The sequence below is a fragment of the Lithobates pipiens genome, unplaced genomic scaffold (genome assembly GCF_037356315.1).
Source record: "Lithobates pipiens isolate NorthernLeopardFrog02 unplaced genomic scaffold, aLitPip1_a1.2 Scaffold_128, whole genome shotgun sequence".
Lineage (NCBI taxonomy): Eukaryota > Metazoa > Chordata > Amphibia > Anura > Ranidae > Lithobates > Lithobates pipiens.
The window spans coordinates 41,205-113,293 of record NW_027507716.1 but is presented as its reverse complement, the minus strand read 5'-3'; the positions used below and the strand labels follow the sequence as shown (position 1 = coordinate 113,293).

General features: G+C 44.3%; 1 protein-coding gene across 1 annotated transcript; it reads left to right on the top strand.

Moving 5' to 3' along the window:
- Positions 1 to 13,659: 13,659 nt before the first annotated feature.
- On the top strand, positions 13,660 to 43,709 carry LOC143973887 (dickkopf-related protein 3-like). The gene is made up of 4 exons (XM_077474768.1): positions 13,660 to 13,918; positions 35,693 to 35,821; positions 37,480 to 37,560; positions 43,518 to 43,709. Exons 1-4 carry the CDS (start codon positions 13,721 to 13,723, stop codon positions 43,566 to 43,568), a joined length of 459 nt encoding a protein of 152 aa, XP_077330894.1. The 5' UTR covers positions 13,660 to 13,720; the 3' UTR covers positions 43,569 to 43,709.
- Positions 43,710 to 72,089: the final 28,380 nt, after the last annotated feature.

The following is a 72,089-nucleotide window of genomic DNA, read 5'->3' as shown; positions in this document are numbered from 1 at the left end:
TGTATTTATATATTTTTATTTAAATCAACAAACAAATAGAGGAGTAGTAGTAGTAGTAGTAGTAGTAATACAATTTAAATAAACATATATAAATATAATTATAAATCAATAAACAAACAGATCAGTATTGCTACTACTAAGTATTATTATTATTAATATTTATAAATCAATAAACAAATAGATCAGTATTAATACTAAGTATTATTATTATTATTATTATTATTATTATTAATAATACAATTGCAATAAACATATATAAATATAAATCAATAAAAAATAGATCAGTATTACTACTACTAAGTTTTATTATTATTACTAATAATAATAATAATATTAAACATATATAAATACAATTATAAATCAATAAACAAATAGATCAGTATTACTACTACCAAGTTTTATTATTATTATTATTACTACTACTAATAATAATAATAATATTAAACATATATAAATACAATTATAAATCAATAAACAAATAGATCAGTATTACTACTACTAAGTATTATTATTATTATTATTATTATTAATAATAAAACAATTTAATATATATATAATTATAAATCAATAAACAATCAGATCAGTATTACTACTAAGTATTATTATTATTATTAATAATAATAATAATACAATTTAAATAAACATATATAAATACAATTATAAATCAATAAACAAATAGATCAGTATTACTACTACTACTAAGCATTATTATTATTATTATTAATAATATTAATAATAATATTTAAATAAACATATATATATATATATATATATATATATATATATATATATATATATATATATACACAATTATACATATAAATACAATTAGAAATCAACAAAAAATAGATCAGTACTACTACTAAGTAATAATAATAATTTATTATTTTATATTTATATTATAAATCTATAAATGGATTATTTTATATATATATATATTAAATTTTTTTGTTATATATCTATTTATTTGTGTCTGTAATTATATGTTTACATAAGTATTATTATTATTATGATTATTGTTGCTATTATTATTATTTAGTATTTTTATTGTATTTGATCTATCTTTTTTATTTAAGGACTTACCTATATTTTGTCTAGGATGTCTGGGTTTTGCATCTTAATGGGTTCTTTGCAGTTGTAAAATTGTTGCCCAGAGTGACCAATCAGAACTCATGTAGTTCTGCTCATTCTCTCATTTGAATAAATCCTTCCAGTGTGTGGAGCCAGCTGACATTCAGACAAGAACACTTACCTACCGGTAGAACGCTCTTTGCATATATCGATTGGTATCCTGCCTCTTGTTATTGGTGCTCGCAGATATTGATCGCAGATATTGATTACTTTGTGCAGCCTTGTACTCTCTCCAGGTGATAATCAATACTGTGATTTTTTTCCTCCCCTTCAATTTCCACCTCCTCCCTTGAAATGATTCAATAATAATTTGAGCGGAGCCGCTTTCCCTAAAACAGAAGAAGGAAAAACAGAGGACATAATACATAACTGTAGCGGTACCCATGTGGGGGCTGCTGACAGGGGCGGATCCGGAGTCCAGTCTCGGGAGGGGCACTGCTATAAAATATGTTTTTTTTGGGGGCAATTTATATGGGAAATGGCTGGTATTGGCGCTTCAATCATTACGGCACCATGGTTGTTATGGTGTCAGGATGAAGCGCATTATTTCTATTATTACATTGTAATATAAAATTAAATGGTTCAACTCACCATAATGCAAAATCAGTGGGAGCCCTGAGGGTGTCATTTGCCATGTCGCCTGCCACCAAACGCGGATTGTCACTTGCCACGTCACTTGTCACCAAATGCGGATTGTTACTTGCCACGTCACCTGCCACACATTGCGGATTGCCACTTCACCTGCCACACATTGCGGATTGTCACTTGCCATGTTGCCTGCCACACATTGCGGATTGCCACGTCACCTGCCACACATTGCGGATTGTCACTTGCCACGTCACCTGCCACACATTGCGGATTGTCACTTGCCACGTCGCCTGCCACACATTGCGGACTGTCACTTGCCACGTCGCCTGCCACACATTGCGGGTTGTCACTTGCCACGTCACCTGCCACCAGATGCGGATTGCCACGTAGCCTGCCACACATTGCGGATTGTCACTTGCCACGTCACCTGCCACACATTGCTGATTGTCACTTGCCACGTAGTCTGCCACACATTGCGGATTGCCACTTGCCACGTCACCTGCCACACATTGCTGATTGTCACTTGCCACGTAGTCTGCCACACATTGCGGATTGCCACTTGCCACGTAGTCTGCCACACATTGCGGATTGCCACTTGCCATGTAGTCTGCCACACATTGCGGATTGCCACGTAGCCTGCCACACATTGCGGATTGTCACCTACTGTGTCACTTTTCTGCTAAGGTGTTCTTTTGTTGAGTCCAGAGTGAAGATAGGCAGCAGAGAGATGATGTAATCTCTCTGCTGCACACAGCCTCCTGCACAGTGAGGGCGGAACTGGAGGGATGCAGGGCAGTGAGAGATGATGTCATCTCCCTGCTCCCCTGCCCGCTGGCTTCCTGATTGGCCAGCAGCCCTCTTAAGCCGCCCAGCTGCCCCCTCCCCTCACCCGTCCACTCACCGGAACCGGCCGCGCTGGCACCCGCGGAACCGGCCGCGCTGGCACCCGCGGAACCGGCCGCGCTGGTACCCGCGGAACCGGCCGCGGGTGTCATCAGCTGGCGGTATTCTCGGAGGGGGCAATTGACCCGTTGCCCCCCCTGGATCCGCCCCTGGCTGCTGATTGGCTCTATACCCCGCCGGCCACCCCGAATCTGCAGATCCTCCATTCTGCAATGTGGCGTTAGCAATAAGAAACTCACACAATATCACTGAACCACTCAGAAGGGTTTACTGAGATAAGTAATGGAGCACAATGAAAAGCATGAATGAACACAAGTTATGATTGACAACAGATATCACTTAATACACATATACAGAACATATAACCTTAGAATCACCTTATATATGTGAACAGCTGCACAGAAGGATAGGTACTCAATATCTTCAAGACATATTAAATACCTTCCCACTGAGGCCTCAACACAAAGACCAAAATGCAGTATATAATCTTTACATTCTTTATAGTAAACATATACACAAATGGCTCCCCCTAGGCTATAACTCAGAGATCGACTTGTGAGTAGGGTGGCAGTGCTTAGTAATAGAAGAAGAATCATCATTTTTTTGCTAGAAAATTACATAGAACCCCCAAACATTATATATATGGGTTTTTTCTTTTTTGTTTTTTTTCTTAACAAAGACCCTAGAGAATACAATGGTGGTCGTTGCAACTTTTAATCTCGCACGGTATTTGCGCAGCGTTTTTTTGGGGGGGAGAAAAAAAACAGTTTTTCATGCTTTAAAAAACAAAACAAAAAAACACTAAAGTTAGCCCAATTTTTATGCATAATGTAAAAGATTAAGTTACGCCGAGTAAATAGATACCTAACATGTCACGCTTCAAAATTGCACACGCTCATGGAATGGCGTTAAACTTCGGTACTTGAAAATCCCCATAGGTGAGGCTTTAAATTTTTTTTTTTTTTTTTTACTGGTTACATGGTTTTGAGTGACAGAGGAGGTCTAGGGCTGGAATTATTTCTCTCGCTCTAACATGTGCAGCCATACCTCACACGTGTGGCTTTTAATACTGTTTTTATATGTGGGTGGGGCTTACGGATGTGTTCGCTTCTGCGTGTGAGCACATGGGGACAGGGGCGCTTTACTTTTTTTCTTTTTTTTTTTTCTTTATTGTTAATTTTACTTTTCTTTTTTTAGTTTGAGACAAAAAAATAAAAGTTTTGATCACTTTTATTCCTATTACAAGGGAATGTAAACATCCCTTGTAATAGGAATAGGGCATGACAGGTCCTCTTTACAGTGAGATCCGGGGTCAATAAGACCCCACACCTCACCTCTAGGCTGGGAAGCCTGAAATCAAATAAAAAAAAAAAACAATCTAGGCTTCCCAGCCGAGGCGACGCCATTCGTTTGAATGCAGAGGCCGGGGGTGACGTCATAACACCGGGCCTCCGACCGATCATAGAGACTCCCGCAACCATTGGAGATGTGCGATCCATTTCGTATGAATCGAAAATTCGTACGAATTTCCCTAAATTCGTACATTCGGGAGGATCCGAAATACGAATTGCTATGCTTCCGAAATTTCATTACAATGGAAAACATGACTGGTGTTTTGTTGACCAATCAGAGGTTTTCTTCTGCTGCTGAGTGAGTGTTGGGAAAATTACCTTTTTTAACCCCTTCCCGCCGAGCGTACGCAGATGTGCGTACTCGGCTTCCGGGGGTTATACCGGGATGATGCCCGCACCTGCAGGCATCATCCCAGTACCGTTTTTTTCAGCAGGCGATTGGCTATCCAGGCATAACAACCGATGCGGCTAAAAGCCGCTCGGCTGTTATGCCGGAGGAGCGGGAGGGGACGTCCCCCCCCTCCCGCCGCCTCCCGCCGCTGTTACCAGTGCTCCCGCTCAATCAGGAGCACCGATTCAAATTCCGCTGCCTCCGGCTGCTGGGGAGGAACTGGAACAAAGCTGTAATCGGCTTCGTTCCAGTCTCCTCATCGTAAACACAGAAACGACGTCATGACGTCACTTCCCGTTTACTCGGCTGCCAATGGCGCCGGTTTTAAAAAAATATCCCGTATTCAGAATCGCCATTTTCAGCGATCTGAATACATTGAAGTGTAAAGGAGGGGTGGGGGGTCTTTTAGACCCCCGATCCCTCCATAAAGAGTACCTGTCACCACCTATTACTGTCACAAGGGATGTTTACATTCCTTGTGACAGCAATAAAAGTGATCAATTTTTTTTTTTTTAAACAATTTAGTCATTTTAAAATAAATAAAAAAATTAAAAAAATTTTTTTACAGCGCCCGCCGTCCCCGCGAGCTCGCGAAGCAAAGAAAACGCATACGGAAGTCGCGCCCGCGTATGTAAACGGTGTTCAAATCACACATGTGAGGTATCGCCGCGATCGTCAGAGCGAGAGCAATAATTCTAGCAGTAGACCTCCTCCGTAACGCTAACCTGGTAACCGTAAAAAAAATTTAAAGCGTCACCTATTGAGATTTTTAGGTACCGTACTTTGTCGTCAATCCACAAGTGCGCGCAATTATAAAGTGTGACATGTTTGGTATCTATTTACTCGGCGTAACATCATCTTTCACATTATGCAAAAAAATTGGGCTAATTTTACTGTTTATTTTTATTTTTTTATTCATGAATGTGTCCCTTTTCCCAAAAGTTGCGTTTAAAACACCGCTGTGCAAATACCGTGTGACATAAAATATTGCAACAATCGCCGTTTTATTCTCTAGAGTCTCTGCTAAAAATATATATATATATATATATATATATATATATATATATATATATATATATATATAATGTTGGGGGTTACAAGTAATTTTCTAGCAAAAAATATGGATTTTAACTTGTAAACACCAAATTCCAAAAATAGGCTTAGCCATGAAAGGGTTAATATGGGAGTGGGGGACTGGTACTGGTAGTCGATGGGAGATTCAGAATCGGACAAAATAAGAATGTTCATTAATTACAATTATTCCTTATGATGAAGTTAAAAACCCAGCAAGTCAGCACAGCACGAACATTCGTAATTGTTACGAAAAGTTAACGAACCTAACGAAAAATCGTATTTCATACAAATCCAAATTGAATTTCGGACACGAATTACGAAATACGAATGAATGGCTAATGTGAACGGAACGAATTTATTGATGGTGCACATGTCTAGCAACCATCTGGTTGGCCGGAAATCTCTATGGTCACCATCCGGGGCCGGCGGATCCTGTCTCCGACTCAACGATGGAAGCGGTGAGTCGGTAGAAGCACATGCCCTCTCGCCGCCCGAAAGAACGAGCAAGCGGCAGAACAGTCGTTATGATCATTCTTATGGTGTAGGGAATCACCGGTTGAAAAAGCCGATATCTGAATGATGCCTGTAGCTGCACCCATCATTCAGATATAACCCCGGAAAAAAGTCAAGGATGTCCCTGGACGTACCTTGGGAGGGAAGTGGTTAAACTCCAGATGTCTTCAGCTAGCCTGATGGTTAAACTGCAGTATATTGTTGTAATTTGTAATCCACAAAGACAAAAGGAAAGAAATGACTGCAGAACAAAAGATATTGTCAGGTCACCTTGAGGCGAGGTGACAGATGCACACCGTAGGGATCAGGAGTGCACCGCAAAGGTTGTGGACCCTACGGCTGACTGCTGCAGATGGGAGACAGGTCCCACCGGGGTTAGAGCGTAAGATTCCCTGGGGTGCAGAGTCTAAGAGCCAGCAGGTATTCACCAGAGCCTCGAGTGGTGAGGATGGACTTGGCTGCAACTGGCTCCAGGTCACGACCCCCAGGGTCCCCCAGCTCACACCCACAGTAGGCAACAGGAGGATAGGGATGGTGAGGGACAAAGCCAAGGTCGGGCCACAAGCAGACAGGAATAGTCAGGGACACGCCAAAAGGTCAGGTTCACAGGCAAACAGGGATAGTCAAAGACACGCCAAAGTCGGTAACGAAACAACAGAAGAGCACACGGCAGGTAACAGGAAGCTAACACACAATGATTGATCAGCACTGTTGGCTTGCAGTGCACAGGTTAATATAAGGTTCCCTGATAGGGCCTGGGGCAGAGCCATGCTTAGAGGAGAGGTTATAAAAACCACCAGGTGAAAGTGGCTGGCCTCTTAGTCTGAACACATAAGGGGAGGTAAGCAAACAGGAAGATCACTGCATAACCATGACAGATATGCTGATGACGGCTTAACTGAAGGAACATCACCACTTGTAGATTCCTCCTTCAATACAGTACTGACTTTACAGCGCAGGGGAGAAAGACAATACCCCAAAGTCCAGCTGTAAGATGCCTGTGGAGAAGTAGATTCACCTCCGTGGAACTACAAGTCTCACCAGCATTCTGTAGAAAGAACTCACTCAACAATACTGTAATCTCTACTGGAATGGGCAGGTGCCCTCTCACCACAATAGACCTCAATGGCTGTGAGGCTCCATCCGGAATCCCCTCCTGGTGTCTCCATCTGGTGAAGATGGCACCGCCGCACCATGCTGCATCTCCCGATGGACTGAAGTGCAGGTGGCTTCCAGTTGCTCTGAAGTGCGGGCTGGTCTGCTTGATAGAATAGCAGGACTGTCCTCCAAGATCCCTCAGAGGCAGGCGAGCCGGCTCTCCGCTGTATAGGCCGCAGTCTCTCACTCCTGGTCACACACGGACCTCCTGCTGGCAGGTGTTGAATGGCATCCAGAGAGATTGAAAAACAGGCCGCACCTCTCCTTTTATCACTCCTCCCAGCAGGCAGTTCTGTGCGCTTTGCATTGTCTGTCCTGTAGTCCAGGGCTGATCCAGCTAACAGAGTCACTTCCTCCTCCAGACTACATCTCCCACAATGCTTTGCTCCATTATTCTCAGAGTAAAGAAAAAAACAGAGTCCAGCAGACACTAGGGGGAGCCAAACTCATTTGCAAACAACAACAAACCGTTCAACTATGACTATAGTAGCAAACCCCTGGCTACATGACAGCAGTGTATTATCTTCAATGGCGGCTAGGAATTCCCATCGTCTTGTAAGGAGATGGTGAAGGGAGGGTGACAACACTTTCTGCAGAAAGGCAAAAAAGTTGTCCACTGAATCCAGTCTCTGTGAGCTGATCACCTCTTGGCTGAAACTCGACATCCCTGGAGGTGATCAGGAACAGTGCTGGCTGCACTGGTCTGATCCCGAACTTTCTATAGATCCAAGAGACAGGAACTCCGGCCTGGGACCTCCTCTGCTGATGAATTTTACCAAAGCTTGAGCATTCTTCTCACTGACCACCAATGTAAGGAACATTCTTCCCATAGACCACCAATGTAAGGAACATTCTTCTCACTGATCCCCAATGTAAGGAACATTCTTCTCACTGATCACCAATGTAAGGAACATTCTTCTCACTGATCACCAATGTAAGGAACCTTCTTCTCACTGATCACCAATGTAAGGAACATTCTTCCCACTGATCACCAATGTAAAGAACATTCTTCCCACTGATCACCAATGTAAGGAACATTCTTCTCACTGATCACCAATGTAAGGGACATTCTTCTCACTGATCACCAATGTAAGGAGCATTCTTCTCACTGATCACCAATGTAAGGAACATTCTTCTCACTGATCACCAATGTAAGGAACATTCTTCTCACTGATCACCAATGTAAGGAACATTCTTCTCACTGATCACCAATGTAAGGAACATTCTTCTCACTGATCACCAATGTAAGGAACATTCTTCTCACTGATCACCAATGTAAGGAACATTCTTCTCACTGATCACCAATGTAAGGAACATTCTTCCCACTGATCACCAATGTAAGGAACATTCTTCCCACTGATCACCAATGTAAAGAACATTCTTCCCACTGATCACCAATGTAAGGAACATTCTTCTCACTGATCACCAATGTAAGGGACATTCTTCTCACTGATCACCAATGTAAGGAGCATTCTTCTCACTGATCACCAATGTAAGGAACATTCTTCTCACTGATCACCAATGTAAGGAACATTCTTCCCACTGATCACCAATGTAAGGAACATTCTTCTCACTGATCACCAATGTAAGGAACATTCTTCTCACTGATCACCAATGTAAGGAGCATTCTTCTCACTGATCACCAATGTAAGGAACATTCTTCCCACTGATCACCAATGTAAGGAACATTCTTCTCACTGATCACCAATGTAAGGAACATTCTTCTCACTGATCACCAATGTAAGGGACATTCTTCTCACTGATCACCAATGTAAGGGACATTCTTCTCACTGATCACCAATGTAAGGGACATTCTTCTCACTGATCACCAATGTAAGGAACATTCTTCCCACTGATCACCAATGTAAGGAGCATTCTTCCCACTGATCACCAATGTAAGGGACATTCTTCTCACTGATCACCAATGTAAGGAACATTCTTCTCACTGATCACCAATGTAAGGAACATTCTTCCCACTGATCACCAATGTAAGGAACATTCTTCCCACTGATCACCAATGTAAGGAACATTCTTCCCACTGATCACCAATGTAAGGAACATTCTTCCCACTGATCACCAATGTAAGGAACATTCTTCTCACTGATCACCAATGTAAGGGACATTCTTCTCACTGATCACCAATGTAAGGAGCATTCTTCTCACTGATCACCAATGTAAGGAACATTCTTCTCACTGATCACCAATGTAAGGAACATTCTTCCCACTGATCACCAATGTAAGGAACATTCTTCTCACTGATCACCAATGTAAGGAACATTCTTCTCACTGATCACCAATGTAAGGAGCATTCTTCTCACTGATCACCAATGTAAGGAACATTCTTCCCACTGATCACCAATGTAAGGAACATTCTTCTCACTGATCACCAATGTAAGGAACATTCTTCTCACTGATCACCAATGTAAGGGACATTCTTCTCACTGATCACCAATGTAAGGGACATTCTTCTCACTGATCACCAATGTAAGGGACATTCTTCTCACTGATCACCAATGTAAGGAACATTCTTCCCACTGATCACCAATGTAAGGAGCATTCTTCCCACTGATCACCAATGTAAGGGACATTCTTCTCACTGATCACCAATGTAAGGAACATTCTTCTCACTGATCACCAATGTAAGGAACATTCTTCCCACTGATCACCAATGTAAGGAACATTCTTCCCACTGATCACCAATGTAAGGAACATTCTTCCCACTGATCACCAATGTAAGGAACATTCTTCCCACCGATCACCAATGTAAGGAACATTCTTCCCACCGATCACCAATGTAAGGAACATTCTTCCCACTGATCACCAATGTAAGGGACTTTCTTTTGCCCCACAGTGTACAGAAGCTGTCAGCTCAGAATTCGGATTCCTTACATTTACACTATTACTGTACTATTGAATGACAAAAAGACTAAAAATATATAAAAATTATTCAGCGTTCCAATGCCTCCTACTCAAGTTTGCGAGTAATAAAAACCTGACAGAGGACGTAACCTTTTCCCACTCCATCCAAAGCTAAAAAAAAAACACAAAAAAAAGTTTGGCTTTAGAAACACTTTTTATAACCTATAAAATAATACAAACAGCACTGTATATTTTGGGCCCATAAACCCACAACAGTCCATCATTCCATGCCGATGGCTTCAAAATAATCCGGGGGGGAGGGGGGATGGGGGTGTAAAGACATCTGAAGCTGAGCGCCTCCAGGTTCAGCTAAAAATGTACATTTGATGTCTAAAAATAAAATACCCATTTTTCAGTCTGACAGATCGCAGCTGTGCGGAACGTACAGAATTTTATGGTGATTTGTATCCAACCGTCGGCAGAGAGTAATGTCCGGACTCCTGGGAAGATCTTCCATGGCCTCCGGTCTGAAACCAAATTTTACAACCACGCGGGTTCTGTGCATTAGTGCATCGCGACGCCATTCGTTTCTAAGGACAACGCAATAAAGCAAATCGGTTCCAAAGAGCACCACAACGCACAGTAATGCACCGCCATGTGTTGTGATGCCCTGCCAGAAATGGCGCATGACCATTTTATTTTGGTATATTGCATTTATTTTAAATATTGCATTTCTGCGACTAACATACTTTCGTCGACTATATTAACCACTTCAGCCCATAATAATATTATTATTATTATTATTATTTATTTATTTTATTTTTATTTATTTTTATGTTAAATTGTATTATTATTATTATTATTATTATATTTTTTATTTATTAATTTATTATTATTATCATTATTATATTATTTATGTAGAAACACTGGCTAGGCATACAGTTAACCCTTTGATCACCCCTGATGTTAACCCCTTCCCAGCCAGTGTCATTAGTACAGTGGCAGTGCATATTATTAGTATTAGTGTCATTGGTTCCCACAAAGTGTCAGTTAGGTGTCCGATTGTCTGCCACAATACCACAGTCCCACTGTAAGTTGGGAAACATCTCCATTACTAGTATAAAAAATAAATAAATAAAAATTCCAGTATGTATGTATGTATATGTATGTATATATATATATATATATATATATATATATATATATATATATATATACTGTAGTTTGTAGACACTATAACTTTTTGCGTTAACCAATCATATGCCAAATATACCAAAAATATGTAGGCAGAATATATATTGACCTAAATGTATGAAAAATTATTTTGTTTTTTTACATTTTTTGTTTTTAGTGGATATATTTTATAGCAGACATTAAAAAATATTGTTTTGTATTTTTTGTTTTTTTTGTTTGCTTTTTTTTTCAAAATTGTCAGTATTTTTGTGCTTATAGTGCAACAATTAAAAACCCCAGTGGTGACCAAATACCACCAAAAGAAAGCTCTATTTGTGGGGGGAAAACTACATGCATTTTATTTGGTTACAGCGTTTCATGACAGTGCCGTTATTACCGTTATTATTAGCCTATAACACGCACATTCATTTTAAGAGGGAAGTTTCAGGGGAAAAAAACTAAAATTTTAAATAAGGAACTTTGAAGCAAAATAAGGGTCAGTGCCAATCTGCAGCCTCACCATTGCCATCAATGCAGCCTCACCATTGCCATCAATGCAGCAGCCTCACCATTGCCATCAATGCAGCGGCCTCACCATTGCCATTAATGCAGCAGCCTCACCATTGCCATTAATGCAGCCTCACCATTGCCATCAATGCAGCAGCCTCACCATTGCCATCAATGCAGCAGCCTCACCATTGCCATCAATGCAGCAGCCTCACCATTGCCTTGAATGCAGCAGCCTTACCATTGCCATCAATGCAGCAGCCTCACCTTTTTCATCAATGCAGCAGCCTCACCATTGCCATCAATGCAGCAGCCTCACCATTGCCATCAATGCAGCAGCCTCACCATTGCCATCAATGCAGCAGCCTCACCATTGCCTTCAATGCAGCAGCCTCACCATTGCCATCAGTACAGGCAGCCTCACCATTGCCTTCAATGCAGCAGCCTCACCATTGCCATCAATGCAGCAGCCTCACCATTGCCATCAATGCAGCAGCCTCACCATTGCCATCAATGCAGCAGCCTCACCATTGTCATCAATGCAGCAGCCTCACCATTGTCATCAATGCAGCAGCCTCACCATTGTCATCAATGCAGCAGCCTCACCATTGCCTTCAATGCAGCAGCCTCACCATTGCCTTCAATGCAGCAGCCTCACCATTGCCATCAATGCAGCAGCCTTGCCTTTTTCATCAATGCAGCAGCCTCACCGTTGCCATCAATGCAGCAGCCTCACCATTGCCATCAATGCAGCAGCCTCACCATTGCCTTCAATGCAGCAGCCTCACCATTGCCTTCAATGCAGCAGCCTCACCATTGGCATCAGTACAGGCAGCCTCATCATTGCCATCAATGCAGCAGCCTCACCATTGCCATCAATGCAGCAGCCTCACCATTGCCATCAATGCAGCAGCCTCACCATTGCCTTCAATGCAGCAGCCTCACCATTGCCATCGGTACAGGCAGCCTCACCATTGCCATCGGTACAGGCAGCCTCACCATTGCCATTGGTACAGGCAGCCTCACCATTGCCATCAATGCAGCAGCCTCACCATTGCCTTCAATGCAGCAGCCTCACCATTGCCATCAGTACAGGCAGCCTCACCATTGCCATCAGTACAGGCAGCCTCACCATTGCCATCAATGCAGCAGCCTCGCCATTGCCTCAATGCAGCAGCCTCGCCATTGCCTCAATGCAGCAGCCTCACCATTGCCTTAAATGCAGCAGCCTCACCATTGCCTTAAATGCAGCAGGCTCACCATTGCCATCAATGCAGCAGCCACACCATTGCCATCAGTATAGGCAGCCTCATCATTGCCATCAATGCAGCAGCCTCACCATTGCCATCAATGCAGCAGCCTCACCATTGCCATCAATGCAGCAGCCTCACCATTGCCTTCAATGCAGCAGCCTCACCATTGCCTTCAATGCAGCAGCCTCACCATTGCCATCACTACAGGCAGCCTCACCATTGCCAATCATTACAGGCAGCCTCACCATTGCCATCAGTACAGGCAGCCTCACCATTGCCATCAATGCAGCAGCCTCGCCATTGCCATCAGTACAGGCAGCCTCACCATTGCCATCAATTTCATGGTGAAAAAGTGAGTGTTATACGCCAATAAATACAGCAGTTAAAGTAACGCAGTACCGTATCCAAAAATATATATAATTTTTTAAATGGCCTGGTCATGAAGGGGGGGGGGGGGGGGGAGGGGGTAAACCTTCCAGAGGTCAAGTGTAAAAATGAGAGGAAAGTTTGCTCCATCGATAAGAAAAAAAAATGATAAGGGATAACAGGTTGAAAAACATTTACGTTTTTTTGATTCATTTGCTACATTTGTTACATGTTTGTTATGCACAGTATACAGTGTTGCTTTAGGCCCTATACCCGCAGTGCCGGGTTCACACCACAACACAGTGTGGATAAAGTGAGGGGGTCATTGGGGGCATCAGGTAAAAACAACCAGGAGGGTCCCTGACTACTTTTTCTCTTTCTCCTGCAGGTCTAAAAAACTCATTTCTTCCCCCTCTGAAGGTGCAGTGACGAGTTCCACGCTTGTTTCCAAGATGTTTCTCATCTTCTTGGCGGTGACCCTGAGCTTCGTGTCCACCTCTCCGACCAGAAGATCTGAGATCTCCGATGAAGTCACCCCGGATTCCCTCTTGGACCTCCCTGGGGAGACGGACAGTCTGAACGACATCTTCAGGGAAGTGGGAGATCTGATTCGGGATTCCAACTCTAAGCTGGAGAATGCTGTGAAAGAGGTAAGGCGCACCGAGCTGCATCTTAGAATGGCGCTGCGAACCGCTTGTTCGTAGAAAGGCCGTGAAGCGCATCTCCATTTAGTGCAGTGTGAAGTCTCACCAAGATAAGTACCACATTTTACGAGATAACTTACCGTAAGAGTATAGCTATAATAATAATAATAATAATAATTATAATAAAAAAAACTATGTAAATTAATTCTGTTTGGATGAGCCAAAATCAAACATTCTCAGGCTGGTTAAATGTTATTCATTGAAAAAAAAAAAGTGTAGAAGGGTAAAATACCACATTATGGCCACTGGATGGAGCTGAAGGGGACACTTTTTTCCCATAATACACAGCACCATCTAGTGGCCATAATGCTTATAAATAATGGATGAACACCTATGTACATTTTTCTATAAATGGTCCCCTTAGTATTAGTCTAATGGTTAAAGTGTATTTAAAGCCTAACAATTCATTTCTATTATTTCCTCACAATATATAGCCCTGAAAATATTTTGTTACATCTATTTGATACCTGCAGAAAATACCCATTGATTCTGCCAGAAATCTTGTAAGCTGATAGCTTCCTGCGCCGCATTCTTATTAGTTACATTATTCCTAGTTCTCTCCGAGGACTAGAGAATCACACTCCCATGCTATAAAAAATAGGAAGAGGGGGGTGTTCTGTAGTCCAAAGGTACTTCCTCTCCTAGGGTGACAACATTGCTTCTGAATACAGTGCTATAAGTGAGGGTCGTCATCCTAGGAGAGAAAAAAAGGCTTTAGAATTCAGTGCAGTATAAGGAAGAAAAGGCTCTGGGACTCAAGTAAGGTACAGGGAATAAAAGGCTCTAGGACTTAAGTGAGTTATAGGGAAGAAAAGGCTCTGCGCCACAAGTGAGATATTGGGAAGAAAAGGCTCTGGGACTCAAGCTAGGGTATTAGGAAGCAAGGGCTCTGGGACTCAAGCAAGGTGTAGGGAAGAAAAGGCTCTGGGACTTAATTGAGGTATAGGGAAGAAAAGGCTATGGAACTCAAGCAAGGTGAAGGGAATAAAAGACTCTAGGTAGAACTTAAGTGAGGTATGGGGAAGAAAAGGCTCTGAGCCACAAATGAGGTATAGGAAGAAAAGGCTCTGGGAATTAAGCAAGGTACAAGGAAGAAAGGGCTCTGGGACTCAACCAAGGTATAAGAAAGAAAAGGCTCTGAGCCACAAGTGAGGTATTAGGAAGAATAGGCTCTGGGAATTAAATAAGGTATAGGGGAGAAAAGGCTCTGGGACTCAAGCTAGGGTATTAGGAAGCAAGGGCTCTGGGACTTAAGCAAGGTATAGGAAAGAAAAGGCTCTGGAACTCAAGCAAGGTATTTAGAAGCAAGGGTTCTGGGACTCAACCAAGTTATAGAAAAGAAAAGGTTTTGGGACTCAAGTAAGGTATAGGGAAGAAAGTTCTCTGGGACTCAAGCAATGTATAGGGAAGAAAAAGGCTCTGGGACTTAAGGGAGGTATAGGGAAGAAAAGGCTCTGGGGCTCAAGCAAGGTATTAAGAAGCAAGGGCTCTAGGACTCAAACAAGGTATAAGAAAGAAAAGGCTCTGAGCTACAAGTGAGGTATTGTGAAGAATAGGCTCTGGGAATTAAACAAGGTGTAGGGGAGAAAGGTTCTGGGACTCAAGCTAGGGTATTAGGAAGCAAGGGCTCTGGGACTTAAGCAAGGTATAGGGACGAAAAGGCTCTGGGACTCAAGCAAGGTATTTAGAAGCAAGGGCTCTGGGACTCAACCAAGGTATAGGAAAGAAAAGGTTCTGGGATTCAATCAAGGTATAGGAAAGAAAAGGTTCTGGGACTCAAGCAAGGTATAGGGAAGAAAAAGCTCTGGGACTCAAGCAAGGTATAGGGAAGAAAAGGCTCTGGGACTTAAGTGAGGTATAGGGAAGAAACAGCTCTGGGAATTAAGTGAGGTATAGGGAAGTAAGGGCTCTAGTGCTCAAACAAGGTATAGGGAAGAAAATACTCTGGGACTCAAGCAAGGTATAGGGAAGAAAAGGCTCTAGCACTCCATCAAAACTTAGGGAAGAAAAGGCTCTTGGATTAAAGCGATGTGTAATAAAGAAAAGGCTCTTGGATTAAAGTGATGTGTAATGAAGAAAAGGCTCTAGAACTCAAGCGAGGTATAGGGAAGAAAAGGCTCTGGGATTCAAGGTAGGCATAGGAAGGAAAAGGTTCAGGGACTCAAATGGAATATAGCCAGGAAAAGGCACAGCGACTTAAAGTAGGCAAAACTTATTTTTTTACATTTTGGATAGAGTAAGGGATGCATATAACCCCCATCTGTTTTATTTTTGCCATTTGTGTCTCATTGGGGAGATCTTCCTTTCCCATAGCCGCAACAGGAAATAAGAGGAAATCCCTCCTGGGTGACAATCATCAGAACTAATGTCCCCATTGGAAGATTTCCCATCTATTCCTGTTTTGGTGACTGACAACCCAAAAGTTGGGGATTTTCTTTCACTTTCACTTTTGGTGATAATGGTAAGCAGGACAAATAAAGAGGGTGAATCTCCCTAATGGGGGGCACAGACTGCAGAAAAAACTGACAGGGGTTCTAATCCCTCTCCACTCTATCCAAAGTTATACTTTTAAGGGGGTAAAGGGAAAAAAGGCTATCAGACTTAGACAGGGTATAAGGAGGAAAAGGCTGTAGGTCTCATTGGAGGGTATAGGGAGAAAAAGACTCTGGGACTCATTGGGGGTTTTGGTAAGAAAAGACTAAGGGACTCAGTGGGGGTTTTGGGAGATAAAGGCTCTTGTACTCATTGGTGGTAAAGTAATTAAAGGCTCTCTGACTTAAGTGGGTTATAAGGCGGAAAAGGCTCTGGGACTCATTAGGGGTATAGGAGGAATAACGCTCTGGGACTCATTGGGGGTATAGGGAGGAAAAGGCTCTTGGACTCATAAGGGAAAAAAGGAGGAAAAGACTCTATGACTCATTGGGGGCATAGGGAAGAAAAGCTCTGGGACTCATTGGGGGTATAGAGAAGAAAATGCTCTTGGACTCGTTGGGGGGGAAAAGGGAGAAGAAGTCTCTGGGACTCATTGGGAATATAGAAAAGAAAATGCTCTTGGACTCATTGCGGGTATAGGGAGGAAAACGCTCTGGGACTCAGTGGGGGTACAGGGAGAAAAAGGCTCTGGGACTCATTGGGGGTTTTGGTAAGAAAACACTAAGGGACACAGTGGGGGTTTTGGGAAGTAAAGGATCTTGTACTCATTGGTGGTTAAGAAAATAAAAGGCTTTCTGACTTAAGCAGGTTATAAGGTGGCAAAGGCTCTGGGACTCATTGGGGGTATAGGAGGGAAAACGCTCTGGGACTCATTGGGGGTATAGGGAGGAAAAGCCTCTTGGACTCAGAGAAAAAAGGAGGAAAAGACTCTATGACTCATTGGGGGCACAGGGAAGAGAAGGCTCTTGGACTCATTGGGGGTAAAGGGAGGAAAACACTCTGGGACTCGTTGGGGGTAAAGGGAGGAGAAGGCTCTGGGGCTTATTGGGGTAAAGGGAGGAGAAGGCTCTGGGACTCATTGGGGATTTGGGAATATAGAAAAGAAAATGCTCTTCGACTCATTGGGGGTATAGGGTGGAAAACGCTCTTGGACTCATTGGGGGTAAAGGGAGGAGAAGGCTCTTGGATTCATTGGGGGTATAGGGAGGAAAATGCTCTTGGACTCAATGGGGGTAAAGGGAGGAGAAGGCTTTGGGACTCATTGGGAATATAGAAAAGAAAATGCTCTTGGACTCATTGGGGGTATAGGGAGAAAAAGGCTCTGGGACTCATTGGGGGTTTTGGTAAGAAAACACTAAGGGACTCAGTGGGGGTTTTGGGAGGTAAAGGCTCTTGTACTCATTGGTGGTAGAGAAAATAAAAGGCTTTCTGACTTAAGCGGGTTATAAGGTGGCAAAGGCTCTGGGACTCATTGGGGGTATAGGAGGGAAAACGCTCTGGGACTCATTGGGCGTATAGGGAGGAAAAGGCTCTTGGACTCATTAGGGAAAAAAGGAGGAAAAGACTCTGACTCATTGGGGGCATAGGGAAGAGAAGGCTCTGGGACTCATTGGGGGTATAGAGAAGAAAATGCTCTTGGACTCATTGGGGGTAAAGGGAGGAAAACGCTCTGGGACTCGTTGGGGGTAAAGGGAGGAGAAGGCTCTGGGACTCGTTGGAGCTAAAGGGAAGAGAAGGTTCTGGGACTCATTGGGGGTGGGGGTAAAGGGAGGAAAATGCTCTGGGACTCATTGGGGGTATAGAGAAGAAAATGCTCTTGGACTCGTTGGGGGTAAAGCGAGGAGAAGGCTCTGGGACTGAAGAAGTTAAGGTTCGGGATAGGTTACAACTCGGGAATTTGGCTAGGCACATTATAATTTAGATTTGTTTTTGGCAAGGAAAGCCGGTCTTCAAGAATAACTGCACTGTTTTTATAAGATTTCTGTGTAACCGCCAAGTCCCTCTGCAGAAGCTTCCATTTCTATGCTTCCATGTGACCATTCCTCCTCTAAAGCATCTCACAGCTTAACGAGTCTGGACCAGGAGAAAACCTCTGCTCCCATGAGGCAATGGGGGATCTCCTGTGTACATCAGTCTGAGCAGTGCTCTGATTATGGCGTAGTGGAGGGTCAGCAGAGACTGTTGTTGGGGTGTCTGGAACAGCTATGTCCTATGAGTACAGCTATTATAGTGTTAATTAACGTGTATCTAAAGCCAAACCCCTGATATCTGGGGGCCCCCTTTTACTTTTACAGGGGCTTCCAGATTTCAATAAACCCTCTGCCTGTGGACCCCCCAACAACCACCAGGCTAGGTTGTGGGGAAGATGCCTTTGTCCTTATCAAAAAAGGACTCCCCAGGAAGGACACCCCTCAAGTTGAGGGCATGGTATGGTTCAGGAGGGGGGAGCACACACTCATTACCCCCCCTTTCCTGGCCAGCCAGTCAGGCTGCATGCTCAGAGTAAGGGTCTGGTATGGATTTCCTGGGGGACCTCACACATATTTTTATTTTTGCATGAGGTCCCCCTTAAAATCCATACCAAACTCAAAGGGTCTTGTTATTTTTTGCTGCGGGATGTGCTCAAGCAGCCTTTCTTAACCTTGTAACGCTGGAGGAACCCCAAAAATGATTTTCAGGTCTTGAGGAACCATTACTAAAACCAATTTATCAGGGGTCAATAGGAACAATGCCCCCTTATACTGGTGGTCAATGGGAAGAATGTCCCGTTAACCACTTCAGCCCCGGACCATTTTGCTGGTCAAAGACCAGACCACTTTTTGCGATTCGGCACTGCACGCTTTAACCGACAATTACGCGGCCGTGTGACGTGGCTCCCAAACAAAATTGGCGTCCTTTTTTTCCCACAAATAGAGCTTTCTTTTGGTGGTATTTGATCACCCCTGCGTTTTTTATTTTTTGCGCTATAAACAAAAATAGAGTGACAATTTTGAAAAAAAAAAAACGCATTATTTTTTTACTTTTTGTTATAATAAATATCCCCAAAAAATATATAAAAAAAAAATGTTTTTCCCTCAGTTTAGGCCGATACGTATTCTTCTACATATTTTTGGCAAAAAAAAATCGCAATAAGCGATTATTGATTGGTTTGCGCAAAAGTTATAGCGTTTACAAAATAGGGGATAGTTTTATGGCATTTTTATTAAAAAATTTTTTTTTACTAGTAATGGCGGCGATCATTGCGACATTATGGCGGACACATCGGACATTTTTGACACATTTTTGGGACCATTGTCATTTATACAGCAATCACTGCTATATAAATGCACTGATTCCTGTGTAAATGACACTGGCAGTGAAAGGGTTAACCAGTGGGTGGCAGTGTAGGGGTTAAGTGTTCCTAGGGGTGTGTTACTAACTGTGGGGGGCTGGGGTTTCATTTAGTGAACACTAATCTCTGCTCCAATCACATGGAGCAGAGATCAGCATCACTAGTTGCTAGGCAGAACGGGGAAATGCTGTTTACAACGGCATTTCTCCGTTCAGCTGCCCTGTGAGACGATGGCGGGTATGCCCGGGGCGATCGAGTCCGCGGGACCCGCGACCAGACTCACGGGGGTCCCGCAGTGCGCGCTCGAGATGGCAGGGCGGCATTAAAGATTGGACGTACCTGTACGCCAATACGCCTGCCCGTGCCATTCTGCCGATGTACATCGGCATGCGCTGGTCGGGAACCGGTTAAAGTGACGCTCAGAATGCCACCCTTAAAGAGGAAGTAAACCCTGATGAGTTTACTTCCTCTTTCATTCCCTGCAAAGGCAAAGCATAATGGACTACTATGCATCGCATCGCATAGTAGTCCATTATGTGTCACTTACCTGACACAGGAGCCAGCGAAGTCACTGCTGTCCCCTGTAGTCCGCCGCATCCATCTTGTTGGTGGGGTCTCGCAGCTCCGCTGCTGTCATTTGGCGAAGCCGCGATGCCGTCACTCCCGCGCATGCGCACAGGAGCCGACACGCGCGGCAGCTCCGTCGCTGAGAATGCCGCGCTCAGTGCGCCTGCGCGCCGTTGTCTACGGCGCATACCATATAGGTTTAGGAGATATTGCTTGGACCCTACAGGTAAGCCTTAATCTAGGCTTAACTGTAGGTCAAAGTGGTTTGTAAGGGTTTACAACCACTTTAAAGGCAGCTAAAAAGATATTTGGTGCCATACTGCTGGCTATGTTAAGTGATGCTGAACCTCGAACTCTATAGGCACCATCATAAAGGTGGTTCATCAGCCACAGCTCAGGGAACCCCTAGCAACCTCTGGAGGAACCCCGGTTGAGAATGGCTGCGCTACAGCATAGGTGACATTTACAAGGAAAGAAAAGATGAAATTGCAAGCAAATGACATTTCACTGCCGGATTTCTTTTGTCAAAAAATAAAACCGTACACAGACCCCTCCAAAGGTATCCTAAAATACACGGCAGATTGCTATGTATTTTAGGGGGTCTTGGAGGGGGGGGGGGGGGGGTTGTATGCAGTCAGTTTTGTTTTTTTATTTTAATTTTTTTTACTTAGAAGCCAGCAGGGAAATGTAATTGTCTGCCAATTTAAAACCATTTTTTTCTTTTAAGGCTGGGTTCACACTGCTGCGGGGGGAGATCCGGATGTGATTCGCACCGCAAATCACATCCGATCTCCGTAGCGATGCGAGTACAGCCATACAGATAGTATGGCTGAATTCGCATCGCTCCCGCAGCAAACTCGCACGGGACCCTTTTTTTGGTCCGCAACAGAATCGGATCGCATGGGTGTTCACACCATGCGATCCGATTCCTGTGCGAGTCGCCAGATCGCACTGCGATATGCAGACGGATCTGGGGGTGTCATTAACATATCATTGACACTCCCAGCCGTCCGCATAGGGCAGTGTGAACTGCCGGCGGGAGTAATGCGATGCGGTAAAACGCAGCGGATTCGCGGCGTTCCCGCATCGCAGCGGTGTGAACCCAGCCTAAATGTCTATGGTTTAAAAAAAAAACACTGCTCTTAGGATTTTTAAAACATTTGTTGCATTTGTTCACCACCCCCCAGGGCAGTGTTCACCACCCCCCCCCCCCCCCATGCTATTTTTCGACAACCCCCTATTAGCCCAGAAAATGGGCATTTTTGATTTTTACAGATTCAGCTCCCATTGATTTCAGTAGGATTCTGGTTGGGCATCTGAAGTTTGACGGACTGCTCGATCCGAACCCAGGGCCGTTCGGCTCATCCCTACAAGATGAGGATCCTGTACAACTGTGCAAGGCTGAAGGGCAGGCTGGAAGTCGGATTTAAGCCTCCTTCTTGCAGCAGAGGGCTGGCACATCCCGGCAAACAATCGCTTCATGCCATCGGAATTCCCATTAAATTCGAAGTCAGAGCTCCACCACATAATTTCCAGATTGCCATGACAGCCAGATTGCCATGCCATGAAATCTGATAGTTTCGGAAGGAGGTCAGCCCCTTGTATTCATCTCAGTAGAGATCCCCTTTAAAAAAAAAGCTGGGCTTGAGCTTGGTGATGACCCAGAAAGCCGGCACCGGGTTGTGTTCAGTTAACAGGGTTTTCAGTTTAAAATGATGGATTCCTACATTTCTCTCTTGTTCCCTGTACACCCCCCTCCCCTCCCCCCCTTACCCACAAACCCCAAAGGTTTTTTTTTTTCAGTTTTCCGCGGAAGGCAGAATTTTCTTGGCAGGGAATTAAATTAGATGCTGAGGAAGGTGTAGAAATAAAATCTGTCCGCGGCTTCTCTGTTTCCCCGCCTGGAAAAAAAAACACGTTTTATTTCTGGGAGATGTCTGGAGGAGAAAGAACAACGCCGAGCTTCAGGCGAGACATGGAATCCACTCATTAATATGACCCAATGACTGCAATCTCATAGGAGACTTAACAGGGGAATGTTATTATTAAAGTTGTTTTCACTTCTTTTTAAATCCAGGCTAAAGATACATTGTATCAATCCAATCATCATGTGTATTCTTCCTGCATCTCGGTGAGTTTTGTGTATTTCTTCCAGATCTGTGCAGTAATCCAGTGTGAGACTTTTCCTTCCTGTAATAAAGACCGCTCACTGCTGCTCTCCCTCCTTGTGCAGGGGGATTGGTCTGGTCTCCGCCCCCCCCCCCCCTGTAGTTTTCTGCAGGAAGCCTGTAGTGGGTGGAGCCTGCTGGGCCCCTCCCACAGCTCTGCCCTCTTTCCTTGTGCAGGGTGACCAGTCTTGTCTCCGCCCCCCCCCCTGTAGTTTTCTGCAGGAAGCTTGTAGTGGGTGGAGCCTGCTGGGCCCCTCCCACAGCTCTGCCCTCTTTCCTTGTGCAGGGTGACCAGTCTTGTCTCCGCCCCCCCCCCCCTGTAGTTTTATGCAGGGAGCTTGTAGTGGGTGGAGCCTGCTGAGCCCCTCCCACAGCTCTGCTCTCTGCACAGGCTCAGGGCCGGTGCTACCACTAGGCAAACTAGGCAGCGCCGCTTAGGGCGCACTGCTGCCTAGGGCGCCCGGTTCTACACTCTTCTCTCTGCCGCAAGCAACTAAGTCTCAGCATCAGCAGGCAGAGGTGGAGAACTGTGTCTGTGTCCCGACTCTCAAATGAATGGAAGCAAGCAAACATTAATTGATGGCCACTGGTAGGCTGCATTGATGGGTGCTGGTAGGCTGCATTGATGGGTGCTGGTGAGGCTGTAACGATGGGCGCTGGTGAAGGTGCATTAATGGGCACTGGTAGTCTGCATTGATGGGCGTTGGTAGGCTGCATTTGATGGGAGCTGGTGAGGCTACATTGATGAGCACTGGTAGGCTGCATTTGATGGGCGCTGGTGAGGCTGCATTGATGGGCACTGGTAGGCTGCATTGATGGGTGCTGGTGAGGCTGCATTTGATGGGCGCTGGTGAGGCTACCTTGATGAGCACTGGTAGGCTGTATTTGATGTGCACTAGTGAGGCTGCATTGATGGGCACTGGTAGGCTGCATTGATGGGCACTGGTGAGGCTGCATTTGATGGGCGCTGGTGAGGCTGCATTGATGGGCGCTGGTGAGGCTGCATTGATGGGCGCTGGTGAGGCTGCATTGATGGGCACTGGTGAGGCTGCATTGATGGGCACTGGTGAGGCTGCATTGATGGGCACTGGTAGGCTGCATTGATGGGCACTGGTGAGGCTGAATTTTATGGGTGCTTCATTAAAAAGGTGGGGTATTCATGGGCAGGGCAAAGGGGCTGGAGTCAGGGGTGGGCCCAAGAGGGGGGGGGGGGGTCGGCAAAATTAGGTTTTGCCTAGGGTGTCAAAAAATCCTTGCACCAGCCCTACAAAGCACAGTAATGATGTCACTGTTACTTTTACAAGGTCATATCTGGGTTTGCAAAGGCATTTACTGCACAAAAATAATGTATATCCTTTGTTGTCATTGAGTAGCATATTTGAATGTGCCTTTTGTGCACAGAATTCAGATTTACAAATAATCCCTGGCAAACTTGCCATGACAGTCCTCATTCAATCACTTACTATCACGGGGGGTGACAACTGCATCCCAACTGTGCTCCTGTGTTGTCACCCCGTCCCACAAGCTTCCATTGGAGACTACAAGTGCCCATTTCCACACACACACTATGCAATCATGGTCTACCGTTTTTGTGATCAAGAGCAGTAGGTTCCTCCAGCGCCCAGGCCAAGGATCTAAAATTGTGCTCCCCTCCTCCACTGTTAATACATAAAATAGAACGGGTGTACCACCCTGTGTATATTCTTTTTCGCCTAAATTCACTGCGCCGGAGGCGACTGACCCTCCTGCCCACCCCTTGTCCCAGCCCTGATCAGGAGACTGTCCTAAGAAATGCCTGGTAGACATCATCATAATGCATGTAGAGAGGAAGTAGCTGGGAAGAGGCTGCAGGAGATCTGAGATCTAACAAAGGATTTTTAAACAAATGTTGAAAACATATTTTATTAGGAAAAATAGCAGTTGCTTATGATACACAGTAACTGAACAAAGTAAATGTTCTCAAGATTAATATAAATTTATACAACAAGAGACAACAAAATATTGGGACTTTAAAGGTGCTGAAACCTCTTCCTGGAATAATAGATCTTTCAACGTGATATTTAAAAAATTTCATTTTATTAACCACTTAAGGACCGAGCCTCTTTTTGAGATTTGTTGTTTACAAGTTAAAAAAAAGTTTGTTTTTTTTTGCTAGAAAATTACTTGGAACCCCCAAACATTATAAAAAAAAAATTCTAACACCCTAGAGAATAAAATGGTGGTCGTTGCAATACTTTCTGTCACACCGTATTTGCGCAGCGGTCTTACAAGCGCACTTTTTTTGTAAAAAAATACACTTTTTTTGAATAAAAAAATAAGACAACAGTAAAGTTAGCCCAATTTTTTTTTATATTGTGAAAGATAATGTTACGCCGAGTAAATTGATACCCAACATGTCACGCTTCAAAATTGCGCCCGCTTGCGGAATGGCGACAAACTTTTACCCTTAAAAATCTCCATAAGCGACGTTTAAAAAATTCTGCAGGTTGCATTTTTGTTGCTCTGCAGGGGAGGTCTAGGGCTAGAATTATTGCTCTCGCTCTACCGATCGCGGCGATACCTCACACGTGTGGTTTGAACACGGTTTTCATATGCGGGCGCTGCTCACGTATGCGTTCACTTCTGCATGCGAGCTCGGCGGGACAGGGCGCATTTAAAAACATTTTTTTTTCTTATTTTTTGTATTTTTTATTTTTACACAAAAAAAAAAAAATTCACTTTTATTCCTATTGCAAGGAATGTAAACATCCCTTGTAATAGAAAAAAAAAAGCATGACAGGTTCTCTTAACCACTTCAGCCCCAAAAGAATTTACCCCCTTCATGACCAGACCACTTTTTGCGATTCGGCACTGCGTCAATTTAACTGACAGTTGCGCGGTCGTGCGACGTGGCTCCCAAACAAAATTGACGTCCTTTTTTTCCCACAAATAGAGCTTTCTTTTGGTGGTATTTTATCACCTCTGCGGTTTTTATTTTTTGCGCTATAAACAAAAAAATAGCAACAATTCTGAAAAAAAAAACGCAAAATTTTTTACTTTTTGCTATAATAAATATCCCCAAAAAATATTTAAAATTTTTTTTATTTTTTTTTCCTCAGTTTAGGCCGATACGTATTCCTCTACATATTTTTGGTAACAAAAATCACAATAAGCGTTTATTGATTGGTTTGCGCAAAAGTTATAGCATTTACAAAATAGGGGATAGTTTTATGGCATTTTTATTGATATTTTTTTTTTTTTTTACTAGTAATGGTGGCGATCAGCGATTTTTATCCTGACTGCATCATTATGGCAGACACATCGGACAATTTTGACACATGTTTGGGAACCATTGGCATTAATACAGCAATCAATGCTAAAAAAAATGCATTGATTACTGTAAAAATGTCCCTGGCAGTGAAGGGGTTAACCACTAGTGGTGTAGGGAGGTACAGTGGTGTAGTGGTTAGCACTCTCGCCTAGCAGTAAGAAGGGTCACTGGTTCAAATCCCAACCACGACACTACCTGCCTGGAGTTTGCATGTTCTCCCTGTGCCTGTGTGGGTTTCCTCCGGGTACTACGGTTTCTTCCCACACTCCAAAGACATGCTGGTAGGTTAATTGGCTTCTGTCCAAAATTGGCCCTAGTATATGAATGGGGACCTTGGATTGTGGGCTCCTTGAGGGTAGGGACCAATGCGAGTGTGCAATGTACAGGGATAAGGACAATTGTAGACACTCACTCAGGTTGAACTGGATGGACTGGTGTCTTTATTCAACCTTAACCACTTCCCACCCGGCCAATGCACATATACGGCCGGGTGGGAGCCATCTACTTCTGATAGAACGTTCAGGAACGTCCATCAGGAGGAGCGGGATCGCGCGCGCGCGTGCCCGCGCAGCGGCGCGATCCCGATACACCCGTGTCACCGGGACACGCCGCATCTCAGATCGGCAGGAGGGCTCTGTGATTGGCCCTCCTGATCACATGACGGCCGTGTCCAATCACGGCCGTCATGTGATGTAAACAAACAGCCGGTTGCTAGGCAATTGACTCCTCCTCTCCTCACACAGAAGTCATCGCTGAGGAGAGGAGAGCAGAACGCTGCAGCCGGCTGATGATCAGTGAGTATGAGCTGTTTTTTTACAGCTTTTTACTCACTGATCTTCAGTCTAGTGTAAACACACAACACACCACACAGTACAAACACAGTCCCCACATATGTCCCCATAACACACATGTCCCCAAAACATACATGTCCCTAATAATAAAAACATGTCCCCCACATACAGTATGTCCCACTAAAATCACATGTTCCAATGATTATCTGCACACAAACCAATTATTATACACTTAACGGAATTTTTTTTACCAAAAACATGTAGCAGAATACATTTTGGCTTAAATTTATGACAAAATTTGATTTTATTGGATTTCTTTTAAAATAGAAAAAAGAAAATATTGTTTTTTTTTCCAAATTTCCGCTTTTTTGCGCTTATATCGCAAAAAATAAAAAACGGAGTCGTGAATAAATAACACCAAAATAAAGCTCTATTTGTGCGAACAAAATGATAAAAATTTCATTTGGGTACAGTGTAGCATGACCACGCAATTGTCACTGAAAGCGCTAGAGCGATGAAAGCTGAAAATTGGGCTGGGAAGGAAGGGGGCGAAAGTGTCCAGTATTGTAGTGGTTAAGAACTATGTAAGTCAGGACACTACACTACTAGGTGGGGCTGTATGGGTTAAGTGTGTCCTAGGGAGTGATTCTAACTGTGGGGGGTGGGGGGGGGCTGTGTGTGACACGACACTGATTTATGCTCCCGATTATAGGGAAGTGACGCAGGACGTTTTTTTTCCTCACCGTGAAACGATGGTGGGTATCCCGGGACCCGCGGTCACGGAGCTTCCGGCGGGTGCTCGCGTGCTTGCAAGCCGCCTCTTAAAGGGCAACATACAGGTACATTAATCTGCCTGTACGTGTCCTTCTGCCGCAGTATATCTGTGTGTCGCAGTCGGGAAGTGGTTAAATATGAGATCTGGGGGGTCAAAAAGACCTCAGATCTCATATTTACACTAAAATGCAATAAAAAAAAAACAAATTTGTCATTTAACATTTTTTTTTTTTTTTTTTTTTAAATGGCCCTTTAAGAGCTATGGGCAGAAGTGAAGTTTTGACGTCACTTCCGCTCTGCAATGGTATGGAGAAGGGTGGGGACCATTTTCCCCTCACTCGTCTCCATGCCCAGCAAGGGTGAAGATCCGATGGCCTCCGGTAAGCGGTGGAGGGCACCAGAGTGTGGCGGGATGGGGGGGGGGGGCCCTCTCCCGGCGCTGATTAAAAGTGATGAATCCGCCGCAGAGACCACTCTTATCGGAAAGCGGACCGCCGGCCGAAGAAGAGGATACCGGATTTATGGCAGCTAGCTGCTGCCATAACAACGATATTCCTCTTCAAAGTAAGGACGTATATCGGCGTGCGGCGGTCCGGAAGTGGTTAAGATTACAAATGGTTAAAATGATGTCCATACCAAATAAACATTACGTACAAGATTGTTTAGCAGCAAACTCTACATGGAACAAACTTCCCCTGAGCCAAAGTACACTGGTTTCTCTGGAATCCTATATGCACACAATCGTGGATAACCATGGCACACACTGTTACACATGTGTGAGGAGACACACAACCCAACACGTTTCGCCTGTCGGCTTCTTCAGGGGTTCTCTTTGGAGGGGAATGAATGTAGTAGGGTTGCTGTAGAACAAAATAAATACAAATAATATATAATCACAAATACAAACTGAATGTGTATCACTGTAATTTCGCTTATACATAGTAATTGTGACTCACATTTAGTAGATATTGACATTGGAATGGCCCCCTGAGGGCATTAAACATTCCTGCCCATGCAATATAAGGTGGACCAAGTATCTGTCTATATCTGATGAATCTGAAATCGGATAGAGAGGTTCGTCCCTAAAGCCGAAGAAAGGGTCCAATACATAGGGGTTGGCGGTTATAGCTGATTGGTCACATGTTTGGCCATAAGGTACCGAAACAGGGAAAGATGGTAGATAATACACCACTACCTACCAAATATCCACCAACGCGAGCATTACCTAACCAGTGCTAGAAGACATACCTAGGAGAAAACTCCTTTGTTAAAGTCCAAACACAAAAGGTAGGTAGATTCATATAGCCGGAATATATAGCAAAAAAAAGTCATATCTGGAATAAGATTAATATAAACTTTCATTTAAAATGCTACAATTGCACAATTATATTGTTAATAAAAATATATCTCATATCTGCCAGTTGGAATAATTACAGCAATTACATCTGACTGCTTTCCGGAGGGATATCCTTGATGTGGGACAGTGGCCTGCAAAGGGAAGGCAGACACAAGATTCCATGTCTTGTCATAATCCTTACAGAGATAATATTGAATTATACATTTGCGCTCATAAGTTTGCATACCCTGGCAGAATTGATGATTTCTTGGCCATTTTTCAGAGAATATGAATAACACAAAAACATTTTTCACTCATGGTTAGTGTTTGGCTGAAGCCATTTATTACCAATCACCTGTGTTTACTATTTTTAAATCATAATCACAACAGAAATTACCCAAATCGCCCTGATCAAAAGTTTACATACCCTGGTGATTTTGGCCTGATAACATGCACACAAGTTGCCACAAAGAGGTTTGAATGGCTATTAAAGGAAACCATCCTCACCTGTGATATCTGCTTGTAATTAGTGTGTGTGTGTATAAAAGGTCAGTGAGTTTCTGGACTTCTGACAGACCCTTGCATCTTTCATCCAGTGCTGCACTGACGTTTCTGGATTCTGAGTCATGGGGGAAAGCAAAAGAATTATCAAAGGATCTGCGGGAAAAGGTAGTTGAACTGTATAAAACAGGAAAGGGATATAAAAAGGAATTGAGAATGCCAATCAGCAGTGTACAAACTCTAATCAAGAAGTGGAAAATGAGGGGATCTGTTGCAACCAAACCACGGTCAGGTAGACCAACTAAAATTTCAGCCACAACTGCCAATTGTTCAGGATGCAAAGAAAAACCCCACAAATAACTTCAGGTGAAATACAGGACTCTCTGAAAATGTGTGGTGTGGATGTTTGGACAAAGGTATCCCTGAACATTTCTTTGATAGAAGCCAGTCTGAAAGTGCAGACCAGATGGTATCTAGTCCCTGCGTGCCTGGCTAGGATACATAACACAGCCACCGCAGAATGCTTCAGGGGCTGTTTCCTTCGAGGCTCCATGCTTCACATTTGGTGGGAGTGTCCCAAAATCAGGACCTTCTGGAATAGGGTTTTTTCGATGCTCTGAAAATAACAGGGGGCTTTCTGTTGAGCAACAACCCAACCCAACCCCCTAACTTTACTTAAAGTGGTTGTAAACCCTTATAAACCACTTTGACCTACAGGTAAGCCTAGATTAAGGCTTACCTGTAGGTCCAAGAAATATCTCCTAAACCTACATGGTTTAGGAGATATTTCGCCAAAACACAGGCACCACTGTTTACGGCGCATGCGCCGTAGACGGCAGCGTGCAGGCGCACTGAGCGCACCACTGTCACCGCCGATATGCTGCGAGTGGCGGAGTGACGTCATCGAGGCTTCGTCAAATGACAGCGGCGGAGCAGCAAGACTCACCGAGAAGATGGATGCTCCGGACTACAGGGGACAGCGGCGACTTCGCTGGCTCCTGTGTCAGGTAAGTGACACATAATGGACTACTATGCGATGCGATGCGATGCATAGTAGTCCATTTTGCTTTACCTTTGCAGGGAATCAAAGAGGAAGTAAACTCATCAGGGTTTACTTCCTCTTTAGTGGCCACGTCCACTAAAAAAGCCTAATTCTCTTTATTCTACGAGCAGCTTAGATTATTATAGCAGGAGCATGGAAGACACCCTCAGTATAGTTTAGACGTTTTGAAGTTTTGAAGTTAGTTTTGAAACGTGAAATCTCTTGGATGAAAAGATTGCAGGGATTATTAATGAGCCTTGGAGCGACCTGGATACATGTACCCGTGTCCATGACTCCTGGGGCACTACCAACGAGGGACTAACCTCCTGTTACACCGTCCTTTTCAACCTAGGTCTCCTTGTGTCTCCTGGATTCTTATTTCTTCTGATCTTCCTCTTCCTTCCCTTTTTTCTTTCTCTTCTCTTCTTGGATTCCTTGTTGTTTCCTTTTTCGATACTCAATATACTGTCTCTGTTGCTGTGATATTAATGGTGATCAGGGCTTTTTTTCCAGCAGGAACGTGGGGGAACGCAGTTCCGGCACCTCCAGCACTGAATGTATGCAAGGGGTGCTGGTGTGTGCTGAAAGATGTACTGATGCTAGCTGCTGGGGGGGTCTAGTGTAGCTTTGTACGGGGGGTCTGTTCCTGCTGGGGGGGGAGTCTATTGTTCCTGGTGGGGGATCTATTGTTGCTGGGGGGGGTCTTATGTTGCTAGGAAGTCAGTTGTTCCTTAGAGAGATCTGCGGCTGAGGGAATGGTCCACTGTTGCTGACTGTGGGGAGATCTGTTGTTGCTGCCGGAGGTCTATTGTTGCTGGGGGATTCTTTTCTGCGGGTGGTCCATTACTGTGGGGATAGGGATATATTGTTGCTGGAGGTTCTATTGTTGTTATTGGCTGCAGGGGATCTATTTTACTGCTTTTCTTGTTACCATTAACAGATTCCATACTAAATACTTGACACCATAAAATTATACTTGGCTCTGTATTTTCTAAAGCAGGGGTCTCAAACTGGCGGCCCTCCAGCTGTTTTGCGAAACTACAAGTCCCATAAGGACTTGCAAGGCTGACAGTTACAAGCATGACTCCCTCAGGCAAAGGCACGATGGAGGGCCGCCAATTTGAGGCCCACTGCTCTAAAGAGTACAGGGGGGTTGGCAGGGGGTGGAACCAAGGAACGGTCCTTGGAGGTAGGTAGGGGGGGCGGAGAAAAAAATCCCTGAAAGTGACCAATGGTATTCTGCACCAATCAGTAGTGCCTTATGAATGACTTGCTATGTAGCGTGTTCTGTAGCAGTACTGAGAACTTCAATCTACGCTACCATGCATTTTTGGGTTCCAGTTAAAGCGGTAGTAAACCACTGAAAAAAAACAAAAACCTGCAAGACAATAGCATAATGTGCTAGTTAGTATGCATCGCATACTAGCACATTATGAAATACTTACCTTAGAACGAAGCCCCCACAGCAGCGCCCAGTCATCGCTGAGGGAGCTGACATGTTCCCTCTGCATCTTCTTCCGGGTTCGCAGGCTCCAGCGCTTTGAGTGGCCGGAGACGCGATGACGCATGTGCGCGGGAGTCCTCCGTTCCGGCGAGGAGCTCTGAAGTTCCGGTATGGAACGCCGGACCTTTAAAGCGCATGCGCCGCTGATGTCAGTGGTTGCATGCAGGGTGAATATCTCCTAACCGCGCAGGCTTAGGAGATATTCATTTTGCCTACTGGGAAGCCTTATTATAGGCCTTATTATAGGCTTACCAATAGGTAAAAATCACCAAGCGGGCAATACAACCGCTTTAATGGTTCTTGGTATTAAACTTAGGCCTTTTATCGTATGTATTGTTATAACTACAACCTTATGTTCTGGAATTATACTACATGTGTTGCTCTTGACAATGTGATATTGTTGCGATATGGTTGTTTTTTCTATGCTGACATAAGTAAAAAAAAAAAAAAAAAAATGAATGTAAAGTATAAATAGTTAACAGAATTAAACATATATCTTGTATGTATGGATGGATGAATGTGTTAATTAACGGCGCTATATGGGTGCCATAAATAATAATATAATAGATGAGCATCTTAATGACACAGGGATAGGGACAATTGTAGACACGCACCCCCACTCACTCAGGTTGAAGTGGATGAACTGGTGCCTTTATTCAACCTTACTAACTATGTAACTATCTATTAGTATTTTCAGTAAAATAGATTTTAAGCAATAAGAAAACATGCCATAAATCAAAGACTAATCAACACAAAGAGTACAGTATAGGGGGAAGCAGAAGGGCACAATACTGGGATCAAGTGAGCACAATACTGGGATCGGGTGGAAACAATACTGGGATCGGGTGGAAACAATACTGGGATCAGGTGGGCACAATACTGGGATCAGGAGGGCACAATACCAGAATCATTTAGGCACAATACCGGGATCAGGAGGGCACAATACCGGGATCAGGAGGGCACAATACTGGGATCAGGTGGGCACAACATTGGGATCAGGAGAGCACAATACTGGGATCAGGTGAACATAATATTGGGATCAGGAGGGAACAATACTGGGATCAGGAGGGCACAATACTGGGATCAGGTCTACATAATATTGGGATAAGGAGGGCACAATACTGGGATCAGGTGGGCACAATACCAGAATCATTTAGGCACAATACCGGGATCAGGAGGGCACAATACTGGGATCAGGTGGACACAATACTGGGATCAGGAGGGCACAATACTTGGATCAGGTGGGCACACTACTGGGATCAGGTGGACACACTACTGGGATCAGGAGGGCACAATACTGAGATCAGGAGGGCACAATACTGGGATCAGGTGGACATAATATTGAGATCAGGAGGGCACAATACTGGGATCAGGTGGACATAATATTGGGATCAGGAGGGCACAATACTGGGATCAGGTGGACACAATACTGGGATCAGGAGGGCACAATACTTGGATCAGGTGGGCACACTACTGGGATCAGGTTGACACACTACTGGGATCAGGAGGGCACAATACTGAGATCAGGAGGGCACAATACTGGGATCAGGTGGACATAATATTGAGATCAGGAGGGCACAATACTGGGATCAGGTGGACATAATATTGGGATCAGGTGGGCACAATACTGTGATCAGGAGGGCACAATACCAGAATCATTTAGGCACAATACCGGGATTAGGAGGGCACAATACTTGCATTAGGAAGGCACAATACTGGGATCAGGTGAGCACAATACTGGGATCAGGAGGGCTCAATGCCGGGATCAGGAGGGCACAATACTGGGATCAGGAGGGCACAATACTGGGATCAGGTGAACATAATATTGGGATCAGGAGGGCACAATACTGGGATCAGGTGGGCACAATACTATGATCAGGAGGTCACAATACCAGAATCATTTAGGCACAATACCAGGATCAGGAGGGCACAATACTGACATCAGGAGGGCACAATACTGGGATCAGGTGGGCACAATACTAGGATCAGGTGAACACAATATTGGGATCAGGAGGGCGCAATACTGGGATCAGATGAACATAATACTGGGATCAGGAGGGCACAATACTGGGATCAGGAGGGCACAATACTGGGATCAGGTGGATATAATATTGGGATCAGGAGGGCACAATACTGGGATCAGGTGAACATAATACTGGGATCAGGAGGGCACAATACTGGGATCAGGAGGGCACAATACTGGGATCAGGTGGATATAATATTGGGATCAGGAGGGCACAATACTGGGATCCGGTGAACATAATATTGGGATCAGGAGGGCACAATACTGGGATCAGGTGAACATAATATTGGGATCAGGAAGGCACAATACTGGGATCAGGTGGGCACAATATTGGGATCAGGATGGCACAATACTGGGATCAGGTGGACATAATATTGGGATCAGGAGGGCACAATACTGGGATCAGGTGGGCACAATATTGGGATCAGGATGGCACAATACTGGGATCAGGTGGACATAATATTGGGATCAGGAGGGCACAATACTGGGATCAGGAGGGAACAATACTGGGATCAGGTATCAGTATTCTGGCAGTAGTACAGGTTCCCGGGACGCTGCTTGGGACACGGCCAGCCCCAGGACAGCTTAGTAAAAAGCGGGACTGTCCTGTCAAATCTGGGACAGTTGCAACTATGATGTAATGCGAGATTATCATGGTTCCCCAATTGCACCTCGGGCCTCTGGGCACTGCTCGTGCATTAAGACATCCCTGATCTACAGCAATTCTTTCTCTACAGCAATTCAGAATTTATACAGCTTGTTGGAGTTCAGAAAAAAGGAGGCGGAGGGCTGAAGTTACACTGAGAGAGCTGATTGGAGGGAAGGGACACAGCACACAGGAAAAGAGCTGAGGCTGTCAATCACAGGCTGTGTGCTCCCTCCTCTGTAACTTTTTTTTTTATCTCTTGGTGTCAGGAAAACTTGTCAGAAATGACCCATAGAGATAGAGGAAGGGGAAAGCGGACAGAAATGACATTTAGTGCTCTGGATAGAGGCAAGTACACATTATAGAGGGATAGGCTTTGTTCATATTTCATGTCTGAGGTCACTCATGCATTCAGGAAACAGCGATTCTAATGTCACTCAGACATTCAGATCTGGAGAAGTTAAATCTGACCTCCGGCCTTTCCTTCAGACTTGCACAGTTGTACCGGCTCCTCTCCTGGACTGAAATGGCTTCCTCTAATTTTACCGCACACTGTGAGCTTTTCACGAGGTGCACTAGAATCGTCATCAAGCAAGTCAAATAGAGCCCTCCTCATTTCTTGGCTGGAGGACATCCAACATCATCTAGTGCTTTGCTCCCCGGCCTGACTGCCCCTAGCCACGCCCCCTTTCAGTTTCTTTCAGTTCTTTCATTCGTGGAAGCCCAGCTTCACATGTGGGTGTTACTTAGGGTGGTTTGCATACAAATACAGCCTACCTAGGAACGCCCACTCCTCCAGGCTGACCACCCACCCATCAAAGTGTCTTGATTTTTGCATAACTCCTCCCAAGATCCAGCCCCCCGCTTGCATAAGGACGGAGGGCTCTAGAGAAGAGTATTGAGGCCCGGGGGGCTGTGATGATCTCAGGAAGCCATATACAGCCCCCTGCTGGCCCCTCCCACCAGCCATGATCTCCCTGCATTGCATAGAGAAGCCAGAGACCCGGTGATGACATCACAAGGTCTAAAATAAGGTATATAATGAAAACAGGTTTTATTTAAACATTTTACTATCATGTTACTGATGGGGGGGGGGGGGGGGGAGGGACCAGGGAAGGCAAATATAAGAAGATTAAACTTCTGCTAATGAGAGAACGCAGTCTGATGCCGGGACGGAAACCAGAACCACTCAGGAGGTGGTCAATGGAACAACAGAGGGTGGAGATTCTTATTTTTTTTTTTTAAGATTTGTCAAATTCGAAGATGAAGATCTGTAACGATGATCTTGTTTCAGATGGAGGCTGAAGAATTTGCGGCAGATAGAGTGAATATGAAGGACCTCCCACCTAATTACCATAATGAGACGGTCAAGGAGACGAAAATTGGGAATGACACCATCATCACCAAGGAACTAATTAACAAGGTATGTGCAGTGATTACCCGAGAACACAAGGAGCTGCATGAAGGAGCATTCAATGATAGCAGTGCTCTCTAGTAGTCTCATGTAATCTGTCCCCGGCCTATGGCTGTCTACTGAAGCATGTTCCTAATCTACAACCACTCCTATAGCATAATTGCATTCTCTGACCATCTCTTGTAACATACCCATAGTCCCTAACCATCTTTTGTAACATGCCTATAGTCTCTGACCATCTCTAGTAGCATGACCGACAACACTGACCAACTCTTGTATCATGCCCATAGTCTCTGACCATTTCTTGTAACATGTCCATAGTCTCTGACCATTTCTTGTAACATGTCCATAGTCTCTGACCATTTCTTGTAACATGTCTATAGTCTCTGACCATCTGTTGCAGCATGCCCATAGTCTCTGATCCTCACTTCTAGCATGCCCATAGTCTCCGATCCTCACTTCTAGCATGCCCACAGTCTCTGACCATCTGTTGTAGCATACCCATAGCCTCTGACCATCTCGTGTTGCATGATCATAGTCTCTGACCAGCTCTTGTAGCATGCCTATGATCTCTGACCATCTTTTGTAGACTACCCATAGTCTCTAGCTATCTCTTGAAGCATGCCCATAGTCTCTGATCAGCTCTTGTAGCATGCCCACGGTCTCTGACCATCTGTTGCAGCATACACCTAGTCTCTGACCCTCATGTTGCATGCCCATAGTCTCTGACCAGCTCTTGTAGCATGTCTATAGACTCTGACCAGCTCTTGCAGGATGCCCCTATGCTCTGACCATCTCTTGTAGCATGCCCATAGTCTCTGACCAGTTCTTGTAGCATGCCTATAGACTCTGACTATATCTCTTCTAACATGCCCCTAATCTCTGACCATCTCTTGTAGCATGCCCATAGTCTCTGACCAGTTCTTGTAGCATGCCTATAGACTCTGACTATATCTATTCTAACATGCCCCTAATCTCTGACCATCTAGTGTAGCATGCCCATAGTCTCTGAAAATCTCTTGTAGTATGTCCAGAATCTCTGACTATCTCTTGTAACATGCCCATAGTCTCTGACCATCTCTTGTAGCATGCCCAGAATCTCTGACTATCTCTTGTAGCATGCCCATTGTTTCTGGCCATCTCTTTTAGCATTCCCAGAATCTCTGACCATCTCTTGTAGCGTGCCCATAGTCTCTGACCATCTCTTGTAGCATGCCCAGAATCCCTGACATTTCTTGTGGCATGCCCATAGTCTCTGACCATCTCCGGTTGCATGTCTGCTCTGATAGACTTCTGTAGTATTCCATTCATTGAATATTCTGTAAGGCTCTTTGGTGATGTCAATGGCTGAATTTTGGGCCCCATATATAAAAAAAAAATGATCACAACTGCTCTAAAACCTGCAATGGGTACATCTGTTCAATGACAATTATCTAATAGGGGATTTTCCCTTGTTTCTGAGAGATTTCCTAATATTTCCTGTTGTCTCTACGGGACAGAAAGTGAAGGAAAATCACCAATGAGGGAAAAAAAACAAAAAAAATAAACCTACCTCGATGTAATCAGGAACATCAAAATCACTATAACATACCTCTTTGATTTTTATATTCTGTGATAATTATTTGCTTTACCGTTTACACATACGTATTTCTTCTGTGTCTTTGCAGAAAACGGACAATAAAACAGGATCAACCTACCTGTCCAAGACCATCGTATCATCACTGAAAGGTGGTGACAAGAAAGAGCATGTGAGTCTTTGTATCATCTGTTTTATTTGTTAAGGGCAGTGCCAGGCTGAAAGCATTATGTTTTATTAAACATGTAAGGCCGCGTACACACGGGCGGACTGTTCGCCCAACCTTGTCCGCTGAACAGTGTTTGGGCGGACAGTCCGCTCGTGTGTGGGCTTTCAGCGGACAGTTTCAGCGGACAGTTGGACGGACAAAGTCTTTCGGAAATTCCGAAAAACTGTCCGCTGAAACTGTGTTTGAGCGAACAGTCCGCCCGTGTGTGGGCTTGTCCGCTGTACTTTCGAAATGAGCGGACTGTTCCCGCTCGGAAAGTCCGCCCATTTCGAGCGCGTGTACAGGTAGGCGGGGCCCGCGAAGGAGACGTCGCGGGCTCCGCCGCCTGGAATGGGCTTAAAGGGGAACCCCAACGCCGAAAAAAATCGGCGTGGGGGTTCCCCCAAACTCCACACCAGACCCTTGTCCGAGCACGCTACCCGGCCGGCCAGGAAAGGGGCGCGAGCGAGCGCGCCCCCCCTCCTGAGCCGTACCAGGCCGCGTGCCCTCAACATGGGGGGGGTGCCTTGGGGAAGGGGGGGCCGCGCGGCCCCCCCACCCCAAAGCACCTTGTCCCCATGTTGATGAGGACAAGGGCCTCTTCCCGACAACCCTGGCCGTTGGTTGTCGGGGTCTGCGGGCGGGGGGCTTATCGGAACCTGGGAGCCCCCTTTAAGAAGGGGGCCCCCGGATACCGGCCCCCCACCCTATGTGAATGAGTATGGGGTACAATGTACCCCTACCCATTCACCTGTGAAATAAAGTACAAAAAAAAACACAACACATGGAAAAAGTATTTTATTGCACAGCTCCGGGGGTCTTCCGTTTTCGGGGGTCTTCTCGCCGGACTCCTCCGCTATGTGTGTGTAGCTCTTTTGCTAGCGGAGGAGTCCGGCTTTCTTCCTCCCCGCCGCCGGCCTCTTCTCCCGACTTCGGGGGTCTTGTCCCCCTCTTCGGTTCTTCTGCCGGGCCACCGCGCCTTCTTGTAGCTCTTTTACAGGCGGTGGCCCGGTCTTCTGTCGCCGCTGTCGTCGTCGCCGCCGCCGCCTTCCGTTCTTGTTCTTCTTCTTGTTGTTCTTCTTCTTCTCCTGGAGATGTTGACTCGACGATCTCTCCGGCCGGAATGCCAGAGCCGCGCTGTGCGGTCACTTATATAGTGACAATGGGGCGGTGTCACATGGTATATGTCACATGGGTTGGTCACATGGTGACCCCGCCCCCTTACGATGTCATAGTCCCCATGTGACATCAACCCATGTGACCAACCCATGTGACATATACCATGTGACACCGCCCCATTGTCACTATATAAGTGGCAGCGGAGCGTGTCCCTGGCATTCCGGCCGGAGAGATCGTCGAGTCAACATCTCCAGGAGAAGAAGAAGAAGAACAAGAAGAAGAACAAGAACGGAAGGCGGCGGCGACGACGACAGCGGCGACAGAAGACCAGGCCACCGCCTGTAAAAGAGCTACAAGAAGGCGCGGTGGCCCGGCAGAAGAACCGAAGAGGGGGACAAGACCCCCGAAGTCGGGAGAAGAGGCCGGCGGCGGGGAGGAAGAAAGCCGGACTCCTCCGCTAGTAAAAGAGCTACACACAGATAGCGGAGGAGTCCGGCGAGAAGACCCCCGAAGACGGAAGACCCCCGGAGCTGTGCAATAAAATATTTTTTCCCCTGTGTTGTGTTTTTTTTTGTACTTTATTTCACAGGTGAATGGGTAGGGGTACATTGTACCCCATACTCATTCACATAGGGTGGGGGGCCGGTATCCGGGGGCCCCCTTCTTAAAGGGGGCTCCCGGATTCCGATAAGCCCCCCGCCCGCAGACCCCGACAACCAACGGCCAGGGTTGTCGGGAAGAGGCCCTTGTCCTCATCAACATGGGGACAAGGTGCTTTGGGGTGGGGGGGCCGCGCGGCCCCCCCTTCCCCAAGGCACCCCCCCCATGTTGAGGGCACGCGGCCTGGTACGGCTCAGGAGGGGGGGCGCGCTCGCTCGCCCCCCTTTCCTGGCCGGCCGGGTAGCGTGCTCGGACAAGGGTCTGGTGTGGACTTTGGGGGAACCCCCACGCCGATTTTTTTCGTCGTTGGGGTTCCCCTTTAAGCCCATTCCAGGCGGCGGAGCCCGCGACGTCTCCTTCGCAGGCCCCGCCTACCTGTACACGCGCTCGAAATGGGCGGATTTGCCTCCTTACGTGGGCGAGTCCGTTCATTTCAAAAGTTGAGCGAACTGTTTGCCCAACCTTGTTCGTCAAACAGTCCGCTCGTGTGTGGGCAAGTCCGCTCATGCAAATTTTGAGCGGACTGTTTGCCGAAACTGTTTGACGAACAAGGTTGGGCAAACAGTCCGCGCGTGTGTACGCGGCCTAACTTTACACCGACAATCTGTCAGGTTTTATAGCTGTGTGTGTCCTCAGCTGCATGAATCTTTCTGCATTTTCTGTCCCAGGAGACACAAAAGGGAATTATGTGGAAATTTCCCTAAAACAGGGGTCTCAAACTGGGGGCCCTCCAGCTGCTGCAAAACGACAAGTCGTATCATTCCTCTGCCCGTGGGAGTCATGCTTGTAACTGTCAGCCTTGCAATGCCTCATGGGACTTCTAGTTTCGCAACAGCTGGAGGGCCGCTAGTTTGAGACCCCTTTCCTAAAACTAGGAAAATCCCTCTGGTAGTTGTCTCTGGAACAGGTGTCAGCAGGGAGGTTGGATCTCCCAAACTAGGGCATAGATAACAATAGGAACCTCAGAAGGTTGATGAAAGATAGCGCTGGATCTCAGGGTGGTTAGACTGTGCGATACAATGTTCCAGAGATAGATATGGTAGAGATAGATGACATTGTATTTGGCCTCAATGTTGAGGATCTTGGGTGTGGTCATCAACAGTAGAAAAAGAGTGGCCACAATGACAAACTGGTGGGAAATTGAAAGACATCATATGGCCAAAGAGTTTTGGACACCTGACCATCTATGTGAGCTATATTAGCCCCCACCCTTTCGGAAAGGCTTTCTACAAGACTTTGGAGTGTGCTTGGCTATGCAGCCAGAAGAACATTTGTGAAGTGAGGTTCTGATTTTGGTTGAGAAGACCTGTCTCGTTAATTGGCATTATAAACCATCCCAAAGGTGTTCAGTAGGGTTGAGTACAGGACACCAAACTCATCAAATTACGTCTTTATGCAGTTTCTTGACCCGGCTCATTCCAATTCATCCCAAAGCCAAAGGCCTTCAGTAGGGTTGAGGTCAGGACACTCAAGTTCCTCTACACCAAACTCATCAAATTATGTCTTTATGCAGTTTCTTGACGTGGCTCATTCCAATTCATCCCAAAGCTAAAGGCGTTGAGTAGGGTTGAGGTCAGGGCTCTGTGATAGACACTCAAGTTCCTCCACATCTAACTCATCAAATTATGTCTTCATAGAGTTCTTGGATGAGAAGACCTGCCTCATTACAATTCATCTCAAAGGTGTTCAGTAGGGTTGAGGTCAGGGCTCCGTTAAGGCCATTTGAGTTCCTCCACACCAAACTCATCAAACCGTGTCTTATGGAGTTCTTGGATGGGAAGACCTGGCTCATTATAATTCATCAAAAAGGGTGTTCAGTAGGGTTGAGGTCAGGGCTCTATGAAGGCCATTCTAGTTTCTCCATACCAAACTTGTCAAATGATGTCTTTAAGGAGCTGACTTTGTAGACAGGTGCACAGTCATGTTGGCCTTACTCAAACTGCTGCTGTTGTTGGGGCATGGTGATACCCTCTAAATGCACTGGCACCTCTAAAAAAAAACATATACATGTTAATATTAATGTTTCTCACCAACTTGTCGTTTAGCGGCTCCAAGTTTTCTAAGTGTTTTGGTAAGCCTGCTTACCCAACTGCACGTTGTGGTCCCTAAACCACCACAGCTCTGCAGTGCACAGTGGTGACAAAGCAGCAGGTGGAAGGAACCACCATATGCAACTTAGGACCCAAGTATCTGGCACACCGGGAAGTGTTGTATGCTGAACCCAATGTAGCTTCTCAAGAGAAAGTGGATCAGAGTCACCATTCTGGACTAATTAATTGGCAGTGTCCTTTTTTAATTTTTTTTGGGGTAACAGAGCCTCGCAAAAGCTCTTAATGCCATCCCTATGACCCTAACAGCCAGACACCTAAGAAGGAATTACGGTAATGATGATTCTTCCTGAGGGCAACAACTAATTCAGCTCCTTGGAATTCACTCAAAAGCTTTCCGCTTTGGGCAAACTGACCCTTGAATGGCACCTTCAGAGATTTTTAGCTATTTATTTCCTGTCATGACTTCTGGTAGTAATTCATCTTGTATTTATTGAAGGATCAGTGCTGATCCTTCCTGTCTTCGTGATCAGTCAGGTGGAATGTTGTCTTTCCCGTTTTATACAAATAGCACCATGCTCCAGTTATTGTGATCATCAGTTCACGAAACATTACAAAACCCATGTGAGATATATGGTGACTCCTCCAAACCCCGCACTCATTTCCATCTTTGGGGCTTTTATATAAATGCTTGCATATATTGGGTTTTATCAGTCTCTTAGGGGAAATGACTCTATACAATGGCACTGCTTGTATAAATAAGATGTCTCCAGTATATAATTAGTGTTACCGATTTACTACCACCGCTGTTATATCTTATGTATGTGTGCTACATAAAGGGTACTGTAATTCTCGACTGGGCATTGCTGCTCTATAAATGTTATTTTACAGTGGGCGCTACTCTGCTATTGGCACTGTTGGCATTTAATGGGCATTGTTCCTCTGTAAGTGGCACTTTTCTGCTGGCTTTTCTCTTCTATAATGGGCAATATTGGTGTATAATGGGCAATATTGGTGTATGATTGACTTTTCTCTTCTATAATGGGCAATATTGGTATATAATTGACCTTTCTCTTCTATAATGGGCAATATTGGTGTATGATTGACTTTTCTCTTCTATAATGGGAAATATTGGTGTATAATTGACTTTTCTCTTCTATAATGGGCAATATTGGTGTATAATTTACCTTTCTCTTCTATAATGGGCAATATTTGCATATAATTGACTTTTCTATTCTATAATGGGCAATATTGGTGTATGATTGATTTTTCTCTTCTATAATGGTCAATATTGGTATTTAATTGACCTTTCTCTTTTATAATGGGCAATATTGGTGTATATTTGACTTTTCTCTTCTATAATGGGCAATATTGGTGTATGATTGACTTTTCTCTTCTATAATGGGCAATATTGGTGTATAATTTACTTTTCTCTTCTATAATGGGCAATATTGATATATAATTGACCTTTCTTTTCTATAATGGGCGCTGCTGGCGTATAATTGATTTTCTCTGCTATAATGGGCACTCTTGGTGTATAATTGAGTTTTCTCTTCTATAATGGGCACTGTTGGCGTATAATTGACTTTTCTCTGCTATAATGGGCACTCTTGGTGTAAAATTGACTTTTCTTTTCTATAATGGGCACTGTTTGTCTATAATTGACTTTTCGCTTCTATAATGGGCACTGTTGGTCTATAATTGACTTTTTTCTTCTACAATGGGCACGCTTGGTGTATAATTGAGTTTTCTCTTCTATAATGGCCACTTTTCGTGTATAACACACATTTCTCTCCTAAAATGAGGACTCTTGGTGTATAATGGGCACTTCTTTTCTATAATGGCCCTATTGATATGTAAAGGGCACTACTCTTCATTAATGAGCACTGTTGGTAAATAATGGGCATTCATTTTAATTATAGGCATATCTGGTGATTATTTCATACACTGTATAATAGATGCTTTCAGAGACACAAATCACGCTTCGCACAATCACACACTCTAACTTTTAGGGTCATCTGGTTCAAGATTTTGCATTGAAATTCATACTCTCCAGATCTGATTGACTAAACCTGTAATTATTTTAATTCACAGCTCATTTCCCAACAAGGATTTGTGGTGTCAAACTTTAACGGCTTTAACTAACAGGTATAGAACATACTGGGAGAAATGTGTTACCCAGAAATGAGATAAACTCTTGAGCCTGGCTACAGCACCGAGACTGGCACAATCTATCACAAACATTTTGAATAAAGTTTGAATAAAATTAATGCATTTAAAGAAGAATGTGTCTGAATTTCTCTCTGGATTCTCTAGGGATTATGGGATGTATCGTTTGGGGGAAGGGGGTCTAGTACCAGGTGAGGTCACAAAAAAATATAGAAAATAATAATAATGTACCGTAATTTATGAGGAAAACTATTTTACCACAAGTGGCACTTGTGTGGCAGTGATCAGGGACACTGTAAATGGCTGCACTAGTATGGTGACATTGGCACTGTTGTGGCTTGTGAGGCTGGTGATCGGGGACACTGGCTGGCTGCACTGATGGCACTGTATGTCAGTGCAGCCAGCCAGTGTCCTTGATCACCAGCTTCACCTGTCATTGTCACAAGACCAGTGCAGCCAATCACAGTGTCCCTAATCACAGTCACACCAATCCCAGAGTCACCATACTAGTGCAATCATTAACAGTGTCCCTGATCTCTGCCACACCAGTCACAGTGTCACCGGACCAATGTAGACAGAAACAGTGTTCCTGATCCCCACCAAATCAGATGAGTGCAGCCAGCAACGGTGTTCCCGATCACCTCCACACCACTACCGGTGTCAACAGGCCAGCATAAGCCGTCAACAGTGTTCCTGATCACCACTACCAGTGTCAGCAGACCAGTGTAAGCCGGTAACAGTGTTCCTGATCACTAGCAAACTGGTCCCAGTGTCACTATACTAGTGTAAAGGCCCATACACACGGTCAGACTTTTTGACAACAAACATGCAAATTAGCTGTTTTGGAGCAACATCCGACCGTGTGTACGCTCCATCGGACAAACTTTTTCTGTTTTCATCTGACTTTTGTTGGCTGTGCGAACGAACAAACTTTTTGACAACATAAGTCCGATGGAGCAAAGTCTGATCGTGTGTACGCAAAAGCATCGGACTTTTGTACAAGGTACAAACACGCATGCTCAGAACCAATGCAAAAGATCAGACAACAATACAGAAGTTGACCAAAGGTGGCGCTGGAGTCATTGAACGTCCTCTTTTGAAGTGTCATCAGTACGTTGTGACGTCACTACGTTCGTGTTTGTTGTCAAAAAGTCAGATCGTGTGTATCCAATACAAACTTGTGGCCTACGCCCTTTGTACAAAAGTCCACGGGAAAGTTTGTACAAAGTCCGATCGTGTGTATGAGGCTTTAGGCATCAACGGTGTTCCTGCTGATCACCACCACACTAGTCCCAGTGTCAGCTAGCAACAGTCTTCCTGATCTCTGCCACACCAGTTCCAGTGTCACTAGACCAGTGCAAGCCAGCAATAGTGTTCCTGATCACCACCAAATCAGATGAGTGCAGCCAGTAACAGCGTTCCCGATCACCTCCACACCACTACCAGTGTCAGCAGACCAGCATAAGCCATCAACAGTGTTCCTGATCACCACTACATTAGTCCCAATGTCAGCTAGCAACAGTGTCCCTGATCTCTGCCACACCAGTCCCAGTGTCACTAGACCAGTGCAAGCCAGCAACAGTGTTCCCGATCACCACTACACTAGTTCCGGTGTCAGCAGATCAGTGCAAGCCAGTAAGAGTGTTCCTGATCTCTGCCACACCAGTCCCAGTGTCACCAGACCAGTGCAAACCAGCAACAGCGTTCATGATCACCACTACACTTGTCCCAGTGTCACTAGACAAGTGTAGACAGAAACGGTGTTCCTGACCACTAGCAAACTGGTCCCAGTGTCACTAGACTAGTGTAAGGCATCAACAGTGTTAATGATCCCTACCATACTAGTCCCAGCGTCAGCTAGCAACAGTGTTTCCTGATCTCTGCCACACCAGTCCCAGTGTCACTAGACCAGTGCAAGCCAGCAATAGTGTTCCTGATCATCGTCACACCAGTGTTAGTGTCACCAGACTAGTGCAAGCAAGCAACAGTGTTCCTAATTAGCGCCAGATCCCCGTACAGTATCGTATCATGAGACCAGTGGAGCCAGCAACAGTGTCCCTGATCACCAACACATAAGTCCCAGTGTCTCCAAAACAGTGCAGCCAGCAACAGTGTTCCTGATCACTGCAACACCAGTCCAACTGTCACCAGACCAGTGTAAGCCAGCAACAAGTGTTGCTAATTGGTGCCATAGCAGCAGCTAGCAACTGTGTTCCTGACTGCCACCACACCAGTACCAGTGCCACCCGACCAGTGTAAGCCAACAACAGTGTTCCTGATCCCCCCATACACAAGATACTCCATTCTAACTAACTATTGCTGTTAGATATGTATGGTGGCAATTAATTTCACAGTAACTTTCATTTGTTTTGTTTGTGTTAAGTAATATCAATCTTTGCACCCGCACTTCAGAGTGAGCGCGGGTTTCTAATTAACTTGTTAATTATTTTCATTCTATTCTGTCTTGTAACACACATTGTCTGGTATATATAATCAGTGCAATCATTTAAAAAGACTCACATGTGGTGTCCCCACACTCAGGAGGCAGAGCAGAACGTGTTTTAGGGTGTAATTCTAAGTATGCCCATACTGCGGGTTACCTTGGGGTGTTTACTTTCCAAATTAGGGTTATTTTGTGAGTGTTTCTCTTGTCCTGGCACTCCAGGCATAGCGCCCAACTGTCCCTGATTTCGAGGGACTGTCCCTGATTTGGAGCAATGTCCCTCCTTCCTCCTCATTTTGGTCTGATCTATATAGTTGCATATAAATGCGCCTTTTATCTTTTTTTTTTTTTTGTAAAATCTTTTTTTATTGAATTTTTAATGGCATACAAAATCGCCCACGCAGGGGTGAAACATTTGCGCCTTTTATCTTTAACCACTTTCAGACCGGACCAATTTGCTGGTCAAAGACCAGACCACTTTTTGCGATTCGGCACTGCGTCGCTTTAACTGACAATTGCGCGGTCGTGCGACGTGGCTCCCAAACAAAATTGGCGTCCTTTTTTTCCCACAAATAGAGCTTTCTTTTGGTGGTATTTGATCACCCCTGCGGTTTTTATTTTTTGCGCTATAAACAAAAATAGAGCGTCAATTTTGAAAAAAACACATTATTTTTTACTTTTTGTTATAATAAAAATCACCCAAAAATATATAAAAAAACATTTTTTTTCCTCAGTTTAGGCCGATACGTATTCTTCTACATATTTTTGGTAAAAAAAAATCGCAATAAGCGATTATTGATTGGTTTGCGCAAAAGTTATAGCGTTTACGAAATAGGGATAGTTTTATAGCATTTTTATTAATAATTTTTTATTATTTTTTTTTTTTACTAGTAATGGCGGCGATCTGCGATTTTTATTGTGACTGCGACATTGTGGGGGACCCATCGGACATTTTTGACATTTTTGACACATTTTTGGGACCATTGTCATTTATACAGTAATCACTGCTATATAAATGCAGTGATTCCTGTGTAAATGACACTGGCAGTGAAGGGGTTAACCGGTGAGTGGCAGTGTAGGGGTTAAGTGTTCCTAGGGGTGTGTTACTAACTGTGGGGGGGTTGGGCTTTTATTTAGTGTACACTGATCTCTGCTCCAATCACATGGAGCAGAGATCAGCGTCACTAGTTGCTAGGCAGATTGGAGAAATGCTGTTTACACGGCATTTCCTCCATTCGGCCGCTCCGTGAGACGATCGCGGGGATGCCCGCGGCGATCGAGTCCGCGGGTCCCGCGACCGGACTCACGGGGGTCCCGACCAGCGGCGCGCTCCCGATGGCAGGGCGGCATCGAATATTGGACGTACCTGTACGCCAATATGCCTGCCCGTGCCATTCTGTCGACGTATATCGTTGTGCGCTGGTCGGGAAGTGGTTAAAAAGTGTTTCCCAGCCCTAAACCTTACATCCAATTTCTAAATTGCTGTTGCTAAATTTGCAAATTTTAAAAGCCAGTATGAAGGAATAGTAGTGGTAAAAAAAAAATGGATTAAATTAACCTTTTTTTGGGTTATTCTCCTTTAAGAGGGTGTGGCAGGGGGCGTGTCCTAGGCCTACATACAGTTTGCTAGCAGGTGTCCCTCATTCCCATCTCAGAATGCTGGGAGGTATGCTTCAGGGCCACAAGAAATGTAATAGGTAGTCGAGAAATAGGATACAAAATGTAAGCCCCTTGAAAGCCTGTAGGTGCTCCTTGGATTTTGGGCCTCTCTATGCATTTCGGCAACAAAAAAAACTCACACGTTTGCTATTCCCATACTTGGAAGGAGTAGAATGTGTTTTGGGGGGGGGGGGGGGGGATTTTTAGGTATGCCTATGCTGTGCTTGTGAGAAATAACCTGTTGTAAATCAAATTTTATTTATTTTCTTCATTTTCCTAAAAAAAAATTGTGGAAAAAAATACAATTAAAGAAACTCACCATGCCTCAGACTGTCTACTTTCCAATAAGGGGTCATTTTGTATTGTCCTGGCATTTTTGGGGCCTCAAGAAATGAGATAGGATGTCAGTACATCAGGATTGATCAATTTTCAAACATCCAGTGGAACTTTGGCTAACGAGTAACGCGGTTAACGAGCGTTTTGAAAGACGAGCAAACTTTTTTCTTTTTTTCTTCATTCTGGCTCGGTTTGCGAGTGTTGTCTCGCAAAACGAGCAGGATTCAAGCTAATGGGGTGTGCAGTACCGCATTTGGCCAGAGGTGCGGGGCCGCTGGTGACACTCGGTTCAGAGCCATTCGGAAATACTCAAAAACACTCGGAACCACTCGGAAATACTCCAGGGATTATCATGCATCCAGGTGCAAATATATAGCTTAAACGTCATTTTTTTTTTTTTATTTGAATTGTAGATCTTATGCCTTCTTTGTTTTCCCACCTAGAACCTTCAACATTGGCACAGGCCTATATCATTTCCCTGAGGAAGCCAATGTCTTGGCGAAACATGTAGGATTTGAGTGCCTGTATCATTGGCCTTTCAAACACCAAGGACTGTTCCTTTTTTTTATTTTATTTTTTCTCCCCCCTTTTTCAGAAATTTGCAATTTTATGTACCGTCAGTCTATACTTACTGTTTATTTTTGATGTTTATGTCCGTTTTATGTAAATAAAATTTATTGTTGTTTTATGTACTTTCTTTTTCTGCAATTCTTGCATCTTTTGGCACCGCCATAATCCCCTTTCTCTATCCCCATTTACAAAATTTTGTTCAAAAATTGGGATGAGGTGCCATGTATATTGAGGTTTTCCAGCAATACCCCTATTCTCCGTTCCTGAGTGTTTCCGAGTTCAGCCGAGCTGTCCCCGAGTATATCCGAGGCTCTCCGACACCCCCCGCCACCCCACCTCTGGCCATATGCGGTATTGCATATAATAGAAGTCAATGCGGAACGAATTATCTTCGTTTTCATTGACTTCTATGGGGAAACTCGCTTTGATATGCGAGTGCTTTGGATTACAAGCATTCTCTTGGAACGGATTATGCTCGTAATCCAAGGTTCCATTGTGTATATAATAGTCTGTAGACTCTATAACAGGGGTGCTAAACTTGAGCCCTCTGATGTGACCCTTCGTCCTCGTGCTCTGGGATGGTGGGTTGGCAAGCCCAGATTAATGGTTGCTGACCAGCCATCCCAGAGCATCAGAGTGCATGGAGCTGGCGCTAGCTGCAGGGTAAGGAATTGGCCGCGGAGTGAGCATGACCTGTATAAGCCAATGCCTCCTCTGTAGCGCCAACTCCCGTCCCAGGTGGAATGACACCAAGTGTTTTCGCCTGGGACCTTTCTAGCAGCACAGCGATGCCAGCAGAAGCTGTAAGAGAAAAAGGTTGGTTTATTAAACATTGGGTAATGGGTATTGGGCAATTGCAATAGACATATTAGCACTTTTTCACTGATCTGCAGGTGCGACGCAGCATTTTTTTTTATTTATTTATTTATTTTTTAGCACTGATCACTGTATTAGTGTCACTGATCCCCACAAAGTGTCAGTTAGTGTCCGAATGTCCATTGCAATATCACAGTCCCGCTATAAGTCGCTGATCGCTGCCATTACTAGTAAAAAAATAAAAAAAAAATAAATAGAAATTCCAGCATATATCCCATAGTTTGTAGACGCTGTAACTTGTGCAGAGCAATCAATATACGTTTATTAGGATATTTTTTTTTTTTTTTAATTTACCAAAATTATGTAGCAGCATTTTTTTTTTTAAACGTATTGGGTATGTTTTATAGCAGAAAGTAAACAATATTGTTTTATTTTTCTAAATTGTCAGGTTATTTTTTTGTTTATAGCGCAAAAAAAGAATAATAATAATAATAATAAAAAAAAGAATAATAGCAGAAAGAAAAAAATATTGTTTATTTTTCAAAATTGTTAGATTTTGTTTTGTTTATAGCGCAAAAAAAATATTAATAATAATTAATAATAATAATAATAATAATAATAATAAAATAATAATAGCAGAAAGTAAAAAAATATTATTTTATTTTTCAAAATTGTTTATAGTGCAAAAAATAATAAAAATTGTAATAATAATAATAATTAAAAAAAAAAGAATAATAGCAGAAAGTAAAAAATATTGTTTTATTTTGGTTATTTTTTTGTTTATAGCGCAAAAAAGAATAATAATAATAATAATAATAAATAATAATAATAGCAGAAAGTAAAAAATATTGTTTTATTTTTCAAAATTGTTAGGTTTTTTTTCTGTTTATAGCACAAAAAATTAAAATAATAATAATAATAAAAAATAATAATAATAAAATAATAATAATAATAGTAGAAAGTAAAAAATATTATTTTATTTTTCAAAATTGTCAGGTTATTTTTTTTGTTTATAGTGCAAAAAATAATAGTAGTAATAATAAAAAATAATAAAATAATAATAATAATAGCAGAAAGTAAAAAATATTGTTTTGTTTTTCAAAATTGGCAGGTTTTTTTTTTTTTATAGTGCAAATAGTAATAATAATAGTAATAATAATAATAATAATAATAAATAATATAATAATAATAATAGCAGAAAGTAAAAAATATTGTTTTATTTTTCAAAATTGTCAGGTTATTTTTTTTGTTTATAGTGCAAAAAATAATAGTAGTAATAATAAAAAATAATAAAATAATAATAATAATAGCAGAAAGTAAAAAATATTGTTTTGTTTTTCAAAATTGGCAGGTTTTTTTTTTTGTTTATAGTGCAAATAATAATAATAATAGTAATAATAATAATAATAATAATAATAATAAATAATATAATAATAATAATAGCAGAAAGTAAAAAATATTGTTTTATTTTTCAAAATTGTCAGGTTATTTTTTTTGTTTACAGTGCAAATAATAATAATAATAGTAATAATAATAATAAAAAATAATATAATAATAATAATAATAATAGCAGAAAGTAAAAAATATTGTTTTATTTTTCAAAATTGTCAGGTTATTTTTTTTGTTTATAGCGCAAAAAATAATAATAGTAATAATAATAATAAAAAATAATATAATAATAATAATAACAGAAAGTAAAAAATATTGTTTTGTTTTTCAAAATTGTCAGGTTATTTTTTTGTTTATAGTGCAAAAAATAATAGTAATAATAATAATAAAAAATAATATAATAATAATAATAGCAGAAAGCAAAAAATATTGTTTTATTTTTCAAAATTGTCAGGTTATCTTTGTTTATAGCTCAAAAAAAAAATTATAATAATAATAATAATAAACATAATAATAATAATAGCAGAAAGTAAAAAATATTGTTTTATTTTTCAAAATTGTCAGGTTATTTTTGTGTTTATAGTGCAAATAATAATAATAATAAAAAATTATAAAAATTAAAAAATAATAACAACAGCAGAAAGTAAAAAATATTGTTTTATTTTTCAAAATTTTCAGGTTATTTTTTTTGTTTATAGAGCAAAAAATAGAAAAATGCAGAGGTGATCAAATACCACCAAAAGAAAGTTCTATTTGTTGGGGGGGAGGGGGGGACACACACATTTTGTAAGTGTACAACGTTGCATGACCGTGCAGTTGTCAGTTAAAGTAATGCAGTGCTGTATCGCAAAATATGGCCTGGTCAGGAAGGGGGTAAATCTTCCAGAGGGCACATGGTTAATGGCAGTTAGTTATAATACTGTTCGCTGAGTAAAGTACGTAGCATTCAGCTGGGCTCACATCTGATTTCCATGTGTCCCTCTCTCGGCGTCTGACCCATCCATCGCTCGGTGCGCTGTGACTCCACTGCGGTTCGCGGCTCGGCGGTGTAATCAGGGGAAATCGCTATGTTAGTTTTGGCCTCTGGCTTGCTGCAGGTTTTGTTTCTCTCTGAATCACATGAAGAACATTAAATAGTGAACAACGATGATTGATGGCGGATTTGTCCTGAAGTCAGATCTGTTTCCAATTGGAAGGAGGATTTTGTTTTCATTCGTGGTTGGGAACATAACAAAAAAGTCAGCAGATTGCTGGATGTCCCTGAAGGCAATATAAGACATTCAGACAGTGCTACCTCTCCCCATCCCCCGCTGGCAGATCCGGGTATTTTCCCATTTTCGTATATCTAAGGCTGAACTCAGTGAAAAGTAAATATTGTCTAAATGTATTCCTCATGTGTATTCTTCTTGAATCTCAATGTGCTTTGTGTATTTCAGATCTGTGCAGTAATCCAGTGTGAGACTTTTCCTTCCTGTAATAAAGACCACTCACTGCTCATCTCTCTCCTTCTGCAGGGGGACTGGTCTGGTCTCCGCCCCCTTCTGTAGTTTTGTGCAGGAAGCCTTAGAGGGTGGAGCCTTCTGGACTCCTCCCACAATTCTGCTCTCTCCTTGTGCAGGGTGACTGGTCTTGTCTCCGCCCCTTCCTGACGTTTTCTGCAGGCAGCCTGTAGAGGGTGGAGCCTGCTGGGCCCCTCCCACAGCTCTGCTCTCTCTCCTTGTGCAGGGTGACTGGTCTTGTCTCTGCCCCCTCCTGTCATTTTATGAATTGGGTGGGGCTGCTGGGCCCCTCCCACATCTTTGATCTCACCTCCTTGTGCAGAGTGACTGGTCTTGTCTCCGCCCCCTCCTGTAGTTTTGTGCAGGAAGCCTGTAATGGGTGGAAACTGCCGAGCCCCTCCCACAGCTCTGTGCTCTATAGTTGTGCAGGGTGACTAGTCTGGTCTCCGCCCTCCTCCTGTAGGTTTCTGAAGGCAGCCTGTAGTGGGTGGAGCATGCTGGGCCCCTCCCACAGCTCCGCTCTCTCTCCTTGTGCAGGGGGACTGATCTCGTCTCCGCCCCCTCCTGTAGGTTTCTGCAGGCAGCCTTGAATGGGTGGAGTGCTGGGCCCCTCTAGGGTTGCTCCCTGTCTGGGATTCACCCGGACAGTCTGGGTTTTGAATCATGTGTCCGGGTTTCAGGCGGACTGAAACTCTGACACATTATTCAGACCTGGCTGTGGCTCCCCAAGTAACCGGGATGTCCAATCACAAATCTGTTGCCGTCTGGGAGCTGCGGGCAGCTGTCCGGCGGCAGGTTTGGCATCACTGGGGGGGCAGGGTGCAGATGTCAGTAAGAGCAATTTGGCCAAACCCACTGCTCGCTGTGGCACGCTATTCACACCGCGTTACTACTCTCCTTGGGTCACACTACGGTGTCCCAGGCCGCTAAAGTGTTCGGGTTTGGCTTGATGAAAAGGTGGCAACCCTAGGCCCCTCCCACAACTCTGCTCTCTCCTTGTGCAGGGTGGCTGATCTTGATCTTGAAAGGGGCTGGGAGAATGGATGGGGGGGGGGGGGGGCAGCGCCCAGGCGCCCACAGTGCACGGGCCACCACTGGTATTAGAGAGTACAAGTAATAATGGAAATAATTACATTTCTCCCCATAGGAGTTCTGTGACGATTGCTTGTTACTGTGAGCAGGTATCCGGAGTATTCTGAGCATTGTTGGTTATTGGTGGCATTAGATTACAATAGCAATGTTGGTTACCACAGAAAGTAATCAGGAAGGTTGAAGTATGGGGGTATCCCGACTAATGCCAGTATTCTGAGGATTCCGACTAACGCTGGTTACTGTGCAAAAGTAGCAGAAGGATTTCGGAGTATAAGAATTGTATCACAAAAGGAGTGTTGCTCGTAATGAATTTACAGTATAAAAAGTACTGTTACTAATTCTAGTTACTGTGACAGAGTATTAGAGTATTAGGAGTATTTTGAACACTGGCTGTTATGGCATTAGAGAATATAAGCAATACTAGGCACTACAGTAGAGTATTAGAGGTCATTCAGGCCACTTACTGCCATATAAGAGTATTATGGTGATTGGCTTGTACTGTGTGCAGGTATCAGGAGTATTCCGAGCATTGCCGATTTTGCTATTAGCGTATAGTAGTGGTGCTTGTACTGCAGCAGAGAATTAGGAGGCTTTTCAGTAATACCTTCTTTTGTTTAGGAGTATTGTGACTTATACTTAGTACTTTTTTTTAGTACTCGCCAATACCAATTACCGATACCTACCGCAACTGTTTTGTTTTAACTTCAGCTGTCAGCAATGGTACAAAGCATTGAAAAGTTATTTACAAATGAAAAAAATAGATTTGTTTTTAATTTAGCACTTTTTCAATGGGAAATGTGTAAATATATGGTGTGTGTGTATATATATATATATATATAATATATATATATGTGTGTGTGTAAAAATATTCATATAACAAAGCAAACAAAAAAAAGTTTTAATTGTTTATCTTTTATAAAATAGACGTGGATAAAAGAAGAAAAAAACTGAAAAAATAACAGGAAAAAACAGGAAAACAAAAGAAGAACAAAAAAAGGAAAATAATAACTAATTGGAGGAGAGCAGGGAGTTAATTAAGGCTGATTAGAGTACATTAAGGATTCATAAGGGGTTAAACAGAGAGACATTTGTTCATCCCTTTGATCTGCAGATGAAGAAACAGAAAGATACAAAAAGAAACAATTTTTATTTTTATTTTAGTGTTTCAGGGCTGAGCAATGTTGTTAATAAACTTTGCCGGCTGCTGCTTTTTTTTTTATTTATTTTTTGACAGATCCAATTACTGGACTTCTTTAACACTGGGGAGACCCCCTGACAGCTCAAAGAGCTGAGCCTGAAAGTATCGGTTTTAGGTATCGGTGTATTTGCATGAGTACCAATCCTTGTGCAAATACTCGGTATTGGCACCGATACCAATACTGGTGCAACCCTACTTATAATACTTCATGTGCCATAACAAGCACATTACTCCTGATACCCTGTCCCAGTTACGTATCGGTACTTGTACTCATTGTAAAAAAAAGGGTATCGGTGCATCCCTAATTATACGTTATGACATTAGTGTATAGAAGCATTGTGAACAATGCTAGTAACTATGGAAGAGTATTGGGAGTAATATTAGTACTTTTATGGCCTTTGATTATGGGAGCTTTCTGACTAATGCTAATCACTATGGAAGAGTATCAGAAGTATTTCAAATATTGCTGGTTATGCCATTACTGTATAAAGGTATTGTGACTAATTCTAGTTACTGCGCAGAGTAACAGGAGTATTCTTAGTACTGCTTGTTATGGCATTAGAAAATGTAAGTAATAAAGGAAAGTATTTTCAGCAATATCACTTTTTGCCTCATTGGAGTTTGGTGATGAATACCTTTTATTGTGCCCAAGTGTCAGGAGTATTCTGAGTATTCTGAGTATTGTTGGTTATGGCATTAGATTATAAAAGTAATGATCGTTACCACAGGGAAGTATTAGGATGTTTCTCAGCAATACAGTCTATTCTTTAGAAATATTGTAAATTAATACCTCTTACTATGGAAGAGTATCAGGAGTATTGTGAGCACCGCCTATTATGGCACTACAGAACAGGAATAATACTAGGTACTGCAGCACAGTATTAGGAGTATTAGGAGTATTCTCAACAATGCAGCTTTCGGTAAAGGAGTTTTAGAAGTATTGTGAGTAATGGCTGTTACTGTGCCCGGGTATCAGAAGTATACTGAATACTGTCGGTTAGGACAATAGAAAATAGGAGAAATGCTGGGATATGTGGCAGGATACTAGGAGGGGTCTCAGTAACACATATTTAGAAGTGTTAGGCCGCGTACACACGCGCGGACTGTTCGCCCAACTTTGTCCGTCCAACAGTTTCGGCAAACAGTCTGCTCAAAATTAGCATGGACGGACATGCCCACACACGACGAACGAACAGTTTGCTGAAACCGTGCGCGATGACGTGAACGGCACGTACGACGGGACGAAAAATACGACGTCCTATACACTGCATTATAGCTTTCGGCGTGAAAATCCTTTCTGAGCATGCGCGCAACTTTGTTTGACGAACAAGCCTACACACGAGCGGACTGTTCGCTGAAACAAGGTTTCAGCGGACAGTTTTTCGGAAATTCCGAAAAACCTTGTCCGTCAAACTGTCCGCTGAAACTGTCCGCTGAAAGCCCACACACGAGCGGACTGTCCGCCCAAACACTGTTCAGCGGACAAAGTTGGGCGAACAGTCCGCCCGTGTGTACGCGGCCTTAGGAGTATTGTAAGTAATGCCTGTTACTGTAACTGGGTATCAGGAGTATTCCGATTATTGCTGCTTATGGCATTAGAATATAGGAGTATTGCCGGGTTTTGCAGTAGAGTATCAAGATTATTCCCGGTAGGGTCAGGTATTGTTTGAGAGTATTAGGAGTATTTTGACCAATACCCGTTACTTTGGCAGGCAGGGTATTAGAAGTAATATGAAAACTGCCTGTTATGGTCTTAGGGAATAGGGGTATTTCTAGGTACTGTGACTTATTTGGAGTATTGTAAGCAATGTCTGTTACTGTAACTGGGTATCAGGAGTATTCTGATTATTGCTGCTTATGGCATTAGAATATAGGAGTATTGCGTTTTTTTTTGCAGCAGAGTATTCGGATTATTCCCAGTAAGGTCAGGTAATGTTTGAGAGCATTAGGAATATTTTGACCAATACCTGTTACTTTGACAGGGTATTAGAAGTAATTTGAAAACTGCCTGTTATGGCCTTAGGGAATAGGGGTACTTCTGGGTAGTGATGGCCGAACGGTTCGCCCGGCGGTCGTTTCGCGGCGAATTTCCGACATTCGCGGTCCGCACGTTCGAACGCCTTTTTCCGTCGTTCGCCGCGGCGGACTTACGTGTTTAATGTATACAAGAACTTTAACCTTTGGTGACACGTTTATCATGTGATACAGGACAGCCAATTGAGACATGACAGCACATGGACACTTGTACATTCCCCCTAACCTATAAATACACCCGATCCGGTGGCCATTTTACATTCTTTCTTCTGTTAAGATAGGGACAGGTTCCTGTGTGGAGTAGGGAGAGATAAACCACTAGCTATTTGGTACACAAAAGTTCTTTTCAGGACTGGTATAGGTGTTAGGTGTTGATAGGTTTGCTGTGCTGCTGATTCTTGCAGCAGCCTGAGTGTCTTTTGTTAGTTTAGAGAAAGGGAAAGGACGGTGTATGCTACAGGGACAGCCAGATTAGTCTTTCATCATCATCATCATCATCATCATCATCATTAGCTGTTACTATCAAGGTCCACAAAAGAGCTGTTCCAGTAACCACTAATCGTTCTCTTTTTTTGCCAATTTGTATAGGGACAGGAAGGAAGCAGTGTTGTCAGGCAGTGAGGGTAATTTTAAAGACTTGCTGTTATTATTAGTTCCACAAAGGTTCTTTTCAGGACTGGTATCAGTGGTACAGTAATAGGCTTGTACATGTATAATATTCTTTCTTCCAAATATAGAAAGGATATTATACTTGACTGCTGCCCTTCTGCTGCAGTCTGCTAAACATTCACAACTCACTTGTTCCACAAAAGTTCTTATAAGGACTGGTAACTTGGTATAGGGTGCTACGGTACATAGGCTTGAGTGCGGTACAGTCTGCTGTTCTGTAAGGACCGCTATCGGTCCACAATAGATAGGGTTGACGTGCACCACTGCTGACCGCTGCCCTATACTGCAGCAGTCCTTCAGCGGTATAGGGACTGACGTACAGTCTGCTAATCACTAACACACAACCTGCTTGTTCCACAAAAGTTCTTATAAGGACTGGTAACTTGGTATAGGGTGCTACGGTACATAGGCTTGAGTGCGGTACAGTCTGCTGTTCTGTAAGGACCGCTATCGGTCCACAATAGATAGGGTTGACGTGCACCACTGCTGACCGCTGCCCTATACTGCAGCAGTCCTTCAGCGGTATAGGGACTGACGTACAGTCTGCTAAACACTAATACACAACCTGCTTGGTCCACAAAAGTTCTTATAAGGACTGGTAACTTGGTATAGGGTGCTACGGTACATAGGCTTGAGTGCGGTACAGTCTGCTGTTCTGTAAGGACCGCTATCGGTCCACAATAGATAGGGTTGACGTGCACCACTGCTGACCGCTGCCCTATACTGCAGCAGTCCTTCAGCGGTATAGGGACTGACGTACAGTCTGCTAAACACTAATACACAACCTGCTTGGTCCACAAAAGTTCTTATAAGGACTAGTAACTTGGTATAGGGTGCTACGGTACATAGGCTTGAGTGCGGTACAGTCTGCTGTTCTGTAAGGACCGCTATCGGTCCACAATAGATAGGGTTGACGTGCACCACTGCTGACCGCTCACCTATACTGCAGCAGTCCTTCAGCGGTATAGGGACTGACGTACAGTCTGCTAATCACTAACACACAACCTGCTTGTTCCACAAAAGTTCTTATAAGGACTGGTAACTTGGTATAGGGTGCTACGGTACATAGGCTTGAGTGCGGTACAGTCTGCTGTTCTGTAAGGACCGCTATCGGTCCACAATAGATAGGGTTGACGTGCACCACTGCTGACCGCTGCCCTATACTGCAGCAGTCCTTCAGCGGTATAGGGACTGACGTACAGTCTGCTAAACACTAATACACAACCTGCTTGGTCCACAAAAGTTCTTATAAGGACTGGTAACTTGGTATAGGGTGCTACGGTACATAGGCTTGAGTGCGGTACAGTCTGCTGTTCTGTAAGGACCGCTATCGGTCCACAATAGATAGGGTTGACGTGCACCACTGCTGACCGCTGCCCTATACTGCAGCAGTCCTTCAGCGGTATAGGGACTGACGTACAGTCTGCTAAACACTAATACACAACCTGCTTGGTCCACAAAAGTTCTTATAAGGACTGGTAACTTGGTATAGGGTGCTACGGTACATAGGCTTGAGTGCGGTACAGTCTGCTGTTCTGTAAGGACCGCTATCGGTCCACAATAGATAGGGTTGACGTGCACCACTGCTGACCGCTCACCTATACTGCAGCAGTCCTTCAGCGGTATAGGGACTGACGTACAGTCTGCTAATCACTAACACACAACCTGCTTGTTCCACAAAAGTTCTTATAAGGACTGGTAACTTGGTATAGGGTGCTACGGTACATAGGCTTGAGTGCGGTACAGTCTGCTGTTCTGTAAGGACCGCTATCGGTCCACAATAGATAGGGTTGACGTGCACCACTGCTGACCGCTGCCCTATACTGCAGCAGTCCTTCAGCGGTATAGGGACTGACGTACAGTCTGCTAAACACTAATACACAACCTGCTTGGTCCACAAAAGTTCTTATAAGGACTGGTAACTTGGTATAGGGTGCTACGGTACATAGGCTTGAGTGCGATACAGTCTGCTGTTCTGTAAGGACCGCTATCGGTCCACAATAGATAGGGTTGACGTGCACCACTGCTGACCGCTCACCTATACTGCAGCAGTCCTTCAGCGGTATAGGGACTGACGTACAGTCTGCTAATCACTAACACACAACCTGCTTGTTCCACAAAAGTTCTTATAAGGACTGGTAACTTGGTATAGGGTGCTACGGTACATAGGCTTGAGTGCGGTACAGTCTGCTGTTCTGTAAGGACCGCTATCGGTCCACAATAGATAGGGTTGACGTGCACCACTGCTGACCGCTGCCCTATACTGCAGCAGTCCTTCAGCGGTATAGGGACTGACGTACAGTCTGCTAAACACTAATACACAACCTGCTTGGTCCACAAAAGTTCTTATAAGGACTGGTAACTTGGTATAGGGTGCTACGGTACATAGGCTTGAGTGCGGTACAGTCTGCTGTTCTGTAAGGACCGCTATAGGTCCACAATAGATAGGGTTGACGTGCACCACTGCTGACCGCTCACCTATACTGCAGCAGTCCTTCAGCGGTATAGGGACTGACGTACAGTCTGCTAATCACTAACACACAACCTGCTTGTTCCACAAAAGTTCTTATAAGGACTGGTAACTTGGTATAGGGTGCTACGGTACATAGGCTTGAGTGCGGTACAGTCTGCTGTTCTGTAAGGACCGCTATAGGTCCACAATAGATAGGGTTGACGTGCACCACTGCTGACCGCTCACCTATACTGCAGCAGTCCTTCAGCGGTATAGGGACTAAGAGTTTTGTCACAGGGTCATTTAAAAAATGACATGCAGAGGAAGAGGCAGGCCCTTCCGCAGGGGTGGTAGGGGTAGGGCAGGAGCAACAGGCTTGAGCCAAAGTGGGAAGTTGCAGAAGGTGCGTTCAATTACTTTAAAGGATGCACCAGACTTGGTTGAGTGGCTCGCTCAGCCTTACTCTTCTGCACCCTCCTCATCCTCTCGATCTGCACCCTCTTCTTCACTCTCTGCTATGTGCACCCCCAAAGACACTACCACCAACAACACGACCACCACCACCACCACCACATACCTTCCGCTTGAGTCACTGGAATTATTTTCCGATCCATATCAAGAGGACATTTCTGATGCGCAGCCACTCTTGGTATTGGATCAGGAAGAGGAGGTAGCAACAAGCGCTACTCAGCAGTCTGACGCCAGTACCCAGATCAGCCCAAGGAGGAGGTTGGTCCCTGGTGTTGCTGCCTACTCCGAGATCTCTACTTATAGCGGTGGGGAAGGTGACGTTGATGATGACGTGTCTAGTGATGTCACGTGGGTGCCCACAAGAGAGGAAGAGGAGGGGAGTTCAGAGGGAGATATGGACCAGCAGATAGGGAGGAGAAGCAGCAATGACTTACATTGCACAGCAGGGACAAAGCAGACTGCAAATGTATCAGGAGCGAGTCATCGACCATGTACGGTCACATCTGGCGCTCCCAGGACACCGGCACATGGCTCCGCAGTGTGGGCTTTTTTTAACGTGTCCGCTGCTGACAATAGCGTTGCCATCTGCAATCTTTGCAGTCAACGCGTTAGTCGCGGTAAGCCCAATACTCACCTAGGGACGACCGCCTTAAGAAGGCACATGAGCAGCCATCACCGAGCCCAGTGGGAGCAACGGAACACACAAAGCCACACTGCAGGCTCTCACCGTCCAGCCTCGTCTTCTACTTCTCCTTCTCCTCTCTCCTCACAATTGTCCTCCACTCCACCTTCCATCACGCCAAGCTCACATTTTTCTGCAAAAAGGCAGGCTTCCGTGGGCCTAATGTTTGAGCGTAAAAAAATGATGATGCCGGATAACCCTCTTGCCCAACGGTTGGCGGCTGGCTTGTCAGAACTCATAGCCCGCCAACTACTGCCATATAAACTGGTGGACTCGGAGGCCTTTCGCAAATTTGTGGCCATTGGAACACCACAATGGAAGGTCCCAGGAAGGAAGTATTTCTCAGAGAAGGGCATCCCAGAGCTATATGGCCATGTTCAGCGGCAAGTGAATGTATCTCTGGCACACAGTGTCGGTGCCAAGATACATCTGACCACAGACACGTGGTCTAGCAAACACGGGCAGGGAAGGTATATCAGTTTTACTGCCCACTGGGTGAACCTTCTGACGGCCGTCAAGCATGTAACCCGTGGCACCCGTGTAGATTTGGTTTTACCGCCACGGATTGCATGCAGGCCTGACTCTTCTTCTCCTCCTCCTACTCCATCCTCCTCCCTCTCCTCCTCAGCTGCCTCCTCCTTTTCCGCTGCTAGCGTCTCTTCCACTGCACCGCCCAAGCTCCCCAGAACCTATTCCACATGCCAGGTGAGACGTTGCCATGCCGTGCTGCGTCTGTTGTGCCTGGAAGCAAAGAGCCACACTGGCCCGGCACTCCTTTCAGCTTTGCGTTCACAGGCAGATGAGTGGCTAACACCGCTCAATTTGACAGTTGGTAAAGTGGTGTGTGACAACGGTGCCAATCTGCTTAGCGCATTGAAACAGGGCAAAATCACGCACGTGCCGTGCATGGCACACGTCTTAAACTTGGTCGTGCAGCGATTCCTTGTCAAATACCCTGGGGTCCAGGACATCTTGCGGCAGGCAAGGAAAATCTCGGCCCATTTCAGAAGATCTTACACGGCCATGGCTCGCCTTGCTGACATTCAGCGGCGACACCATCTGCCGGTCAGACGTCTTATTTGCGATTGCCCGACGCGATGGAACTCAACCTTCTATATGCTTGATAGGCTGCTCCAGCAGAAACGTGCAGTTAACGTCTACCTGTATGAACTCTGCGAAAGAAACGGTTCTGGGGAGCTGGGTTTTTTTTCACCGCGCCAGTGGCTGCTCATGCGCGACACATGCAGACTTCTGCGGCCATTTGAGGAGATCACCAAACTGGTCAGTCGCAGCCATGGCGCCATCAGTGACATGGTACCTTATGCCTTCTTTCTGGAGCGTGCATTGCGTCGTGTCATTGATCAGGCTGTGGAGGAGCAGGAGCGGGAAGATGAGGAAGTCGCAATGCTGGATGAATTCCCAGGGGGGGCTACTCTATCTGAGACAAGTCAACAACAGGAGTCTGATGAGGAGTCAGAGGAGGATGGTGCCGGGGCGGATGAGCAGGAGCAAGAAGAGCATGCTTTAAACCTTTCTGGGATCCCTGTTGTGCGTGGATGGGGAGAGGAGAATGAAGAGGACGACATTATCCTGGATGATGAGCAGGAGCCAGGCCACCACACCGCTTCCACTTTAGTGCAAATGGGGGCCTTCATGCTCCAGTGTTTTAATAGGGACCCCCGTATAAAAAGCATGAGGGTCAAGGACCAGTACTGGGTGGCAACGTACTTAGACCCCCGGTACAAACACAAAATGGCGGAAATGTTACCGCCGTCGCAGAGGGCTGTCAGAATGCAGCACTTCCAGGCCTTGCTTCGAGAAATGCTGCATTCTGCTTTTGCGTGCGCTGGCAGAGGAGCAATTCCCACTCCCAGAGAAGGATTTGCGGGTACCAATCCAACAGCGCCTGCAAGAAGAGGCCGGTTTGAAGATGTGTTGGTGACTTCGGATATGAGGTCATTCTTTCAGCCGACCCATCGACAGGTGTCATCCGGATCCAGCATCAGGGAACGCCTAGACCGTCAGGTGTCCGACTACATTGGGTTAACGGCCGATGTGGACGCTCTGAGGAGTGATGAACCCCTAGACTACTGGGTGGGCAGGCTTGACCTCTGGCCAGAGCTTGCCCAATTTGCAATCGAACTGTTGGCTTGCCCCTCATCCAGTGTCCTGTCCGAAAGGACGTTCAGCGCAGCAGGGGGGATTGTGACCGATAAGCGTACTCGCCTAGCTCACCACAGTGTTAACTACCTCACATTTCTAAAAATGAATGAGGCATGGATCTCGGAGGAATTCAACACATGTGACCAGTAGACCATGTATATGTCTATAAACTATTTTTTTAATCAAGCACACAGACCTTCTTAATTCATTTGGCTCACTTCCTTGACCCAAAAAAGCACACCGTACTATATGCCCCTACCCTCCTCTTTGAAGAGGTTGAGCGGTGTCATATTTCTACTGGGGCTGCTTATGATATCCCTGTGCTGTGCTGACTTCCTCCTGGGGGTTCTTATTATGAAGGGATCACACTATCCCTGTGCTGTGCTGACTTCCTCCTGGGGGTTCTTATTATGAGGGGATCACACCATCCCTGTGCTGTGCTGACTTCCTCCTGGGGCTGCTTACGGTGCTGCTGTCAGTGCTGTATGTCACGGTGCTGCTGTCAGCGCTGTATGTCACGGTGCTGCTGTCAGCGCTGTATGTCACGGTGCTGCTGTCAGCGCTGTATGTCACGGTGCTGCTGTCAGCGCTGTATGTCACGGTGCTGCTGTCAGCGCTGTATGTCACGGTGCTGCTGTCAGCGCTGTATGTCACGGTGCTGCTGTCAGCGCTGTATGTCACGGTGCTGCTGTCAGCGCTGTATGTCACGGTGCTGCTGTCAGTGCTCTGTATTACGGTGCTGCTGTCAGATGCCTCTATCACGGTGCATGTGTCATTCCGGTATGTCACGCTGCTGGTGATCATCTCCTGCACCCTCTTCTTTGCCTACCCTGGTCCCTGACCTTCCCTCTCCTCCATTGCCTTCATTAGCTCCATAGTCCTGAATTGTTAGAACAATTTCCCAAATAAAATAAAAATGCTTGTAGTTATCGATCCCAAATTCACCTCATACATGTATTATGTCATTGTCCAGATGGTGGGACTACGTTTTACCCCCTAATAATTACCACGTGGCCGCAAATTCGACATGAAGGTTTGCAAAGTTCGCCTCCCATTGAAGTCAATGGGGCCCGCGGCGAACGTTCTGTTTCGCGAACGTTTGGGTCCGTTCGCATTTCGCGTTCGCGAAACGTCCCGTCGGAAGTTCGTCCATCACTAATTGTGACCCCACAAGAGATTGTGTGGTATGGTATTGCTTTCGAAAATGTAAAGTTTTGGCTGAAGATCAAACCACATACCATTAATCAAAAGCTAAAAAAAAGGTGAACAGTTTCTATTTTAACATAAATGTGGTACAACATAATTTTCCATTTTTAATGTTCCCATATATTTGTTTAGCTTTGACATTTTCCTAGCCCTGCCTTTAAAATGAAATATTCAATAAAAAGGACAATTAGAACTACCCTGGAATAAACTAAAGGGCAAATTAACAATTAATTTTACAGTGTAGACCCTAAGTTTACTTACTTTCCACATGCTCTCTTGATACCTGATACTTCCAGGTATAGAGTACACATGATCCTCCAGTGCCCTATTGTCTAGCTCAAGCACTGATGCATTGTTGCTGTGGAGTGTGTAAACAAAGGAATAAATAAATAAAAATATATAGGAGTTCCTCTTTAAATATTTACTGCGTACCATCTCATCAAACCAATTAAAGAATGTTAGCCCTTAACCATGTATAATGAAAAACACTGTCCTGTCATCTGGACTTTACTGACACATCCATACTGACCATCAGTCATATGATGACTTTTCCATCAGAAGATAAAGTATCCCTCTGAGATATCCTCTTAGCCCAATAGCATAATGTCTTTGGACTACAGATAGGTACAGCACAGCAGTTTAGGAAATTGAGAATCCACTCAGGGATAGCAAGTCCTCCTTATTCTGGATGATATCTGGACCACAACTCCCATCAAGCAGAAAGCATTGCTGTTAGTACTAAATCTAATCCTGTGTAAGACAGCCACACTTCTAAGGGGCTGCAAAACACAATCTGTATAATCCTATCATGGATAATAAATAAAAGCCAGCATAGTGGGTATAAATCATTCCAGCCTAGGGCAATATCCCATTCTTAGCACCCCTGTAGAAATAATGCTGTGTTCCTAGAGGCGATTCAGTTCGCATTGTGCGCTATATAAGTATTTCATTCATTCATTCATTCATTCCTCATTAGGAGATTCCCCCATGCATATACTGTAGTAGGCTTCTTCATGTGGCTTCCTGCTGTGTTTGTGTAGTGCCCTGCAGCTCTGACAGTCCATGTGCCCAACAGCTCGTTGAAGTAAGTGAAAAGCCCATACAGTGGGACAGCACACAGACGTGTCTTATCCGTAGACATTATCAGGGGCGACAGGAGTCTTCAGTGCTGGGCATAAATGGCGGTCCATATCCAGTCATTAAAAGGAGAGAGAATCTCAGACGGCTGAGACACTTGTGGGCATCGCTGGACAGAGAGAGGGCTTAGGGGGCCTCTCAAGACAGGAATATGGCAACTGCCATTGCTGAGTAGGTTTTTAACGTTTTTCTCTTTTTCACTCCTGATAACAGTGGTTGACTCACATGGTGGTCCCATCTGCTCACTTGGACACTCTTTGGATCACTTAGAATTTAAGTTTGTATTAGGTAATCTGACTTTCACTCTTCACTATTATTATTTTACTTGGCAAGTTTGGGTTTCATCTCATCTAATCTTTCTGGTGACATTGGGGGTTATTTACAAAAGGCAAATCCACTGTCACTGCACGTGCAAACTACAAGTGCAAAGTGCACATGAAATTGCACTGAAATTGCACTTGGAAGTGCAGTGCTGTAAATCTGAGGGGTAGATCTGAAATGAAGGGAAGCTTTGCTGATTTTATTATCCAATCAGGTGCAAGCTAAAATTATGTTTTTTTTATTTTCCTTGCATGTCCCCCTCAGATCTACAGTGACTGCACTCCCAAGTGTAATTTGCACTTGTAGTGCAAAGTGGACTTGCCTTTAGTAAATAACCCCCACTGTTTTCAATTTTTTTCATGTATTTCACCATTTTATTACCTTCCACTCTTACTCTCACTAACCAAACTCTATCTACACACTCATTAGCATCTCATTACCCTATCCTTTACCAAGTATAGGATATATGACCCAATATATCACAATATATGAGTTCCCAGTATATTTTTTTATATTTTTTATTTTTGGTTTCAGCACTTATGGTCATTTATGAGTATTTTCATCTTTTGGAATTTCCTTACTTGGAAATCATCCTTGTTGAGTCCCCAGGCCACCCTAACCACCTCAGCTCCCACCAGTAATACCCCTAGGGGTTCTGTGATTCATATTAGTACACTCCTACTGCATAGATACATAGAATGTAAGTACATTTGAGAGTGGTTTGGGAGGGTTTTTCCTAGGTAATTTTACCTCCAATTTATCTAATCTTAATCACTTTTCCTTGACAGGGTCAGACCATATAGATATTCTTTTTATTACTATACTACAATATTCATTTATCCACGTGCATGCTCCTGAAGAACGGATGGATCCACGAAATGCATGGAGCTATTATATGCAATATTTTTAAGCCAAATTATATGTTTTACCTGACCAAATCATTACTTGTATTATGCGATTTGTGTTACTAAGTAGCAATTTGTAATTACTGTATGCATACCTACTGAATGAATTGCATTGGTTATCTATGTCTACTCATGATTACCCTCATGTAACATATTACTGATTTCTAATAAATTTTAATTTTCTACACCTGCCTGCTTTATCTAAAGTCCCAACCCTCAGTCCTCCTGTTTGTCCCATGTTTTGTTTTTGTTTACTAATTAATTATTAAAATCTGGTGCTGTGGGTAATGTCTTCCATGAGATGAACCTTGGCAACCTTTTGCAGCCAATTCTTCATGGACGAAGTTGTGGGTTGACCCCAAAGAGTGGGTATTAGAGCCTTGGTGGTGTTTAACCAGTTGCCGACCGCCGCACGCCGATGTACGTCGGTACAATGGCACGGGCAGGCATAAGGACATACATGTACGTCCCTTGCCTCCCGCGGGTCGGGGGCCCGATCGGGCCCCCGCCCGGTGCCTGCGGCGGTCGGTATTCGTTCGGGAGCGATCCCGGACGAGGGGACGGCCATTCATTCATGGCCACCCCCTCGCGATCGCTCCCGACGAATAGAAATCCCCGGTGACATCACTTCCTCTCCTGTAATGTAAACACAGGAGAGGAAGTGATGTATTCTCTCCTCCGTGTCGGTATTTTTCGTTCCGACACGGAGGAGAGCGGATCAGTAAGTTGCACCAACACTCTACACACACAGTAGAACATGCCAGGCACACTCACACCCCCCCTTTACCCCCCGATCACCCCCCCAATTACCCCTGCCCCCCAGTCACAGTGACACCAATGTCATTTTTTTTTTTTTTTTTTTTTTGCATTGGTGTCATTTGTGACTGTAATAACTGTTAGGGCAGTTAGAGTTAGCCCCCTTTAGTTCTAATGTACCCCCCTAACCCCCCCAATAAAGGTTTAACCCCGTGATCACCCCCCGTCGCCAGTGTCACTAAGGCTGGGTTCACATTGCAGCGGTTTATGAGAACGAATGTGATTCGCACCGCACTGCAGTGCAAATCACATCCGATCTCTGTGCGATTCGAGTTCAGCCATTCGCCGCACCCGCCGCACCCGCCACACCCGCCGCACCCGCCGCAAATTCGCACGGGACCCTTTTTTTGGCCCGCAGCAGAATCGGATCGCATGGGTGTTCACACCATGCGATCCGAGTTTGCAGATCGCACTGCGATATGCGAACTGATCTGGGGGTGTCAGTAACATTTCACTGACACTCCCAGCAGTTCGCATAGGGCAGTGTGAACTGCCGCCGGGAGGCATGCGATGCGGGAACCCGCCGCGGATTCGCGGCGTTTCCGCATCGCTCCAGTGTGAACCCAGCCTAATAAGCGATCATTTTTCTGATCGCCGTATTAGTGTCACAGGTGACGCTAGTTAGGCAGGTAGGTATTTAGGTTCGCCGCAGCTTTTTATAGCGCCAGGGACCCCCATATACTACCGCATAAAGCCCCCTGATTGCCCCCTAGTTAACCCTTTCACCTGTGATCACCATATAACTGTTACAGGTGACGCTGGTTGGTTAGTTATTTTTTTATAGTTTCAGGGCACCCGCCATTTATTACCTAATAAAGGTTTAACCCCCTGATCACCCGGCGGGTGTCATTTGTGACTAATAACTGTTAGGGCAGTTAGGGTTAGCCCCCTTTAGTTCTAAGGTACCCCCCTAACCCCCCCAATAAAGGTTTAACCCCGTGATCACCCCCCGTCGCCAGTGTCACTAAGGCTGGGTTCACATTGCAGCGGTTTGAGAACGGATGTGATTCGCACCGCACTGCAGTGCAAATCACATCCGATCTCTGTGCGATTCGAGTTCAGCCATTTGCCGCACCCGCCACACCCGCCGCACCCGCCGCAAATTCGCACGGGACCCTTTTTTTGGCCCGCAGCAGAATCGGATCGCATGGGTGTTCACACCATGCGATCCGAGTTTGCAGATCGCACTGCGATATGCGAACTGATCTGGGGGTGTCAGTAACATTTCACTGACACTCCCAGCAGTTCGCATAGGGCAGTGTGAACTGCCGCCGGGAGGCATGCGATGCGGGAACCCGCCGCGCATTCGTGGCGTTCCCGCATCGCTCCAGTGTGAACCCAGCCTAATAAGCGATCGTTTTTCTGATCGCTGTATTAGTGTCACAGGTGACGCTAGTTAGGCAGGTAGGTATTTAGGTTCGCCGCAGCTTTTTATAGCGCCAGGGACCCCCATATACTACCGCATAAAGCCCCCTGATTGCCCCCTAGTTAACCCTTTCACCAGTGATCACCATATAACTGTTACAGGTGACGCTGGTTGGTTAGTTATTTTTTTATAGTTTCAGGGCACCCGCCATTTATTACCTAGTCTCACTAGTGTACCCCTAAATTTAGGGGTGTCTACTTTCGAAAATGGGGTCATTTGGGGGGGGTTTGTGCCATCTTGGCATTTTATGGCCTTCAAAACTGTAACGCCCTTAGAAAGCCTGAAGGCGGTGCTTGGTTTTCGGGGCCCCGTACGCGGCTAGGCTCCAAAAAAGTCCCACATATGTGGTATCCCCGTACTCAGGAGAAGCAGCAGAATTTATTTTGGGGTGTCATTTCACATATGCCCATGGCATGCGTGAGCAATATATCATTTAGTGACAACTTTGTGAAGAAAAAAAAAAAAAAAAAAAAGTTTGTAATTTTCCCGCAACTTGTGGCAAAATATAAAATATTCCATGGACTCAACATGCCTCTCAGCAAATAGCTTGGGGTGTCTACTTTCTAAAATGGGGTCATTTGTGGGGGTTTTGTGCCATCTTGGCATTTTATGGCCTTCAAAACTGTAATAGGTAGTGAGAAGTGAACTCAAAAATTTACGCCCTTAGAAAGCCTGAAGGCGGTGCTTGGTTTTCGGGGCCCCGTACGCGGCTAGGCTCCCAAAAAGTCCCACATATGTGGTATCCCCGTACTCAGGAGAAGCAGCAGAATTTATTTTGGGGTGTCATTTCACATATGCCCATGGCATGTGTGAGCAATATATCATTTAGTGACAACTTTGTGAAAAAAAAAAAAAAAAAAAAAAAGTTTGTAATTTTCCCGCAACTTGTGGCAAAATATAAAATATTCCATGAACTCAACATGCCTCTCAGCAAATAGCTTGGGGTGTCTACTTTCTAAAATGGGGTCATTTGTGGGGGTTTTGTGCCATCTTGGCATTTTATGGCCTTCAAAACTGTAATAGGTAGTGAGAAGTGAACTCAAAAATGTACGCCCTTAGAAAGCCTGAAGGCGGTGCTTGGTTTTCGGGGCCCCGTACGCGGCTAGGCTCCCAAAAAGTCCCACATATGTGGTATCCCCGTACTCAGGAGAAGCAGCAGAATTTATTTTGGGGTGTCATTTCACATACGCCCATAGCATGTGTGAGCAATATATCATTTAGTGACAACTTTGTGTAAAAAAAAAAAAAAAATTTTTTTTTTGTCATTATTCAATCGCTTGAGGCAAAAAAATAAAATATTCAATGGGCTCAACATGCCTCTTATCAGTTTCCTTAGGGGGTCTACTTTCCAAAATGGGGTCATTTGGGGGGGTTTTGTACTGCCCTGCCATTTTAGCACCTCAAGAAATGAGATAGGCAGTCGTAAACTAAAAGCTGCGTAAATTCCAGAAAACGTACCTTAGTTTGTAGATGTGACAACTTTTGCGCAAACCAATAAATATACAATTATTGACTTTTTTTTTACCAAAGACATGTGGCTGAATACATTTTGGCCTAAATGTATGACTAAAATTGAGTTTATTGGATTTTTCTAATAACAAAAAGTAGAAAATATCATTTTTTTTCAAAATTTGCGGTCTTTTTACGTTTATATCGCAAAAAATAAAAATCGCAGAGGCAATCAAATACCATCAAAAGAAAGCTCTATTTGTGGGAAGAAAAGGACGCAAATTTTGTTTGGGTACAACATTGCATGACCGCGCAATTACCAGTTAAAGCAGCGCAGTGCCAAAGTGTAAAAAGACCTCTGGTCATTTACCAGCAAAATGGTCCGGTCTGAAAGTGGTTAATAAGTGAGGGATGAGTGAGCGTTTGTAAATGCCGATGGGCTCCTTAGTAGCGTGGAGAGGGGTTGTTGGCATGCATGTCATCTTACTTAGAATAACTAGAACATTAGGGTCATGTGGAAGAAAGCTAAATTGTAATTAGCATAGGGTTTATCTTTCTGGGCGAAAGAATCAACCTAAGGTGGTTGACTGGTTGTCTTAAGAGACCTTCGACATGATGTCTTTGTAGCAGGAAGTGGACGTAAATTTTATCCAAGGGGCCCAAGTCAACATATGGTGGTTAGAGGTGTCTCTGGCACTGTGGGTAATGTCTTCCATGAGATGAACCTTGGTGACCTTTTGCAGCCATAGACGGAGTTGTGGGTTGACCCCAAAGACTGGGTATTAGAGCCTTGGCCGTGTTTAATAAGTGAGGGATGAGTGAGTGATTGTAAATGCCGATGGGCTCCTTAGTAGTATGGAAGAGGATGATCCATGGGTCATTGGGGAGATTAATGTTTGTGATCTGGGGTATTAGATTGAGCATATTGGTCCAAAAGGGACTGATTAGTGGGCAGGTCAACCAAACGTGAGCGTGAGTAGCTTTGTTCCCACGGTTCCTCCAACACAATGGGAAACTGGCAAGGAACATTTGATGTAGTTTGGATGGGGTGTAGTGCCACCTGGTAAGTAATTTATAGTTGACTTCTGCCATTTTCGATGCAAGAGAGGAAACATGAGCTAGTTGTAGGACTTTATTCTTTTGTTTGCTTGTTAGGGAGGCATCAAGATCGGATTCCCATTTAGAGAGGAAGAAGTTCAATAAGGGCTTTGTAGAACAACAAAATCCAGTGCAAAGGTGGGTCCTTTTGCTTGAACGCTTCTTCAATACTGTTTAGGTCTTGTAATCCTCGTGGAGGCTGAGAGAGAGTCAAGAAGAAGCGTTGTATTTGGTTAAATCTCCACTCGTCCATGAATGTAATTTGGTTTAAAGTGAAGAATCTCAGATAACGGCTGGTGATTGTGGTTAAGAAGAGGCATCAGGGGGGAGTCATATGCCCAGGAGAATTTTTTTGCAGTGCATCCCACACGTCCAGGGAGGATGTGGTGAGTGACAAAGTTATTTGGGCAAGATTCCTGGAGGGGTGGTGTATTCAGGGGGAAACCAAAAGGTCCACGCCACTCAAGAAATGTGCCAGTTGTACCCATAGTTTAGAGCAACTAGCATATTTCCAGTCTGCCAATCTTGACAACACAACAGCATGGTAATAAGCTTTAAGATTTGGAAGGGCCAACCCCCGTACTATGTTATGTTGTATGTTGGAATAAGGGCACCATTTTTTCAATGTATTACTTTATTTAATGTTCAATACCATTTTAATGGTGC

What these genes read in the sequence shown, in the direction of transcription:
- LOC143973887 (XM_077474768.1), top strand. Translation starts at nt 13,721, where the DNA reads ATGTTTCTCATCTTCTTGGCGGTGACCCTGAGCTTCGTGTCCACCTCT. An exon ending in TGGAGAATGCTGTGAAAGAG is followed by an intron (nt 13,919 to 35,692) that starts GTAAGGCGCACC and finishes ATCTTGTTTCAG; the next exon opens with ATGGAGGCTGAAGAATTTGC. An exon ending in GTGGTGACAAGAAAGAGCAT is followed by an intron (nt 37,561 to 43,517) that starts GTGAGTCTTTGT and finishes TTTAATTCACAG; the next exon opens with CTCATTTCCCAACAAGGATT.